The following is a 72,089-nucleotide window of genomic DNA, read 5'->3' on the forward strand; positions in this document are numbered from 1 at the left end:
GGCCAGCGCATTGAAGGAGGCCACTGCGCATGTGCGCGTTGGGGCCGGTGCCACTGCTCATGTCCTCGTTGGCGCCGGCACAATTGCACATGCGCAGATTCCGTAGCGTACAGTTCGCGCCGGGATCTTCAGCTGGAGCGGCGCGAACCGCTCCAGCACCGTGCTGGCCCCCTGGAGGGGCCAGAATTAGTCATGGGAGCGGCCCGTTCACGCCATCGTAAAACTGCGACGGCATTTACGACGGCTTGGACACTCTGCCGCGGGATTGGAGAATCCCGCCCCCTGTGTTCCGACAGAATTCAGGTTTGACCCAGAATCATGAGTTTACTGATGGCACCTGCAATTGCTCTGCATGATCCTTCAATTGAGCTGCCACTTCATTAATGTGCAACCGGTGCAGTGGATCATGTAGCTGGCATGATCTTTTAATATTACAACAATCCTCCAGCATCTCCCCACCGCTTTGCATATACACAAGAAAGTGGCTGGCTGGTTTGTAAGGGCGCATAATTCCTTTAAGGCAGCCAGTGCCCAAGTGGTGCTATGCGAGGTCCATGGGTCAACTAGAGCTTTCATCAAGCAGCCCATTGGGAGTCTTTAAGTGTAATTCCATTCCCTGGACAATTCTGGTGATTCCCTGTTCCCCGTCCCCTGCCTGCCACACCCTTGCCCCCCCCCCCCCCCCACACTCCCGTACAGCCCAGAAAGCATCAGCTCAACTAAACAAACATTGCTCCCTTCTATGAAGAACAATTATCCCAGCCCTTCCACTCTCCAAAACAACACATCTGCCCAAAGATTAACATTGAAATTCATCAGCTGTTACAAGAACATGTTTAACCAACATTCACCATGCCATTGGCTTACACCATCTACATCCAGCTGTTAGCTTAGAACAGTGGTTCCATATCATGGCATGGCACACAGGTTTGCAGTAAAGGCCCCCCCCCCCCCCCCCCCCCCACCCAAGTGTGCCGCAAAGAAAAGATTTCAAATGATTCAAAATTAATGTAGTTAAATTAAAATTAACCTTCATCTTCAACGCAAGATGCCTTGGTTGGCATCTCCAAGACCCGACAAATCCTGGGCCTCCAGCGCATGCGCCTCATGCGTGGTTTAGATTTTTTATGTTGGCCAGCCCTATGTGCCAACCGGGCTGCTGACGACAAAGGCCACAATGTGCCTGCACAAAAAGCAAAAACTCAAAAAGGGTGCAAATCCCTTGGGAGAAGTAAGACAGGAAGAGGTAAAAAAAATAAGCAGGAAAGAGGACACAGAGAAGTTAAAAACAAAGTTCCCAGCAAGGGAAGAAGATAGAGAAGGATGTGCCTCAAATATTTTTAAGTAGTATAGAGGTGTGCCATGACATAAAATGTTGAGAGCCACTGGTCTAGGGCACCTGTCTTAACTACCCTCTTATCTAGTCACGTGCTCCTACAGGGTGTTGTCGGACGTTATCTATAATGAGCCATAATACCCTCCAGCTGAACATTGGGAAAACTAAAGCTATCAGCTGTGGTCCCAGCCACAAAGCTAGAACTGTTGCTGCCAATTCCATGCCACTCCCAGATGTGTTTCTGGCTGGATCTTGGCATCCTGTACAACTCAGAGCTAGCCTCTCCATCACAAAGGTCACCTACAATTCCCTCTGTAACAGCACTCACCCTGCTCCTACCTCAGTCTCTCGGGCAGCACGGTGGCTGAGGATATTGTTCTGTAACACATTGTTAATCAACCACAGTTTTGTTTTCTTCTTCTGAATTTTTAATATGTAATTTGCCAAATATTGAAAATAAAATGGCCTGCGGCATTTATCTATCATTATGCTTGCAAGTGCTTTTAACTCAGTTAATGCTGTGTGATATCAATCTTAAGGAAGAAAACACACTGAATAACTTTTTTACAGTAATTGCAGTTTGCATTCTATAAAACACTTATACAACAATCTCTCACTGTTTTAAAGAGGAAACGTAGCAGCCCACACCAGATGCCATCGCCATAAGAAACGGAGAAAAAAAACGAGGGTTCAGAGAACCAAATCTTGTGAAAGGAATTTATCTGATTTTGGTTTAGATCTTGTCCAAAAGAGAGTAGAAGGATGTATTTATGTGCATATATCCTCCTACACAAATCTGATATGCTGAATAGATGAAAGTTTCTTTCTTTTTTTCTTTTTTTATAAATTTAGAGTACCCAATTCATTTTTTCCAATTAAGGGGCAATTTAGCGTGGCCAATTCACCTACCCTGCACATCTTTGGATTGTGGGGGCGAAACCCACGCAAACACGGGGAAAATGTGCAAACTCCACACGGACAGTGACCCAGAGCCGGGATCGAACCTGGGAACTCGGTGCCGTGAGGCAGCAGGGCTAACCCACTGCGCCACCTTGCTGCCCGAAGGTTCCTTTATTATCACTTATCGAGAGATGGTTTTGTTGAAATTATTATTTTTGATGCTCCGTAGGAGCTAATTCTTCACAAAAGCATGAAATATTAACTTAGGCATGAAACTATTACTGACCTGTGCCACTATAAATGTAAAGGTCAGACTAAATGATGACAATGAAAGCATCTCTCTTCATAATAGAGCTTCTAAAGTGATGACAGAAAATGCTAGAAATACTCAGCGGTATCTGTGCAGAGAAAAACAGTTAACATGTTCCTGGCTGTGTTGCTGGGACTGAACAGCTATCTTCATTACTATCGACAGCCGACAGGTCTTTGCACTTAAGGAGGCAGAAGCCCTGATTGCATACAGTTAATCGCTTTGTGGGTCCTGGAAACAACAGTGTTGGGGTTGCTCCTGGTTTTCCAGCCCACCATTAGGCCCACTGCTGCTGTTGTTAAATTCAGCCCAATGCTTCAGGATTGTGACCTTTCCCAGACCGGGATCATTACCGTTTTGCTCTCATAGATGCTGTCTGAATTGCTGAGTATTGCTAGCATTTTCTCTTTTTTATTTCAGATTTCAGGCATCTGCAGTAATTTGCTTTGGTGTTTTCTAGAAAGTGAAGAGCTGGATTTCAGTTATAATCTCAATACAAGAATCCTTACGTTTTCAAACAGCCTAGAAAATGTATTAGCAGGTATAACTGCTGGAACATTTGTTGCTCTCTTTGGTGTTGTCTCTTAATTTGGCTCTGTTTAATTACGTTTGCTCAAGTGTCACCAGGTATCTTTCGACACCGCCACAAGGTTCAAAACCAAATACTGATCACAGACTCGATACACACAGTCAAATCTACTCATGCATAAACTCTACAAACTAAACTATCACTATTACTAAAGCCTATACTTAGCTTCGGGTGCCCACTCAGTCAGAGGAACAATGGCCGTTGCTCGGTTCTGAGGCTGCTGGGTTGAGCTGTTTACAGGATAGCAACTAGGAGCATCTATCTTGTAGCGTGCGTTGACTTGGAACTTACTTGGTCTGGCGTAGCTGCTAGGCTGGTCTCTCTTCGCTGAGAGCCGAGGCCAAAAAAGAAAGATTCTCTCTTGGGGAATACATTTTATACCTAAAAGGGCTTCGCGCGCTTTTGGGCGGGCCTTGAACTTGGCCTCAATTAATTGGGCCTTTCCCAATCATTCTTATCGATCTTCCTCCAATAGAGGGGTGGGTTCCCTGGTTGCTGGGCGTGTCCTAGGTGGCCGTTGGTTTGCTATGATTGAGACTCCTCTGGCGCCGGGGTGTCTGCCTTAACATTGTTTATCTAAATGTTTCCCTTTTGTCCCCAGAGATGGCTCATTAGTATGTAGATGGCTTAGCAGTTTCTGTCCTGTCTGAGAGCCAAGGCTCTAATCAACAGAAAGACCTTGCACCTGCTTGTTTCTCAGTATTGTCCAATTTTCCCTGCATTCTTTGCAAGTGTCCATTTTGTAATCGGTACGTGGCCATCCCAGATGGCTACACTCCCTCCTTGTAATCCTCAACGTGAAACGTGAAGGATCACATTACTGCGTCGTCTTCATCCTCTGACCAAACGGGGCACCCGTAATCAGGCTCTACGCTGTCCTATCCTATGCAACACAATTTTACCTGAATCATTTTAAATACATGCATTATTATAAAACTCTACGGGGCGCTATGACATTAATGCATGCATTCCAGAAAAATAAAAAAACTGGAACCTCTAACTGTCCTCAATAAACTATCCTCATTCAAACGATTCCAAAAGTCTACAATATCTTAAACTATACAAAATAGCAGCACACAAATTTCTCTGGCCTGCCAGTCAGACACAGAGGTTTACTTACTTTATTTAACCGAATACATAAAGAAAAACGGATGCACTTTAATCCGTCCCAATGGGTTCGGGGGTCTGGTGAACTCCGAAAATGGGGGACCTAAACCTATATACCGGGGTCCGAAAGCGATATGCTCTCTTTCGCCATTTTCTAACTCTAAAGGTTTGCACGACACTGCAAAGTATCGCCAGCACTAAGAGTGCTTCGACTATATATGAGAGCGAGTACCAGGTGATAAACTTATCACACCAGGTTGGGGTATTGCTAGCTGTCGCGGGGCTAGTTATCTCGGGGTTCCGTGTATTGCAGGGGTGGGAATCATTCACGGCTTTCATAGAATTTACAGTGCAGAAGGAGGCCATTCGGCCCATCGAGTCTGCATCGGCTCTTGGAAAGAGCACCCTACCCAAGGTCAACACCGCCACCCTATCCCCATAACCCAGTAACCCCACCCAACACTAAGGGCAATTTTAGACACTAAGGGCAATTTATCATGGCCAATCCACCTAACCTGCACATCTTTGAACTGTGGGAGGAAACTGGAGCACCCGGAGGAAACCCACGCACACACGGGGAGGATGTGCAGACTCCGCACAGACAGTGACCCAAGCCGGAATCGAACCTGGGACCCTGGAGCTGTGAAGCAATTGTGCTATCCACAATGCTACCGTGCAGTAGGGGTCGGGGGATAGCGTCCGCAGGCAACTGAAGGGATCCCGCTAAGATCCATGTGAACACGAAGGCTGTCTTCATCTTTGTCTGTCTTCTTCTTTGTCTTCCTCTGGGGTTCCTGAGGTTATGGAGTTCTGTGGACACAAGCATCATTTCTGTTATTATCTTGCTTAAGATCTTGTATGTCTGTCTGTCTGTCCTTTGTTGCCAATTTCCCTTTATAATTGGTCACCATCTGTGACTCCCTCATTTTTTTTTTAAACCTACACGGGGATTCCACACATTGGGGTCCATCTCATCATTTTTAAATTTGGGACAAGACAGCCGCTATCACTGTCGCTGCTGGTTGAGGGAAGGGAGAGGCGGAGTCGTGTCTGAGGGCGGGCTGGACTGGGTGGGGGAGGGTAGGAAAACGTCATCTGTGGGCGGGGCGTGCTCGTCTGCTGCTGCGAGCAGGATGTGGTGTGTGTGGTTATTCTGCGAGCCATAAGCCTTGAGTTGATTTATATGAAACCACGCAGACTTACCATTGGGATATGTTATTTTGTATACTGAGGGGCTGACTTTGTCCGAAATGGAGTACGGTCCGGAAAATTTTGGGGAAAGGAATGAACTGGGGTTGTAAAGAGAAAGCATAACTTGTTGCCCGACTGTAAACTCAGTGGTATGTACTGTTTTGTCGAAACAAGACTTGCTCTGTTTCTTCCTGGTTCCAAGTCTCACAGCTCCTGTGAGTTGGGCTGCCTTTATGTTCGCTAACAATTGTTTAACCGCATTTTCATGCGTGAGGGCTGTGACTGCGGGGCTGGCCAAATCCAGTCCTAATAAATACTCAGTGCCTTTCATGGGCCGTCCGGTCATGAGGATGTGGGGGGGGTGGGGGTGGGGGGGGGGGGGGGGGCGGGAGAGGGGGGGTGTATCCTGTGGACGTGGAAACCGTGTTTCTTAAAAACATTAAAGCAGATGGGAGAACTGAATCCCAGGTACTGTTATTCTGCTGTACCATTCTCCTGAAGGTGGCTTTCAATGTCCGATTCATCCTCTCTACAATACCACTCGACTGGGGGTGGTATGCGATATGAAACTTTTGTCGAATGCCGAAAATCTTGAGGACGTTTTTCATTACACGTCCGGTGAAATGAGAGCCTTGATCGGACTCTATACTGCGTGGGAGTCCCCATCTTGTAAAGATGTGGTGTGTTCATATTTTAGCTGTTGTGTTGGCCGTATTAGTTCGCGATGGAAAAGCTTCCACCCATTTTGTGGAGGTGTCTATGACCACCAACACATATTTGTAACCATTTCTGCAATGGGGTAGGGGTCCTATATAATCTATCTGGAGATTTGTCCATGGTCCATTAACGGGGCGGGTATGACTAAGTTGAAACTTTTTCGCATCTGTCTGGATTGTTCTGGGCACAGATTAAGCAACTCTCTATGTAGTGCGTCACATCGGTTTTTAAATCAGGCCACCAACAAGAGCGTCTGAGGTGGGCTACGGTGGGTTCAATTCCTTGGTGTCCATGATTGTCATGGAACTGACAAACGATCTGGTTCCTGTCCTGGTTGGGAACTATATAAAGGCCATCCTTTAAAATCACACCGTCATGTGTGGTTATTGAGTTTTTGTATTTATCATACGGGGTTGGGAAGGTTCCCTTTAAAACTTACCTGAGTTTCTCGTCCTCTTTCTGTGTCTTCGCTAGATCCTGAATATTGGTCTGTGAGACCTGAACTGCGTGTACTGGGGTGGTTTCGGGGAAGGGGGTTCCAAAAATAACCATGCCTGGAGCCTGCCTTCGCTAGGGCGTCTGCTTTAAAGTTACCGGGGGGGGGGGGGAAAGAACGGTGATGACTGCGAACCTTAATTATTCCGTATTTCCTATCCTTCGCTGTCTCTATGATATGGCGGAGTAATGGGGCTGAGGGTAGGGGTTTACCGTCCGCGGAAACAAATCCTCTCGTCTCCCACAGGGGTAGGAATTCCGTCAAACTGTTGCATACATACAAGCTGTCTGAATAGATGTCTGCTGGAAGCGGGAACGAGTCGGGGTGGTCTACAATGTAAGCGATTGCTGGCAGCTCTGCAATCGTCCTCTACATAAATACCGCAACCGTTAATTCTCTCTCCATTTAACATTGTGGAGGAGCCATCCACATAAATCTTCAGGGGTCCGTACGTGTCTGTGGGCTGGGGTCTCTGGGGTGTACTACCTGTTTTCCTGGGAGGTGTTTTGGGAATAAATGGGCCTGTGTTCTGTTTCGTGGTGATAGAACATGGAACATAGAAAAATACAGCACAGAACAGGCCCTTTGGCCCACGATGTTGTGCCGAACCTTTGTCCTAGATTAATCATAGATTATCATAGAATTTACAGTGCAGAAGGAGGCCACCCAGCCCACCGAGTCCGCACGGCCCCCGGAAAGAGCACCCCACCCGAGGTCAACACCTCCACCCAACACTAAGGGCAATTTTGGACACTAAGGGCAATTTATCATGGCCAATCCACCTAACCTGCACATCTTTGGACTGTGGGAGGAAACTGGAGCACCCGGAGGAAACCCACGCACACACGGGGAGGACATGCAAACTCCGCACAGACAGTGACCCAAGCCGGAATCGAACCTGGGAACCTGGAGCTGTGAAGCAATTGTGCTATCCACAATGCTACCGTGCTGCCCTTAAGAACAAATTAATCTACACTATATCATTCTACCGTAATCCATGTACCTATCCAATAGCTGCTTGAAGGTCCCTAATGTTTCCAATTCAACTACTTCCACAGGCAGTGCATTCCATGCCCCCACTACTCTCTGGGTAAAGAACCTACCTCTGACATCCCCCCATATCTTCCACCATTCACCTTAAATTTATGTCCCCTTGTAATGGTTTGTTCCACCCAGAGAAAAAGTCTCTGACTGTTTACTCTATCTATTCCCCTGTTCATCTTATGAACCTCTATCAAGTCGCCCCTCATCCTTCTCCGTTTGAATGAGAAAAGGCCTAGCACCCTCAACCTTTCCTCGTAAGACCTACTCTCCATTCCAGGCAACATACTGGTAAATCTCCTTTGCACCTTTTCCAAAGCTTCCACATCCTTCCTTAAATGAGGCTACCAGAACTGTACACAGTACTCCAAATGTGGCATTACCAATGTTTTGTACAGCTGCACATCACCTCATGGCTCTTAAATTCAACCTCTCTGTTAATGAACGCAAGCACACCATAGGCCTTCTTCACAGCTTTATCCACTTGAGTGGCAACTTTCAAAGATGTATGAACATAGACACCAAGATCTCTCTGCTCCTCCACATTACCAAGAACTCTACCGTTAACCTTGTATTCCGCATTCATATTTGTCCTTCCAAAATGGACAACCTCACACTTTTCAGGGTTAAACTCCATCTGCCACTTCTCAGCCCAGCTCTGCATCCTAACTATGTCTCTTTGCAGCCGACAACAGCCCTCCTCACTATCCACAACTCCACCAATCTTCGTATCGTCTGCAAATTTACTAACCCACCCTTCAACTCCCTCATCCAAGTCATTCATGAAAATCACAAACAGCAGAGGACCCAGAACTGATCCCTGCAGTACGCCACTGGTAACTGGGATCCAGGCTGAATACTTGCCATCCACCACCACTCTCTGACTTCTATCGGTTAGCCAGTTCGTTATCCAACTGGCAGAATTTCCCACTATCCCGTGCCTCCTTACTTTCTGCATAAGCCTACCATGGGGAACCTTATCAAATGCCTTACTAAAATCCATGTACATTACATCCACTGCTTTACCTTCATCCACATGCTTGGTCACCTCCTCAAAGAATTCAATAAGACGTGTAAGGCAAGACCTACCGCTCACAAATCCGTGCTGACTATCCCTAATCAAGCAGTGTCTTTCCAGATGCTCAGAAATCCTATTCTTCAGTACCCTTTCCATTACTTTGCCTACCACCGAAGTAAGACTAACTGGCCTGTAATTCCCAGGGTTATCCCTAGTCCCTTTTTTGAACAGGGGCACGACATTCACCACTCTCCAATCCCCTGGTACCACCCCTGTTGACAGTGAGGACGAAAAGATCATTGCCAACGGCTCTGCAATTTCATCTCTTGCTTCCCATAGAATCCTTGGATATATCCCGTCAGGCCCGGGGGATTTGTCTATCCTCAGGTTTTTCAAAATGCCCAACACATCTTCCTTCCTAACAAGTATTTCCTCGAGCTTACCAGTCTGTTTCACACTGTCCTCTCCAACAATATGGCCCCTCTTATTTGTAAATACAGAAGAAAAGTACTCGTTCAAGACCTCTCCTATCTCTTCAGACTCAATACGCAATCTCCCGCTACTGTCCTTGATCGGACCTACCCTCGCTCTAGTCATTATCATATTTCTCACCTATGTGTAAAAGGCCTTGGGGTTTTCCTTGATCCTACCTGCCAAAGATTGTTCATGCCCTCTCTTAGCTCTCCTAATCCCTTTCTTCAGTTCCCTCCTGGCTATCTTGTATTCCTCCAGCGCCCTGTCTGAACCTTGTTTCCTCAGCCTTACATAAGTCTCTTTCTTCCTCTTAACAAGACATTCAACCTCTCTTGTCAACCATGGTTCCCTCACTCGACCATCTCTTCCCTGCCTGACAGGGACATACATTTCAAGGACACGTAGTACCTGTTCCTTGAACAAGTTCCACATTTCACTTGTGTCCTTCCCTGACAGCCTATGTTCCCAACTTATGCACTTCAATTCTTGTCTGACAACATCGTATTTACCCTTCCCCCAATTGTAAACCTTGCCCTGTTGCACGCACCTATCCCTCTCCATTACTGAAGTGAAAGTCACAGAATTGTGGTCACTATCTCCAAAATGCTCCCCCACTAACAAATCTATCACTTGCCCTGGTTCATTACCAAATACCAAATCCAATATTGCCTCCCCTCTGGTCGGACAATCTACATACTGTGTTAGAAAAGCTTCCTGGACGGACTTCCGGTGGCGTGGGCGAGCAGGGTGGCCGCAGCAACAAGAGCTCCCGCCGGTGGCCGCAATTCGTGGCGATTTCGGGGAAATCCCCGAGTCCTCACGCACCCCCCGACTATCATCGGCCTTTGGGGCCGCCACGAGCAGCCAGCGGGGCCGGTTTAAAAATCGGCGAAGAACCCTGCGCGGGTGTCGGGCGGCGGGGGCTGAGGCGCCGGGTCCAGCGCGGCAGGTCAGAGTAGTGGGGCGGAGCTACGAGGAGGCCGAGGCGGTAGGCCCGAGGCCAGGGCATCATGTAGGGAGGGTGCTCCACGTCAGATGGCTCCCACCTAGGAAGAAGAAAGAAGGTTGAAGCCTGCTCCCAGGTGAATGCAGAGGAGAAAGAAAGAAGATTTAAGGAAGTTTGGTGAAAGTTTTTTTTTCTCTCCCTCTTTTTTTTCAAAAAAGAAGAATGTCAGATTGATGAAGGGCAGGAGGGTGAAGGGGGAGAGAGGAGAAAGGAAAGAAGATAAAAAGCAATAAGCCGCTAAAGGATGCGAAGAGCAGCGTCGAAGAAAGGAGGAAACGCGGGTTCGCCGCCAAAGGAGAAGACGAGCAAAAGTGTTGACAGGATGGCGGAAGCCGAACTGCAAGGCAGGGCCGCCCTACTTATGGTGGAGAAGATGACCGAGGTGATGGCAGTGGAGCTGGAAAAACATTTGGTGAGGCACATGGAGGCCTTGAGGAAAGAGATGGCGGTCGTGTTGAGGTCATGGGTGGAGGAGGCAATCGGCCTGATGAGGGTGGAGGTGGCAAAGGCATCGGCCGAGGTGAGAGAGCAGGGCGAGAAGATGAAGGAGATGGAGGAGGCCGTGACACGACACAGCGACCAGGTCACCTCGATGGGGGATGAGCTGCGGAGGGTGGTGGAGGTTAACAGAGGACTCCGAGCAAAGCTGGAAGACTTGGAAAACCACTCAAGGTGGCACAATTTGAGAATTGTGGGCTTGCCCGAAGGGACAGAGGGCCCAAGGCCAACGCAATACTTCGCTAAGAAGTTGGCGGAGCTGATGGGGGAGGGTGAGAGCCCCACCCTGTACGAGCTAGACCGAGCTCATCGGTCATTAAGGCCGAAGCCCAAAGTGAACGAGCCGCCAAGGACAGTAATTATCTGCTTCCATAAGTTTTGCATGAAGGAGAAAGTATTAAGCTGGGCGAAGCAGGAGCATGAGGTGCTGTGGGATGATACTGCGGTTCGGATCTACCAGGACTTGACGGTGGAGTTGGCAAAAAGACGAGCTGCGTTTGGGCGAGTGAAGGAGGTTTTGTACAAGAAGGGGGTGCGATTTGGTGTGGTGTACCCGGCGAAGTTGAGAGTAACATAAAACGCCAAAGACTTTTATTTTGAGGCGGCTGAGGCATTCGTGAGGGCAGAAGGCTTGGGACAGACGTGAAGAGCAGAACTGGAAGTGAGACTGTGGACTGTGGTGGAGCGGCTGGAAAATGTACAAATGTTACAACTTTCGTTTTACTGATTTGTATTGAAATTTACTTCTCTTTGCATTGTTACAGAGTTCAAGTTAATGGCGTTCTGTGTTGCGACGGTTAAATGTTATGTTAGTGAATTGTAGGGGTTCGATTGTTGGGTTTGTTTTGGTGTTTCTTTCTCTGGGACTGGGTGGAAGGGGCGAGAGGTCTTGGCCGGAGGGAGCCACCCGCGCTAGCTAACTAAAGTCAGTTAGTGAACGGGGGTGAGGTGAGAGGAGGACTGTGGACGTTGGAGCCTGGATAGCAGGCTTCAATGGGCCTGCGAGACGAGCAAGAGGGGGTGGAGGGATGGATGTTGGGGGATGTTTTTGTAGGGGGGGGTTCTTGGGAGGGGGGAATGGGTTCGATGTTAACAATGGACAGGGGCGGGTCAGCTTATGGGGCAGGGCCCAGTGGTATGGTGATGGTGGATAAGAAAGGTGGGGGGGGTGGGGAGGGGGTGAGAGACTCCCAGTAAGGATAATCACGTGGAACACGTCCGGTCAAGAGGTCAAGGGTGCTTGCACATCTTAAAAGTTTGAAAGCCGATGTAGCAATGCTGCAGGAGACTCACTTGAGAGTGAAGGACCAGGTGAGACTTAAAAAGGGCTGGGTTAGCCAAGTGTTTCAATCCGGATTTGATAGAAGGGCTCGAGGGGTAGCGGTGCTGGTCAGCAAAAGGGTACGCTTCCAGATGGAGAAGGTGGTGGCAGATCAGGGGGGTAGATATGTGATTGTGACAGGGGCACTGGAGGGGAGATTAGTGGCGCTGTTAAGTGTATACGGTCCCAATTGGGACGATGTGAGATTCGCGAGGAAGGTGTTTGGGGCTATTCCCGACTTGGACACGCATGAGCTGATTGTGGGGGGGGGGGGGGCTGGAACATGGTGCAGGAGCCAAGGTTGGACAGATCACGGCCGCGCTCGCTGGTCCCATCAGGGGGGGCGAAGGCGTGGCTGGGCTAATGGTGGAAATGGGAGGGGTGGACCCTTGGAGGTTCCTGCACCCAAGGGAATGGGAGTATTCGTTTTTCTCAGCGGTCCATAAGGTATACTCGCGGATCGACTTTTTTGTGGTGGGGAAGGCTTTGCTGGCTGGAGTCAAGAGGTCGGAATACTCTGCAATTGCAGTGTCAGATCACGCTCCACATTGGGTGGATATGGTGCTGGAGAAGGGGGCAGCGCAGAGACCGGGGTGGAAACTGGATGTGGGGCTTTTGGGGAACCAAGTGTTCTGTGAGAAAATTGAAAAGGTAATTAAGGAATATATAGGTTTCAATAGTACGGGTGAGGTATCGAAGGCTGTCGTCTGGGAGGCTCTAAAGGCGGTGGTGAGAGGTGAGGTAATTTTGTTTAAGGCCAGGGTGGATAAAGAGGAGAGGTTGGAGCGGCAGAGGGTAATAGATGAGATGTTGGAGGTAGATAGGAGGTATGCAGAGGATGGGGACCCGGCGAAGCTGGAAAAGAGGAAGGAACTACAGGCGAGCTTCGACCGACTGTCCACCAGGAAGGCGGTGCACCAACTGAGACGAGCAAGGGGTGCAGTTTATGAACATGGAGATAAGGTATGTTAGGTCAGCTGCAGAGGGAGGCAGTGGCAAGGGAAATTCTTTAGGTGAAGGATAGGGCAGGGAAGTTGGTGGTGGCCCCAGTGCTGATTAACAAGGTTTTTGAGGAGTTTTATGAGAGGTTGTACAAGTCAGAGCAACTCGGGGGAGACCGTGGGATGCAGAAATTTCTAGATGGGTTGGAGTACCCGAGGCTAGGGGAGGGGACAGGGCTACATTAGAAAGAGCAATAGTGGAGCAGGAGATAAAGGATGCGATTGGGAGGATGCAGTCGGGGAAGGTGGCAGGGCCGGGTGGGTTTCCGGTGGAATATTATAAAAAATTTAAGGATAGGTTGGCACCCCTGATGGTGGGGATGTTTGAGGAGGTGATAGGTAAGGGGGTGTTGCCGCAAACCTTGGGGCAGGCATCGATTTCCCTGTTACTAACAAAAGATAAGGATCCGACGGAGTGTGGGTCGTATCGGCCCATATCACTTCTGAATGTGGACGTAAAAGTGTTGGCGAAGGTACTGGCGGGTAGGCTGGAGGAGTGCCTTCCGAAGGTGATAGGGGAGGATCAGACGGGGTTCGTGAAAGGGAGGCAGCTGTTTTCGAACATTAGGAGGGTTTTGAACGTTGTTGTGGCACCGGCGGAAGGGAAGGAAACAGAGGTAGTTGTGGCATTAGACGCCGAGAAGGCATTTGATCGGGTAGAATGGGGGTACCTGATGGCAGTGCTGGAGCGGTTTGGGATTGGACCAAGGTTTGTGAACTGGGTAAAGCTATTATATAAGGAACCGAAGGCGAGTGTCCGCACAAATAATATCAGTTCGAGATACTTTTCTCTCCACCGTGGGACGAGGCAGGGATGTCCTATGTCCCCCCTGCTGTTTGCACTTGCGATTGAGCCGTTGGCCATCGCATTGAGAAGTTCGGGAGCATGGAAAGGAATAGTGCGGGGGGGGGGATAGAGCATAGGGTGTCCTTATATGCCGACGACTTGCTGCTGTATGTGTCGGAGCCGAGTGCGTCGATAGGAGGAATATTGGAGCTACTGCGGGTATTTGGGTCTTTCTCGGGGTACAAGTTGAACCTGGACAAGAGTGAGTACTTTGTGGTGTCTCGGCCAGGGGTGGGGGCAGGGGTGGGGGGGCTGCCATTCCGTAGAGCAGGGACTCATTTTAGGTATCTGGGGCTGCAGGTTGCCCGGGAGTGGGGGAGGCTTTGCAGGTACAACATCACTAGTTTGGTGGGGAGAGTGAAAGCCGATCTGGCAAGGTGGGATGGCCTTCCTCTGTCACTGGCAGGTCGGGTACAGGTGGTTAAAATGAATGTGTTGCCGCGATTCCTGTTTATTTTATATGGGGAGGAAAGGTGGCCAGAGTGAGAAAGGTGCTGCTACAGAGGGGAAGGCAGGCAGGGGGTTTGGGTCTCCTGAACCTGTTGTACTACTACTGGGCGGCGAATGTGGAGAAAGTGCGGAGCTGGGTCAGAGGGGTGGATTCTCAATGGGTCAGAATGGAGGAGAGTTTGTGCAGGGGGTCGGGGCTGAAGGCACTTGCAACAGTGCCGCTCCCGATAGCTCCGGGGAAATATTCAGGGAGTCCGGTAATAATAGCTTCATTGAAAATCTGGAGGCAGTTTCGCCAACACTTCGGGTTGGGTTTAGGGTCAAGGGAAATGCCGATTCGGGGGAATCACAGATTTGAGCCAGGGAGGTGGGATGGAAGTTTTCGGAAGTGGGAAGAGAAGGGGATTAAGACGCTAAAAGATTTGTTTCTTCGGGGTCGGTTTGCAGGATTGAGGGAGCTGGAAGCGAAGTATGGGCTAGAGCAGGGAGAAGAAGGGTTTAGGTACATGCAGGTTCGGGATTTTGCCAGGAAGGAGATACAGAGCTTCCCAGAGGAACCGGCCTCCACATTGCTGGAGGAGGTGTTGACGCCAAGGGGACTGGAGAAGGGGGCAGTGTCAGCGGTGTACGGAGCTATTCTGGAAGAGGATAAGGCACCACTGGAAGGGATCAAATCAAAGTGGGAGGAAGAGTTGGGAGAGGTTATAGAGGAGGGGGTCTGGTGTGAGGTGCTCCGGAGAGTGAATGCCTCCACCTCATGTGCGAGGTTGGGGCTGATACAGCTGAAGGTGGTATATAGAGCGCACCTCACGAGGACGAGGATGAGCCGATTTTTTGAAGGAGTAGAGGTGGTGTGTGAATGTTGCAGGGGGGACGCGAATCACCCCGTTCATATGTTTTGGTCCTGTCCAAAGCTAGGGGAGTACTAGAAGGAGATATTTAGAGTAATTTCCAAGGTGGTGCGTGTGAAACTGGACCCGGGTCCCCAGGAGGCCATATTCAGGGTGTCGGATCAGCCAGGGTTGGAAACGGGAGCGGAGGCAGATATAGCCTTCGCCTCGTTGATCGCCCGAAGGCAGATCCTGCTGGGATGGAGAGCAGCCTCTCCACCCAGTGCCATGGCGTGGCGGGGGGACCTGTTGGAATACTTGACCCTTGAGAAGGCTAAGTTCAAACTGAGGGGAAGCTCGGAGGGTTCGACAAGTCATGGGCACTATTTATTATGCACTTTCAAGAACTGGATAACATCGAACATTAGTTGGGGGGGCGAGGGGGGGTGGCGAGGGGAGGTGCGAGGGGGGGGGGCGAGGGGGGCTGTGTAGATTAAGGGTGACTACGGGTAATCCCTGATTCCTTTTTGTCATTTGTTTATGTAAACATGCGGGCTGATGTTTGGGGGTTGGTGGGCGGATGGGATCGTTGTTATTATGGGGACTGACATATCTTGCTGATTATTGTTTATTGTTGATGGGTGTAAATGTGGGAGAAAATGTGAAAAAGGAGAATAAAAATATTTGTTTTTTTTAAAAAGAAAGGCTTCCTGGACACACTGCACAGACACCACCCCATCCAAACTATTTGATCTAAAGAGTTTCCACTCAATGTTTGGGACGTTAAAGTCACCCATGATTACTACCCTGTGACTTCTGCACCTTTCCAAAATCTGTTCCCCAATCTGTTCCTCCACATCTCTGCTACTATTGGGGGGCATATAGAAAACTCCTAACAAGGTGACTGCTCCTTTCCTATTTCTGACTTCAACCCATACTACCTCAGTAGGCAGATACTCCTCGAACTGCCTTTCTGCAGCTGTTATACTATCTCTAATTAACAATGTCACCCCCCCCCCCCACCTCTTTTACCACCCTCCCTAATCTTATTGAAACATTTATAACCAAGGACCTCCAACAACCATTTCTGCCCCTCTTCTATCCAAGTTTCCGTGATGGCCACCACATCGTAGTCCCAAGTACCGATCCATGCCTTAAGTTCACCCACCTTATTCCTGATGCTTCTTGCGTTGAAGTATACACACTTCAACCCATCTCCGTGCCTGCAAGTACTCTCCTTTGTCAGTGTTCCCTTCCCCACTGCCTCATTACACGCTTTGGCGTCCTGAATATCGGCTACCTTAGTTGCTGGACTACAAATCCGGTTCCCATTCCCCTGCCAAATTAGTTTAAACCCTCCCGAAGAGTACTAGAAAACCTCCCTCCCAGGATATTGGTGCCCCTCTGGTTCAGATGCAACCCGTCCTGCTTGTACAGGTCCCACCTTCCCCAGAATGCACTCCAATTATCCAAATACCTGAAGCCCTCCCTCCTACACCATTCCTGCAGCCACGTGTCCAGCTGCACTCTCTCCCTATTCCTAGTGTAGCCACTTAAAATGGCCAACTCCCGATTCAAAATGACGAACGGCAAAGGCTGATGGGAAAGTCAGCCAACAAGACAAAAACCAGCAGCTGCAGGTTGGCTGTGTATTTACCTCTGGAAAGGCCAGACAAGATCGATACCAGCAACCATCAGCATAACAAAACAACAGCCATCTGCATACTAATAAGCAATCCCTGGGAAAAATAAGCAACATTTAGACACACAAAGCAAAACCAGACTCTTCGGAGCCAGCAGAAGCCTACACAAAAGGAGGTGAACGACCACCTCAGGACCGCCCATCGATCAGGGAACCGCTCCAGCATTGGAGAAAATCGAACCAAGTGATTGGGACAAAGTCCAATCACTTGGGACCAGGTACAGGGGCCGCCCCGAAAGGCGGGAAGCCCCTGGGGACTATAAGAATTGAGCCCTAAGTTCAAATCGCTCTCTTCTCTCTTCTCTTCCTCTCCACCTCTTCGAGCTCTTCGTCCTGCCCGGGTCACCCAGCAACAACGAACCAACATTGACCGTGACCGGAGCAGTGAAGATCGAATCGTAAGTTTAATTCAACGCTCGCTACGAGATAGGCGCTCCTAGCTACCAATCTGTACCAACTTTGAATCCCGCAGGCTCAGAACTCGAACGAAAGGCCATTTGTTTCCCTGACCTGGTAGGCCAGTTCCAAGTTAAGTATAGGCCTGTTAGTTGTAGAAGTAGCTTAGACGTAGAATTTATGCATGAGTAGCGATTACGGTGTATAATAAATGTGCTTTGATTTAAACCTTACTAATCGGTGTATTGGATTATTGATCATTACTCGGACTTGAACCACATGGCGGTATCATAAAGATACCTGGCGACTCAAGAGCAAAGGTAATAAAACAGAGCAATTGAACTAAGGCAAAGTTAGCAACACTAGCCTCGCTATCACGTGGCACCGGCAACAAACCAGAGATGACAACTCTGTCTGTCCTGGCTTTTAACTTACAGCCTAACTCCCTAAACTCGTTTATTACCTCCACACCCCTTTTCCTACCTATGTCGTTGGTACCAATGTGCACCACGACTTCTGGCTGCTCCCCTTCCCCCTTAAGGATCCTGAAGATACGAACCGAGACATCCCTGGCCCTGGCACCGGGAGGCAACATACCTTCCGGGAGTCTCGCTCGCGACCACAGAATCTCCTATCTATTCTCCTAACCATTGAATCTCCTACTACTATTGCTTTTCTATTCTCCCCCCTTCCCTTCTGAGCCCCAGAGACAGACTCAGTGCCAGAGACCTGGCCGCTAGGGCCTTCCCCCGGTAGGTCATCCCCCTCAACAGCATCCAAAACAGTATACTTGTTTTGAAGGGGAACGGCCATGAGGGATCCCTGCACTGTCTGCCTGTTTGTTTTCTTTCCCCTGACTGTAACCCAGCTACTCTTGTCCTGTACCTTGGGTGTGGTTACCTCCCTGTAACTCTTCTCTATCACCCCCTCTGCCTCCCGGATGATCCGGAGTTCATCCAGCTTCAGCTCCAGTTCCCTAACACGGTCTTTGAGGAGCAGGAGTTGGGTGCACTTCCCGCAGGTATAGTCAGCGGGGACACCGGTGGTATCCCTCACCACCCACATCCTACAGGAGGAGCATGCAACTGGCCTAGCCTCCATCCCCTCTTACCTTACAGAATATAGTTGCCCTGTGGACCAACTGGATGACCTCGTATTCATGAGGGGTGCATGCATACTGCAAATTATCGGCAAGGAATGTGTGGGTTTTGGTTCTCTTTACCGTGATGTCCCGTCCCTGCAAAAGAAGGGTCCAACGGGCTGCGCCGATTTGGCTGGCTGTGCCATCCCTAAGTCGGCCGTCTAACAATACCTGTGTTGGGGTGTGTTCTGTGAGGATGGTGACGGGGTTGAGTCCTGTAATGTAGGCGAAGTATTGTACTGCCCAAAAAAACGCGAGCAGGTGCCTTTCACAGGCAGAAAATCCTTGCTCTACGGGGTCTAACACGCGTGAGGCGTATGCCCTAGGGCGTAATTGGTCATGGCGTTCCTGGAGGAGCACGGCCGAAAGGATTCGGGCGGTGCTTGCAACTTCGATAGCGTACAGGCAAAGTGGATCTGGGACCTGTAATGCGGGGGCTGTGCTGAGTGCTCTTTTTAAAACATCCACAACATCCGTATGCTGTGGAAGCCATTCCCAAGGTGCCTGCTTCTTGAGAAGTTCGGAAAGGGGCGCTGCTTTAGTGGCGAAGCTGCTTTAGTGGCATATGGTTTCGGCAGTAGCCAACCAGTCCTAGAAATGACCGGAGGGCTGAGACATTGTGGGGAAGGGGCAATTTGACGATCGAGTCAATTCTCTTTTGCTCGATCTCGCGTTTACCATGAGTGATCACTGTTCCCAAGTAAATCACTTTTACTTTCAAAATCTGGGTCTTCTTGGAGTTGACTTTACAACCAATTTCTTTTAGGAGTGCTAGGAGTTCGGCGAGAAGCGAAATGTGCTCTACCTTTGTGTCTGTCTGTAGTAACAAGTCGTCTACATGCTGGACCAGACAATCGGGGCGGGAAAATTTTGCTAAACCATTTGCCAGCTGTCGGTGGAAAATGGAGGGGGAGTTGTGGAAGCCTTGTGGAAGGCACGTCCACGTATACTGTTGCCCTTGGAATGTAAAGGCGAATTTGTACTGGCACGCTTTATCCAATGGAATGGACCAAAAGCCGTTACTAATGTCCAAAGCCGAAAAAAAATTTGACTGGAGTCCCTGTTTGAGCATGGTCTCGAGATTTGTGGCTATGGTGGGGGCTGCTGCTGGGGTTACTTTGTTCAGTTCCCGGTAATCAATGGTCAGTCGCCATGATCCATCCGGTTCCCTGACAGGCCAAGTTGGTGCGTTATTTGTGGAGGCTACTGATCTGAGTACGCCTTGACCCAACAAACTCTCTATTACTTTGGAGATTTCTCCCTCTGCTTCCTGGGGAAATCTGTACTGCTTCTGGGGTTTGGGGTCGGGACCTATAATGTTCACAAAGCCAGCCAAATTGCCACAGTCGTGCTTGTGCTGTGCAAATGCTGCTTTATGTTCCTGCAGGACTGCCCTAACCTGTTTGTCTGCACTAATGGTTCGAGGGTCGAACCAGAAGTCTCCTACTGAGCTAATCCTGTTTACATAATCTCCTACTGTGAGTGTGGCGGGGGCTCGTGCTGCACTTGCCATTTTCCAAACACACTTGTTAACTGGGTCAAAAGAAAGTTTATGGGAGCTCATGAAATCGATCCCAAGGATATGTTCTGCTATCTGGGGCAGATCAACCAAAACTACGGGGTGCTTAGTTGTGATGTTCCCTATTTGTATTGCTACAGGGGCTGTGATGTGTCCCTGTTATAAATGGCCTGTAAAACCGCTGAGTGTGATGGTGTCTGTTGTGGGCCACGTGTCTCGCTGAAACATCGTGCAGGAATTGAGTGTGGTGCAGGACCCTCCTGTGTCCCAAAGAAATTCTACGGGTTGTCCCCGAACTTTGCCTGCCACTACCAGTCTACCGGACTTGTCTCAAAGGGTGTCGCAGACCCAAGTTGAGGAGTCGAACGCCATCAGTCGGTGCTGTTCATGTCTGCATTCTCTGAACGGGCGCCAACGCTATGGATCGACTTTGCCCTATTCCTGTTTAGGGTGCCTGTCTGTTGGCTTCCCTGCTGCTTTTGGGGCGCGTTGCACTCTCATGCAAAGTGTCCTAGCTGCCCACAATTGTAACATTCCTGAGCTTTGGGCTGGGGTGGGCCGTTCCTGCCCTCATTTACCCATGCGGGGTTCTGGTGTGCTTTAACTGGGTCCATCTCTGCCTGCTCTTCATCGGGAGTTATAAATGTGGTTTTGCCTGCAATTGATTGCTCCCAAGCGCAGGACAATCTCTTCAAAACCCATTTTTCATTGTGGGCCTCATCTGAGGGGTCATAATTTGAGCAAGCTTTTCGTCCTACGTCTGTGGCATGGGAGACTAGAATTCGGGTCCATTTGGCCATATTATCTGGGGACAAATGGGCGCGGGCTAACTCTCCAAAAACTGCGGTGAAGTGAATCCACAAGCGTCCAGCAAACGCTGTGGGGTGCTCGGTCTTCTTTTGCCTACACTTATTTGGGCCTTCTACGGGGTCTCCTCTGTTAAAGCCGATCGCATCAAGGATCGCTGTGTGCATCTCTTGGAGTGTGCCTCCTCCTACCTTCTGTGGGTCAGGATGGGCTGCCACAACTGAAGGGTCGAGGCTTAAAACTATGAGCTTCACTTGCTCCTTTTCATCCAGGCCGTACATAGTAGCCTGCTATTTGGCTTTCGCGAAAAGTTGGTGGGGGTCTGATGTGGGAAGGAACGCTGTAATTTTCCCACACGCGTCCCGCAATTAGGTCACGGTTAACGGGGTTGTATAAAGGAAATCTGCTTCTCCTTCTGCTTTGGCCCTGCGGTGTGTGGTTACAGGGTTCATGGGAGTGTGTACCTGTTCAGTTGGGGGTTGGGGCGCTTTCCTTTTCTGGGGTTTTTCCTGCGTACATGTCCCATGTACGTATCTATGTGCAGTCTCGTTCAATTCCTGCCAGTCAGGGCCGTCTTCTTGATCTAATTGTGGTCCAAATGTGCTTTGAAACCCATTTTGAACAGAAAGCAGAGATTGCAATTCTGCAATTTGCTTCCAGCACTTTACGTGGTTTACGGAGCTCTGCCTCTGATCCGTCGTGGAAGTATGGAGTGCTCGTAGGGCTGCTTTTAAATCATTGCACTGTTTCTGCAATTTCTCCACTTGCTATTCGGTCTCTTGTCTTACCAAGACCGTACATTGCGTGTCCTGGTAGGCCTTATATTGCGTCTGAAAACTGTTCAAATGCACGAGGCAAAACTGATGTGCCCACTTGGCATCATCCACCTCTCTGTCCCTTGCTGCTAACTGCTCTTTTAAATCTCGATTCTCCTTCTCTACCTTGCTCACGTCTACCACACTACTTCTGTCTGTCTCCTTTATCTCTCTACGGAGCGTCCTAACGACCTCTTCTGTGCCTCGCAATTGTGCCAAGCAGGACACGATTGCCATCGGCTTGCGAGCTTTCCCTAAGCTCTTCTTGTGTATCTCTGACAGGTTCTCCCACCAGGTATGTCCTATACTCCCAGGACCTGTTTCCTCATTATCACAGAATTCACTCCAAAGGGGCCATCCTTTCCCTTTGAGATTTACAATGGAGAAGGAGGCGATTCGGCCCATCGAGTCTGCACCGGCTCTTGGAAAGAGCACTCTACCCAAGGTCAACACCTCCACCCTACCCCATAACCCAGTAACCTGACCCAACCCCACCCAACATGAAGGGCAATTTTGGACACTAAGGGCAATTTATCATGGCCAATCCACCTAACCTGCACATCTTTGGACTGTGGGAGGAAACCGGAGCACCCGGAGAAAACCCACGCACACACGGGGAGGATGTGCAGACTCCGCACAGACAGTGTCCCAAGCCGGAATCGAACCTGGGACCCTGGAGCTGTGAAGCAATTGTGCTATCCACAATGCTACCGTGCTGCCCGATATTTCCTGATCTCATCTTCCCAAACGGGACACTGTCCTACTCTACTGGTCGCTGCGATCTCGAATTCCTGGGGGTTCATAAGGCGTTCCATTGCCATTTTCTCTATCTAGGTTCTCTACTGAATTTGGAACAGGGGATGATAAAGTGGTGATGTAAACACGGGTACGGCTTAAGCTAATTTCCGGCCTACAAAACTCCTGACAGTTTTACGCAACAAAATCTCTCAGGTTTACCTTATATCCCTGTTCGTACGCATACATTAACACACTTCCGAATCTCAGATGCTTGATCAGTACTGTTCTTACGCTTGTGGTTTTTCTGTTTCCAATTGGATTCTCAATTCAAATTTGCGTTCTCTCGGAGTGGTTAGGCCACTTCTAAATCGAGTCCCGTCGGATGTCGCTAGTAAATGTTGCTCTCTTTGGTGTTGTCTCTTAATTTGGCTCTGTTTAATTATGTTTGCTCAAGAGTCACTAGGTATCTTTCGACACTGCCACAAGGTTCAAAACCGAATACTGATCACAGACTCGATACACCAGTTAGTAAGTTCAAAAGCAATGCTCATTTATTTACACACAGTCAAATCTACTCATGCATAAACTCTACAAACTAAACTATCACTATTACTAAAGCCTATACATAGCTTCGGGTGCCCACTAAGTCAGAGGAACAATGGCCGTTGCTCGGTTCTGTGGCTGCTGGGTTGAGCGGTTTACAGGATAGCAACTAGGAGCGTCTATCTCGTAGCGTGCATTGACTTGGAACTTACTTGGTCTGGCGTAGCTGCTAGGCTGGTCTCTCTTCGCTGAGAGCAAAGGCCAAAAAAGAAAGATACTCTCTTGGGGAATACTTTTTATACCTAAAAGGGCTTCGCGCACTTTTGGGCGGATCTTGAACTTGGCGTCAATTAATTGGGCCTTTCCCAATCATTCTTATCGATCTTCCTCCAATAGAGGGGTGGGTTCCCTGGTTGCTGGGCGTGTCCTAGGTGGCCGTTGGTTTGCTTTGTTTGAGTCTCCTCTGGCACCGGGGTGTCTGCCTTAACATTGTCTATCTAAATGTTTCCCTTTTGTCCCCGGAGATGGCTCATTAGTATGTAGATGGCTTAGCAGTTTCTGTCCTGTCTGAGAGCCAAGGCTCTAATTAACAGACGACCTTGCACCTGATTGTTTCTCAGTATTGTCCAATTTTACCTGCATTCTTTGCAAGTGTCCATTTTGTAATCGGGACGTGGCCATCCCAGATGGCTACACATCGCAAACAGGTAACGCCTAACCAGCCAATGGACAGAAAGTTTACAAGAGTGTTGCCAGGGCTAGAAAAGTGTAGCTACGAGGAGAAATTGGATAGGTTGGGGTTATTTTCCATTGAACAAAGAAGGCTGAGGAGTGACTTGATTGAGATGTACAAAATTATGAGGGGAAGAGATAGAGTGGACAGGATAACATTGATTCCCTTGATGGAGAATTCTATAGATTCAAGATAAGTGGCAGAAGGTGTAGAGGGGACATGAGGAAGAACTTTCTTTTTACCTAGAGGGTAGTGGGAGTCTGGAATTCAATGCCTGAGTTTGTGGTGGACGCAGAGACCCAAGACTAAGTAACTGGATCTGCAACTTATGTGCTATAAGCGAAAGGGCAATGGGTCACGTGCAGGAAGGTGGGATTAGAAAGGGCACCTGGGTGTCCTCAAGCTGGCATGGACAAGATGGGCTGAATTGCCTCCTTCTCTGCTCTACCTCTTCTATGGTTCTAACGCCATTGTCCTCTAGTTTGAACAGGCATCCAACTATTTTGATTTTGAATACGCAGCAAACAAAATCCATAAGCATTTCTCAGCCAGTCCATTGTTTGATAAGTAAGACCTCCAACAATTAAAACTATACATTTCTCTAATTTGTGCGCATATTTCTATTTAGTCACATGGACATGCAAAACACACTCAGGAAAAGAAGCATCATTGTCTTTAGGAATAACTCTGGAGAATAAAACTAGAGAGAGTTCCACATGAGATTAGATATTAGAATATTTTTCCCCCTCAGACTAAAGGATCCTTGTGGGTTTCGATGAAAAAAAGAGATTAAACCACTGACTTCTTTATAAAGTAGATCAACGTGATTGAAAGCTAAAAGGATGCATACGTACAGATCCTTGCATACTCCGTAAAACACACTCAGGATCGCAGGAATAGATACCCATGAGATGCAACTAATCAGGTCACAAATAATACACATTGCAGAGTTGAGATCCATATTCTGCTTCACTAACCTCTAGAGATGGAAAGGAATTTTGGATTTTTCTCAGTCTTCCTTTGTGGTTTCATCTTTTGCAGCTAATAAATTTGAAAGGCATTCAAAAGGACTTACATCATGCATGGTTCGATTGTAGAAGTAGATTTGATGCAATTAAAGGACCATTTTTCCTTTATATATTAAGAATATGTAACAAGAAAGGAATCAAATCAAGGTCAATAGCAATGCGTCCAATTCATACCTGATCCAAAACATCTTACAAGTTCCATTTGTTTCTGATTGTGCATTTTTACCCAGTAGCATTAACCATCGCCTGCCAAATATTGCCAATCTTTCCCCATTACATCTTGATTTTTTGTGAAAACAAGTGCTAACAACGATGCTGTGGTCCTACCACTTGTTCCCCATTTTGTAGCAGTAAACATTAGTTAGTGTGTTATGTATTTGAATATTTTAATTTTAAGCCATTTAACAAAATTAGTTCTTTTGGCCAGCAGTTTCTCTGCACAGAGTTGAAATCACTTTGCCAAACATATAGCATCCATCAGTTCTTTTATACATCTGTGACTACTGTAACTGATGTTGTGAGTGATACCATGGATTGGCTGAATGGTGGGTACATTAGGGCAATTGTAGCCTTCAAAAGGCAACGGCAGTATCCCACCCTTGGACAAGATTCAGTGGAATTCATCTTGTAGAATATTGACAGTTCATTTCCTGTCTTATTTATAAATTGCAGTCTGCTGTTATTGATCCTTTGGCAAAATTTAAACCTGTATCTTCCAGTGGACGGGGTGCCAGATGACAATAAATGCCTTTTGAATCTCTATTTTTGATTGAAGAGTAGAGAAGGACAGCAATGGGGGAAACTTATATTGTAATTAAAAATTGAAGCACAAATTCCCCTTAAGTAAAATAGGAATGTATTGCTAATTAATTTAAGCTTACAATAGTTTCCGGTGTACGACGCACAAGTCAAAATCCTCTTTGTGGAATAAAATGTCAGGAAATAGCAAATAAATTGGTATGCAAATGCCAGGAAATCGATATAAAGAGTTTCAAAATATCTACAAAATCTATACATTAGACAAGATGAAAACTGGAACCTGCTAAAAGGTCAATGGTAGTTCACAAAAGGTATCCCCACAAGGCAAATATATAAAACAGAAAGGTCCCATTGTGCTAGGTCACATCGATCATTAAATAAATGAAAAATCTACTGGTTGAGTTACATTAGAATTTTAAAGATACATTTAAAAAGAAGCCTCTGGCATCATAAAAGGTTAAGTAGCTAATGGCAAAGACACTAGTCAAATTAAACAGGCAAAGCATAAATAATGAGTTTGATTTTAGTAATGTTTGACCAGACATTATTCAAATTACTTACACAAGATCTCACTTTGTAAATAGAAGGATTTAATATTGCTATTACTGCATTGATTTGTAATTCTTCAGATATCTGTAACATTCACAAGTATATTATCACATGGATTATATTTTATTCATAAAACTAAGCTTTTGAGTTTTATAGTAAAATATAAACTGGGGAACCATGGAATGTATTAAATAGAATGAAAACAGCTTACTGCAAATCTTAGTTCAGTTAGAATGGGACAGCAAGTTACAAATACACAGGATTTATCACTGAACAGGTTCAATTTGGCAATTTATACAATACCCAGACACATCATATTATACACATGTACATGTTACACACAAATAGAGATGTTCATGGTTTGGCAACCACCATTCTTTAAGACTTTAGTGCATTGTGTTGCTTTGCTGAAGAATGTTTCTTTTCCTGCTTTCATTAAAGTTTGGCAGGCACTTCAATCGCCCTTGAGCTTTGTTTTAAACCTTTATACTTCAGCAGATATATCAATAACTCTGACAATAGAATAATCATTTGAAGTACAGCATAAAACAATAGAGTTAGACCTGGTTTATCCATAAATCATTAAGCCAAACGTTCATTCTTCATTTCCCAACTTCCACTATAAGCACAGTGGATACTCAAAAAGAATCCTACACATTGAATCCAAATGAAATCAACTGGAAGATTCCTTTTAAATACCTATTTGACTGATTTAGTGTAATTGATGCATACGCTTTTCATCTTGCTGTCTTGCGTCCACCTGCAACCCAAGATGACCGTCACGCTCTGAATTGGTCCCTTATTATGTTTAAATTTGGGGATATCAAAAAGGGTTCAGCAATCAAGCCAAAGCAATAAAAATATTTTCTTTTCCTCTATCCAGCACCAGCCATCCAGTTTAGTCACAACATTGAGTGTCAGTTTGTAAGCAGTTTGAATGCTGTGTGTTCTTGTTTATATGCAAACGGTAATGCAAATTGCTCGGTTTTTGAGCAACGCTTTTTTCACAAACAAAATATACTGCATTTATGTAATTGTCATTCTTCGGCACATTTGTGAATGGATATCAGAGTGATTTGCACTCTAATAAAATTCAGTATTCAAGAATTTGAATAAACCAGGTCAAACAGCAACTCCAGTATTATGGAACACCAGCTATTTTTAAACAATAGCACATCTCTGTCGTTTCCAAAAATTTATCATTCAACATCAACTGGGGGGGGGGAAAAGAAGTTTTGTACCTGACTGAAGTCAACCATCTGTTTTTATTAAAAGAAATCTGCATCAGATCTCAAAACGGTGAAAGTTTTGGAATACCTACTTAAAAGGTGGGTTGTATCTGCAATGTGCAGAAATTCAAGAATAATCCAGAGGTTTGATGTCTATCTTTCAATGGATTAAAAATAAAATACCTTCATGATCTTTCTAACCTCATGTCCTCATGAAGGGAAAACATATATCTGTCGATTCAAATTACATTTGAGAAAATGTTTCCTGGCCATGGAGAGAGAGGTTAACTTATTTACTTGTCATTTGAATATGAACCAAAATTGTACTTCCAACCAAATCAGAAGAGGTGAGTATGTACACAAAAATACTCCAGGTGAGAAAGCCAAGTAGTGACAAAAAACAGGACTCTTGCAGCACGCAAGCCCCCCCAAAAAACAGCAGCTTGAACTATTCGGACAAGAAAGGAACAACTTTACAAGAATAGCTCAAATATTTTAAGTTTACACAGATATTTAAACCCACTGAACCTTGGGAATGTTTCTCTTCCCGGATCACTGATGGATATTACTAATTAAGCGCTTACATCCATGTACAAAATTGTAATCATTCATCAGGTAGGCCAAGACCTCAGAGATACACTAGTATTGCAAAGGAAAGTACATCCAATCAATATTATAGTTATACTATGATTATCATGCTTCCTAATTATTTGAATAGGTAGAAAACAATACGATTATTGATCTGGCATTCAATAATATCACCCACCATGAGATCATGCTGATCCTATACATCAGAAAGTGGTACTCAACCTGTATCTCAATCAGAGTCGGCTGGTCAGAGCCACAATGCAGATTTTTATTCCTCACTAATGGTCACATTCACCAAAATACATCTTAGAATTATAAATGTTATAATAGAAACAGCTTGCTTTATGATCTAGAATTAATTTAGACAGTTGGTGTGAAATAGCTTCTATTGTGAGATAAAATTCCAGAGTTGTGGCCTAACCTAATTGTGCTTTGTTCCAATGTCAGGTTGTGCTGGAACTCCTGATTAAGGCTGTATTTACACCACAATCATAGAGCACAGTTACAAGCTAACTATGTGCACCAATTGTGATTCCAATCTAAATGTAGTCTCAAGTGTTCAAAATCCAATTGGTGTTCTCACACTTTTAAAAAACTGCCAAATCTCTCAGGCTGTTCTCTGCTCAGAGACTTGAAATATTTGGCTTTCATTAGAAGAGAACCTCCAAATTGTTTTTCTATATTTTGCCATACTGACCACCCATACTTTTGAATTTGGTTGTTTTGTGTCTGCAATAAAAAGAAACGCAGCCAAAGTAAGTGTTCTGCCACTGGCACACATCACTGAAATGAAACAGAGCAGAATAACCTATTTGAATAGCGAATGTCTTTTGAAACTTGCACGTTCGTTGACTGCTAAAAATGATTCTTGATCGAGGATTGAAAAGAAACCCCAAAGCTCCAATCACCTACATTTACTAAAAATTATAAGTGAATATTACTGTAGAGTTAATAACATTAATTCAGGTGCTGTAATGGTTCTGATCACGGGTAGGTTGAGTACCACTGCATTGATCAATAAGCTTCAACCCTACTTCCTCACAGAAATGTTACATCATCTTGTGACTGAACCCAGTGCCAGTGGGAATCATACTCAATATGCATTTTATTTAGTTTACAATCATCATAATCTACTTTCCCATTTTTCTGAGTCTTCAGTTTTGCAACATCTTTGCCTAGTTTATCATGGGAATAGTTACTTTCCACACTGCAATCAGCAACATTGTTTCCTTGCTTTTCCAAAAAGCCATTAGCCATCTTGTTTTGTTGACAGTGTGTCTCAATGGGATATATCTCTTTCTCCATTGTGGTGAAGGGACCTCCTTGGCTTGAGGGGGTAGAAGACAAAGGATCTATGGTGGTCTGACAATACTCATCCATATCATCAGCCAGAGTATCCAAAAAACTTCCAATGGAAATGCCATCCAGTTTATCATTTGGATCCTGCAGACTGTTCCAACTCCCTCTCCTCGAGGTCTCCTGACTCTCCACAAGGCTGTACATGCTGCTGGTCAGGCTGCTACATCTGCTCGCAAGAGTGCCCTTTTCTTCAAGAATCCACTTCACTGCCTCAATCCCTTCATTAACAGCCATCAACTGGTGCATTATCTTTATATCAATCGCCCGAAGATATGCCTAGTGATAAAAATGGACAATTACAGGGGAAATCACAACAGCGTCAACATTTTACTGCCTGCAGAAACTTTTTTTCAAAAAACAATATTTTTAGACCAATTTAATTTATACTTTTTTAAAATTTCAGGTTATCTCCAAGGATAAGAACATAAGAACTAGGAGCAGCAGTAGGCCATCTGGCCCTTCGAGCCTGCTCCACCATTCAATGAGATCATGGCTGATCTTTTGTGGACTCAGCTCCACTTTCCGGCCCGAACACTATAACCCTTAATCCCTTTAATACCATGAATAGTAAATGTTTTCCTCTCAGTGTCCCAGGACTCTTTATAACCAATAGCTTCAAGGTTGCTCAAAGACCCTTTACACACATTGATGCCTGGTATAATTCAACCCCGAGGACCATTCAAAGGGGGAAAGTATTCCAAATATTTTCTCCCCATTTGTCTTCCCACATCACCTCAATCACTCCCAGGTTTAAAAATGTTATTCTAGAGCAGGTCATTAGAAATTATTAATCCTCAATTTTCCTTCCATCCGTGAGGAATGTAACTAACCTTTGCTCACTGCTTCTCCTCTCCCAGGCAGTACAGTGGAGATCAGAAACCTGAGGCAAGTTCTCTGCACGAGAACACCAACTGTTAGTGTGTTATTCTGCTTAGAAAATAAATCGCTCATTCAACTGACTGCACGTGCATTTCTGATGGTGATCAAGGATTATAAAGAAAATGTAAAGCTTCAAATAGCCAACATTTACAAAAGAGAACACTCCTCTAGTTTTAATGACATTAGTTCAGTTTTGAAATTGATCAGCATTTTAATTTAAGGCTCAAAATGACTGCTTGCCACTGATCTGACAGTTATAATTACTTTAGGGAGATCAATGCCAACGCAGGAGACCAGGCGATGTACAGAAATTAGTTTCTGCTACCTGAAATATCCTAAAAAACACTTTTAAGGAGGGCAATGTGGAAAGACTTTATTTCACCAACATTTAAGATGGTTCTTTGCTTAGGTCCCTCAGATAGTCTCTTTCCAATCTCCCCTTGTTCTTAAAAAGACCACAAGACCCTGGTCAGTGTTTTAAAAATTCCAGATTTGAAAACAATTTCATTCTCCAACTGCCATTTTGGAGCTTGAATTCACATTTTAGACCATTAGTTCAGGGCTCTGGATTACTAACCCAATAATATAAACACTGAACTGCAATACCCCCATCACAGATTGGCCTTTTCACTGCCTCACCAGCAGTTTTGAAGGCAGAAGGGCTAGGTAAAATCCAACCGGACTCCCGCTGCCAAGCCGCCGTCCCCCAAATCCATCTGAAATTATACGAGCGGCAGAGAGGATTGAGCAGCCCTCCTGCCCTCAATCCTATTGAAGCCCTTAAGTGATCAATTAATGGCCACTCAAGGATTTCATCCGCCATTGTGGTAAAATCCAGCGCTTGAACTTTAGAACTGAAACACAGACATAGAACATAACAGCGTAGTACAGGCCCTTCGGCCCTCGATGTTGCGCCGACCTGTGAAACCACTCTAAAGAACCTCTACACTATTTCCTTATCGTCCATATGTCTATCCAATGACCATTTGAATGCCCTTAGTGTTGGCGAGTCCACTACTGTTGCAGGTAGGGCATTCCACGCCCTTACTACTCTCCGAGTAAAGAACCTACCTCTGACATCTGTCCTATCTCTATCTCCCCTCAATTTAAAGCTATGTCCCCTCTGTGGTGATGTGCATCACTGTAAATACATGTAAGTTAGACAGACACTAGAGGGAGCACCAGAAACATCACACACACACACTCAACCAATAGATAAGTTAGATGGGAGGCGACCAATGGACATTCACGATACACAAGGAGGTGACACGACCACAGGGGGGCATTTCACCAACCGATACATAAAGGACACCACATACATGATCAGCCCCTTTGGCCAGTGGAGACAGTCAGTGAGGAGAGGCACAGGGTTGATTCATTATCACACCCACCACGTGGAAGACAGCAGCTGGTTAGTCAGTTTAGGTAGCTACAATAGGATTAGCAGTAGTGTCGAACTCAAGTTATAAAAGTGTACATAGTGTAAATAAATGAGTTGAAGTTATTTACACGTCTCGACCTTCCTTGACAAATGCAACACAGGGACAATTCTTGTACAAGCCACAAATCCTTTACTTTCAGGCCACATTTTCCTCTCCCTAGATTTAAAAAGTTAAAATGCTGCTTTTTAAAAAAAAAAAAACAGTATAGCTGCCCTATTTTACTGTTGCAAAAGTAACAAAAATAACAGGGTTTACTTGATTTTGCTCCCCCTTTACATCCCCATGACATTATGGCTCAACATTAGGCTGATTCTTGGTCAGTTGGGGATATTTTGGAGCAGACGTTAAGGCATTATCTAGAATTCTCCCATTCATATCACTTCTATTATAGCATCGCAAAGGATACAACTGTTACAACGGTTACAAAGGAAACATAACAAAACACCCTCGTGCTAGACATCACCATCCGAGGAAAAAGGCTCTCACTGTCCACCCTATCTAATCATCTGATCATCTTGTATGCCTCAATTAAGTCACCTCTTAACCTTCTTTTCTCGAACGAAAACAGCCTCAAGTCCCTCAGCCTTCCCTCATAAGATCTTCCCTCCATACCAGGCAACATTCTGGTAAATCTCCTCTGCACCCTTTCCAATGCTTCCACATCCTTCCTGTAATGCGGCGACCAGAATTGCACGCAATACTCCAAATGCGGCCGCACCAAAGTTTTGTACAGCTGCAACATGGCTTCATGGCTCCGAAACTCAATCCCTCTACCAATAAAAGCTAACACACCGTACGCCTTCTTAACAACCCTCTCAACCTGGGTGGCAACTTTCAGGGATCTATGTACATTACCAAGAATCTTACCATTAGCCCAGTACTCAGTCTTCCTGTTATCCCTTCCAAAATGAATCACCTCACACTTTTCTGCATTAAACTCCATTTGCCACCTCTCAGCCCAGCGCTGCAGCTTATCTATATTTCTCTGTACCTTGTAACATCCTTCCGCACTGTCCACAACTCCACCGACTTTAGTGTCATCTGCAAATTTACTCACCCATCCTTCTACGCCCTCCTCCAGGTCATTTATAAAAATGACTAACAGCAGTGGCCCCAAAACAGATCCTTGTGGTACACCACTAGTAACTGGACTCCAGTCTGAACATTTCCCATCAACCACCACCCTTTGTCTTCATCCAGCTAGCCAATTTCTGATCTAAACTGCTAAATCACCCTGAATCCCATGCCTCCGCATTTTCTGCAGTAGCCTACCGTGGGGAACCTTATCAAACGCTTTACTGAAATCCATATACACCACATCAACTGCATTACCCTCATCCACCTGTTTGGTCACCTTCTCAAAGAACTCAATAAGGTGTGTGAGGCACGACCTACCCTTCACAAAACCATGTTGACTATCTCTAATCAAATTATTCCTTTCCAGATGATTATACATTCTATCTCTTATAAACCTTTCCAAGACTTTGCACACAACAGAAGTAAGGCTCACTGGTCTATAGTTACCGGGGTTGTCTCTACTCCCCTTCTTGAACAAGGGGACAACATTTGCTATCCTCCAGTCTTCTGGCACTATTCCTGTAGACAAAGATGACTTAAAGATCAAAGCCAAAGGCTCAGCAATCTCCTCCCTAGCGTCCCAGAGAATCCTAGGATAAATCCCATTCGGCCCAGGGGACTTAGCTATTTTCACACTTTCCAGAATTGCTAACACCTCCTCCTTACGAACCTCAAGCCCTTCTAGTCTAGTAGCCTGAATCTCAGTATTCTCCTCGACAACATTGTGTTTTTCCTGTGTGAATACTGACGAAAAATATTCATTTAGCACCTCTCCCATCTCCTTGGACTCCACGCACAACTTCCTTGACTGGCCCTACTCTTACCCTAGTCATTCTTTTATTCCTGACATATCTGTAGAAAGCTTTAGGGTTATCCTTGATCCTACCTGCCAAAGACTTCTCATGTCCCTTCCTGGCTCTTCTTAGCTCTCTTTTTAGGTCCTTCCTAGCTAACTTGTAATTCTCGAGCACCCTAACTGAATCTTCATGTCTCATCTTTACATAAGCCTCCTTCTTCCTCTTGACAAGTGTTTCAACTACTTTAGTAAACCACGGTTCCCTCACTCAACCACTTCCTCCCTGCCTGACAGGTACATAATTATCAAGGACACGCAGTAGCTGTTCCTTGAACAAGCTCCACATTTCCATTGCGCCCATCCCCTGCAGTTTTCCTCTCCATCCGATGCATCCTAAGTCTTGCCTCATCGCATCATAATTGCCTTTCCCCCAGATGTAACTCTTGCCCTGCAGTATATACCTATCCCTTTCCATCACTAAATTAAACGTAATCGAATTGTGGTCACTATCACCAAAGTGCTCACCTACCTCCAAATCTAACACCTGTCCTGGTTCATTACCCAGTACCAAATCCAATAAGGCCTCGCCTCTCGTTGGCCGATCTACATACTGTGTCAGGAAACCCTCCTGCACACATTGGACAAAAACGGACCCATCTAAAGTACTCGAACTATAGTGTTTCCAGTCAATATTTGGAAAGTTAAAGTCTCCCATAACAACTAATCTGTTGCTTTTGCTCCTATCCAGCATCATCTTTGCAATCCTTTCCTCTACCTGATAAATTAATTAATGTCAAAAAGGCCCCTTACTGGAAAATGTCACAAACCCATGTCCATAAAGCTTGGCCACCATACCCATATCTTCTCCAATGATTATGGTGTTCGGTCTCTTGTACATAAAAATGGTGCCAACAATGAAGTGAGTAGAGAAGATAATGGTAAGCAGGTGTGTTGATAACTATTCAGGCCAATATGGAACATGCATATGTGCCACTTGTAGAAAATGTATGTTCCTATGGGATCCCTGTTGATCCACCTAACTCTTGCAGCCACAGTAATATTGCACACATTTCTTCAAGCCTCTGCTGTCTGGCAGTGGTCAGGGTCTCCCCAAGGCCATGTTGCACTACTTTGTCAATCTTCAATGTGTAACATTGTGGTCGGGTTTTGCTAGCAGAGCTTCTTCATATAGTGCCTATTTCTGTAACTACTGGCTGTCCATTCTAATAACATATCCAAACCAATGGAACAGAGCACTTATGATTGAAGCCTCACTGTTGGGCACGATTCTCCGAGCCCCGTGCCGGGCCGGAGAATCGGAGCAACCATGACACAACGCCCCGACACCGGCGTGCAATTCTCCGAGGTGCGGAGAATCGGCGCCATTTGCAGCGGCACATTTGGCACGGCGCCAGCCGCGGGAACCGGCAGGGCCACCAATTCTCCGGTCCGGATGGGCCGAGCGGCCGCTCCGATACGACAGAGTCCCGCCGGCGCCGTTCACCCTGGTCGCTGCTGGCGGGAACTCTGCGGGAACAATCGGGGAGCGGCCCGTGGGGGGGGCGGACTCCAATGGGGGCCCACCCATCGGGGGGCCGGCCTCTCTGTCGGCGGGCCTCATTTTCTCCGCCGGCATGGTTATAGCCCTGTACCATTGTTGTGCGGGGCGCCTGGGGGAGGACGGCCACAGTGCATGCGCTAGTTGGCGCCTGCCCAACTAGCGTATGCGCGGGACCCAAGGCGCCGCGTCTTTTACGCGGCGCCAGGTCTCCCACGCCGCACCGAAACCGCCCCCGCAAATCGCACCACGCCCCTGCCAGCCCCACGGAGGCCCCAGAATAGGGGTCTGGGAATGGGCGGCGACGCCGGAGTGAAACACTCCGGTTTTTACTCCGGCACCAGCACTTAGACTCCCATTGGGAGAATCCCGCCCCTTGTCTTTTCAGATAATACGACTATGTCTTTCTGGACATTCCAGTGTCCCATTTAGCCATCACTCATGTTCTCACTTACCCTACATTGGTTCCCACTTTAAGCCATACCTCAAACTCTCCTCCATGGCCTCGCCCTTCTGTACATTCATAACCCTCTTCAGTGCTACGACCCTCCAAAATAGAAGTGCCCCTCCAGTTCTGCTCTCCAGCACATTCCAATTTTGAAATCGCTCCATCAATAGTGGCCACGCCTACAGCTGCCAAGGCCCTGAACTCTGGAATTCCCTCCCGAAACTCTCCTCTCTACTTTGTGTTCCTCCTTAAAACCTAAGCTCACCCAAGCATTTGATCATCTGCCTTAATCTCTGCTCATGTAACTCTGTTATATTTTGTTTGATAAAACTTCGGTGAAGCACCTTGGGACATTTCAACCTGGTACATAAATGCTTTTTCTTTGTGTTGCAGTATGAATGGAACTGGGCCCACACACATCCTTGTTTCACACTATTCAGAGTACACATTTAATACGCATTTGTCACAAATGGTATAGGAGGTAGCTCCACCAAGTGGCAAACGTCTTCTGAAATATGTTCAGCAGTCACTAAATCTGAAACATGAATTATTCCAACACTTGTGAAAGGAACAATGGCATTTTGAAATAAGCCGTTGGATCGCACTCCACAAATTCACAGAAGTGAAATATATGAAATCTCTAGTCTGCTGATAAAAAATTATCTTTCCTTTTTGAAGAAGACCAGAACATAACAAGCTAGTTTCACTGACGCCAGCCACTCTCCAACAGCGAATTCAGATGGCCAATTACACATGAGCAATGGTAGGTTATTGGGCCAATTACACATGAGCAATGGTAGATTATTGGGCCAATTACACATGAGCAATGGTAGATTATTGGACCATAAGATCACGGGTTGTTTTTTTTTGTCCTTCTTACCCTTGTGAAGTTCAGGCCAATTTTAACTTGCCACGACTGGCCTGGCTGAGATCAACTTAACTCAGCACCTTAGGCTATGGGTTTATTATTGGCTCAGCTTCACAGCAGATCATGACCACCAGCTAAGGGATGGAGAAGAAAGCACAAGTTGGTTTTCTTTGGAGTTGTGCATACTTTCCTCCCATGCAGCAGAACTCAAGTATTACTATGGTTCCACGGATGGGTGGTTTGTGATGCGGAGTGACACCAACACCGCGGGTTCAATTCCTATATCAGCTTAGGTTATTCGTGAAGGCCCCGCCTTCTCAATCTTGCCCCTCTCGCCTGAGGTGGTGACCCTCAGGTTAAATCACCACCAGTCAGCTCTCAAAGGGGATAGCAGCCTATGGTCCTCTGGGACTGTGGCAACATTTACATTTTATTTTACATCACTGACATTGCATATACCTACATCCAAAAATATACAGATAGAGGAGCAGAGAAAAATATCCTTGACAATAATTTTCCAACAACTTGGGTCTGAGGAATGACCAAATTTTAATGTCAAAAATTAAGCCTTGACCTGGGCATTTGGCAACATTTGGCATCAAACACTGCCTGCATATGCATTAAATAATAATGATTTAAGAAGCTGTTACTGCTCTGACCATTAAACTGTATAAAGGAAACAGCTCTCAGAACACAGAGGTTGCAAGATCATAAATTCATGATTTAGCAACTTGTTGCTTTTGAGTGGAAGAAAACTGGACCATTTTAACAGCTTGTTTGACCAGTGAGTCCGTCTGTAATTGAGGGTTACATTGTTTCTATATTATACCCTGCCTAGGAATCTGCCAGCAAACTGTAATCTCAGTTGAGCAGGTGGCCAGGGGGTGGTGATGGATACGAACTTGTTTGGCACACAAGCATTGAGGCCTTTTAACATAACGTTGTTGTTGTGTTATGCTTCTTCATGTAGCAGAAGATGCTTCCTTGATGTATACTCTGACAAAGGAAGGTTCAGACTTGGAGATAGGTTTAACACATGTTATAACCTGCCCACTTACCATTGGCTGGGGGCTAATGACAATCCCACAATCCTGTGGGCGTATGAGCTTCCCCAATGGGGGGGAGGGGGGGGGGGGCGGATAAATCATTAGCAGACTCCCTGTATAAATAAAGCTGGCCAGTTTGGAACTAGCCAGGAAGGAGTGAGCAGCAAGCAAAGTTGCTGCTGCTGTTGTATATATATGTTATTGTAAATAAATGTTATTTCTTTGTATCCTTAAAACTCATGCTGGATTCTTCGTGGCCCTCACAAAAACACATTTATTGAACAGTTAACAATTCTCCTACTTGAGTTCAACTCTCCTGCTGATCTTGCTATAGTAACTCAATCTAACTAACCAGTCTGCTCTAATCCATGCGGTGGGTGTGATGCTGTGATCTGCCCCTGTCTCTCTGAGTGTTGCCTATGGAAAGAGAAAGAGCATGTGTGCCCTGTCCTTTTATATGGGTAGCCCCCTTGTGGTCATGTCACCTCTGGGTGTCTTGACTGCCCATTAGTTGTGTCCTATCTTACTGACCTATTGGTTGAATGTCTGTGTGTCATGATGTCTCTGGTGCTCCCTCTAGTGTTTATTTAGTTATAGTGTATTTGCATTAACCCCTTGTATATTTACAGTGATGCATATCACCACAGTTGTGATCAATTTAATTCCGGTAGGGCATTCATCAGAGTGCAGTGGAATAGTTTTCAGCATGGACGAGTCAGCAAGTTTTATATCACCCAGTACCATGACTACCACTATCATGCCTGTCATTGCACTTAGGATGCTAGAATCCAATGCAAGCTCTCCCTCTTGGGAGCTGCTTATCGATACAACAGAATCTCACATTACCCAAATGCAATACATTTCATCCAACCCTGGCAGCAGGTTTGGAAAAAACTGTGGCCACAAACCCATATTCCTGCTTATGTGCTGATCTCACTCCATAAGAACAAATGTGTTGCTGGCTATTTAAGCAATGGATGGGGATGCTAACCAACTCTCTGAATCCAGCCTATTATCTGGAAAATGAACTCCAGCCCCTTTCAAGCTCTCCCTCTATGCAGTAAAATAATGACCTCCCCCCCGCTCCCCCCCCCCCCCCTTCGTACAATCCAACATAGAAAATGCAGTCTAAGCATATAGGACACGCACCAATCAGAAACATTTTGGGTAGTGCACAGGCTGCTAGCAGATCTGGAGATGCCTGACACCTTCCTGCAGGCCAGTCACTCATTCACAGCCAGATCACCCGACCGGTTATCTGCACCCTGTCGTATTAGTAAGGCCATACATATGATGAAATCTACAACACCTCCTCCCCACAAGCCATTAGGGTGTCCTGACTAGGGCTGGCACCAGCTCCAATACCCAACGCTAGCATATAGGTCTATATAATTACGCATTGCATCACAGCATTTACTTGGATAAATTGACACGTGTATCATCAGATACACTGTAAGAAGTCTTACAACACCAGGTTAAAGTCCAACAGGTTTGTTTCAAATCACTAGCTTTCGGAGCACTGCTCACCCCAGTCCAACACCGGAATCTCCACATCATCAGATACACTGTGAAACCATTTTAAGTGTGTAAACGACTTGGAAAATAAAAAGTATTTTATGGTCACAGGAACGTTATCTCCCATACATAACTGTCTCTGTACTCCTTAAATAAATCCTGCAAAACTTGTGCCTTTTATCATTCTCCTTTGTGGGAAGCTCCTGTACATCTCTTTATTATCTAACAGGCAGTGATTGGGAGAACTTGTTTTCTGAATTTTGATTCTGTTTGAATAATTTGATTTCAGATCATTTCACTTTGGTTTGTAATACCTGCACGTGATTCCAGAAAATGTGAGAAGACAATGTTCCACTGAATATATTAATTATTTTTTCCCCACATGAAAATATATATTGTAAATGAACCTTTTATTCCTGTATTCTGTTCACATATTTGGTTAGGAAACTCCAAATTACCAAATGCAACATGAATAACAAAATGCATCTCTATTACTCTCCTTCCAAAGAAAATACCACTGATTGCATTATGAGGAACATGTAGTTTATGCTAAAGAGTAAATTTATGAATTTTGCACTGTTGTTAGCGTATCACTAGTTGATGGAAGTAATAGGTATCGTGATTAACATCTGAACACGGCAAACATCCAAACAGAATGATGCATGTTACAAAACAGATATTGCAATTAGAAATATACATTAAGTTGGTGTAAATGTGGGGCCAATATCTAAAATGTTATCCTGTATTTTCTTAAAGTACTCAAAATATTTATATATAGATAATGGCCAATTTTTACTCACAGCAATGCAAACTATATGTCCATGCAGGGAGGCAAAACGGAACAATATTAAATTGTCTGATCTCTTTAACATGGTGCTTTCCAACCAAGAAGGCCATGAAGCTCACAGGAAACAATTAATCAGATTTTAAAATCATGCTTGGGGGGGGGGTGAGGGGAGGAGGAGGAGGAGAGAGAGAACTGCCATCATCAAGTCCAGCACAGAGGAATTGCAGAACGAGGAAGGCCCAAGATGTCATTGTGTGATTTTGTCCTGGACCATAGGAATTAAAAAAACAAATTGCCCATGCTTCTTCTAGTACTATCTACCCACCCAACAGCTCAAGGTTAAAATTAAGCCAAGGACCAACTTGTATTGTTTAAAGCGTGACCAGACAGCTTTAAGCAGTTTGTGGAAAAGGAGGAAGTGGGTAACAGGCACACTTTAATTTAACTCTTGCCCCTTCCCCCAATCCATTTCAGCAACCCCCATGATTTCTGCACCGTGATTTCTGCACCGATCAATCTCCAAAACTCATTATTTCTGATTCCACATAGCCTCTTTTATTACAAAAAACCCTCACCGACGCAATTAGTTATGTCATAAATAAAATCGCTCTTACAAAGCAGATAAATCACAAAATTATGTAGTGATGGAAAAGGAAAGTAAAATAGACATAAAGCTGTCATAATGAAAGATTGTAAAGTTATTTACAGTCAAAAGTAGCCTGTCATCTTACATCAAACACTACCAGCCTAATCTGAGAATGATTCATTCATTTAATAATAATCGTTATTTGTGTCACGAGTAGGCCTACATTAACACTGCAATGAAGTTACTGTGAAAATCCCCCAGTTGCCACACTCCGGCACCTGTTCGGGTACACAGAGGGAGAATTCAGAATGTCCAATTCACCCAACAAGAACATCTTTCGGGACATGTGGATGGAAATCGGAGCATCCGGAGGAAGCGCACGCAGACATGGGGAGAACGTGCAGACTCCGCACAGACAGTGACCCAAGCCAGGAATCGAACCCGGTTCCCTTGCGCTATGAAACAACAGTGCTAACCACCGTGCTATCATGCTGCCCATTCATTTCTAAAAACTGGCATTGGTGAGACCACACCCAAGATAATGCAGACAGTTTTGGTCCCCTTAGTTAAGGGGGGTTATACTTGCATTAGATGTTTTCCCTCATGGGGGAAATCTAGAACTAGGGTACACGGTTTCAGAATGAGGGGTCCCCCATTGAAGGTTGAGATGAAAAGGAATTCCATCTCTCAGGGGTTGTTAATCTTTAGAAGTCTTTCCCCCAGTGAGCAACAGATGCTGGGTCATTGAATATCGCCAAGGTTCAGTCAGATAGATTTTGATCTTTAAGGGAGTCAAGGATTACCAGTGGGCAGGCAGGAAAGTGAGTTGAAACCACAATAAAATCAATCATGATCTTACTGAAAAGTGGAGCAAACTCAAGGGGCCAAATTGCCTACTATTGCTCTATGTTCTTATTCATAATGTTAGTTTTAAATCTGAAATGTTGGGTGGGAGCTTGGATTAAACTAAAAAAAGCAGTCCCCCTTGAGACGAAACACATGCCATCAGTAATTTTAATGTTCAAAACACAGAAAATTTAAGTAACATTTAGACACCAATATAAACAAGTTCCAGCATTCACCTGAAATTGCTGATCTTGAGCATTAGTTGACTCTAAAGACAAGATGGACATCGGAATAAAACCAGAGTGTCACTGTACAGTGCAGAATGATGCCTGTCTGCACCGGCTCTCCAAATGAGCATTAGGACTTGGTGTCATTCTCCTGCCTTTTTCCTGTTCCCCGCAACATTGTTTGTATTCAAGTAACAATCTAACCCCCTCTTGAAACCCCGATTGAATCTGCCTCCATCACACTTCCAGGCAGTGCATTCCAGACCCGACCCACTCATTGTGAAAAAGTTTTTTTTTCCACATCACCTTTGCTTCTTTTGCAAATCACTTTAAATCTGCACCCTCTCGTTCTTGATCCTTGTACGAGCAGGAACTGTTTCTCTCAGTGTACTCTGTCTATGGGCCAAATTAACTCATAGATTAGGGTGTAGTTAAAGCTTCAAAGTCTGCAGGCTGAGCAGAGACTGACAAACAGGAGATCCTGCCCTCACCAACATAATATGGAAATGAATGAATTTTTCAAGCTGATTTGTATGATCTAGATCATTTAGACAAGCACTCACTGTTCTTCCTTGCCCTTAAATCAGCCACCACCATTAATTTGTTGAATTTTAGTCTGGAGTCTGGAAACAAGGAAGTGTTTATGCAAATGTTGCTATAAAATGAGCCAATGTTGCAACAAAAAATTAACTAATGACATATTTGCTAAATAAAATCAGCTCATTTTTGAATCAATTAATGCAATTGTTTTCTAACGTTGCATCCAGGATTCAATGCAGAGTGAAGCAAAACAAGACCAAACAGCAATTTTTTTCAGCTCTTTCTCTCCCCCTCCCCTCGCTTACACACACAGCAGGGATGACCAAATACAGAGACCACCACCCAAGCAGTGTAGACAGTCCGGGGGGCAGGTTGCCTCAAATTCAGGCAAAGTAAGATGGCAAAGTGGATTGGATTTTTTTTTAAAGTGAGTAGGTTGCCTGGAAAATAATAATAATAATCGCTTATGATCACAAGTAGGCTTCAATGAAGTTACTGTGAAAAGCCCCGAGTCACCACATTCCAGCGCCTGTTCGGGAAGGCCGGTACCGGAATTGAACCCAGGGCAGCTGCCTTGTTCTGCATTACAAGCCAGCTGTTTAGCCCACTGTGCTGAAAAGAGCAGCTAGCTTCTCTGATCATAATGATGATCGTAATAGTGCGGATGCTGGAAATCTGAAACAAAAACAGAAAATGCTGGAAAGGCTCAGCAGGGTCTGGCAGTATATGTGGAGAGGGAGAATAAACGTGTCGGCGTCTGTATTGCTCTTCTCCAGAGCTGAGGAGAAGGGGAAATGTGATGGATTGTTTTAATCGGTGAGATTTGTTTCAGAGGAGAGTCGATCCGAGGCCATTTACAAACAGGCCTGCAATTCATGAAGGGGTTAACGTACAGGTTGCCCAGGCGACATCCGCTGGCGCTTCAAAGTGTTCGCCAGCGGCAACCAGTCAGCGTAAGACAAGAGGGAGAGGAAGCACCTACCTCCACAGATTAGAGACAGCGCTCCTGACTGGCCATTTAATAGCCATTTGTTCGAAACGCCGACCTGTGAACACATTTTGCAGCGGCAGTAAACACAGCCCCACTTCCCAGGCGGGCTCCCCACATTTCCAAATACCTGCAGACGCCGAGGGGGAGCCACCTTTCCAACTTCACCCCCCGCGCCCGCCAGCCAGCCCCTCCTCACCATTTCCAGCCGGAGCACTCGGATCTTCTCGGCCAGCCCCTGTGGCAGCCTCTTGCTGTGCCCGGAGAAGAGCGCTGCCTGCTCCTCACTCGCCCCGGGCTTGTCCACCTGCTCCCCGGCTGCCCGAGCCGTGTCCTCCCGCAGCCAGCGCAGCAAGCCCTCGGGGGTCTTCCGTCCCACCTTGTTCTCCAAGTCTTTCAGATCGGGCAGCAATTCGCCCGCACTCTCCTCCATGGCAGATTGGGAGCGGGGGTTTCAATGCGGATGGAGAGGCTAGCGGCGTTGCCCAGCAGGCAGGCTGCACATTGCCCCACCGGGAGGAAGCTCTCTGCCTCTCCCAGCTTTGGAAGGGGGGGGGTTGCAGCTTCTCACCAATGTTCCACCTGCAGGAATCAATGAATGAATGAAGACACTGCGGCGAAAGCGGCTCCGGCACTGCCGCCCGCCCCTCTTTACCGTAATGGATCTAAACAAAGCGCCACTGAGCGTCACCCCCTCCGGGGACAATGGTCATGCTGGCCCCCCCAGCCGGCAGAGAGAGGGGGTTAGCAAACTCTCACACGCCCTCTGTGTGTACCATCACCCCTGAGAGGAGGGAGACAGAAACCCGTCTCCGCCCATTAACACCCCCCCCCCCCCCCCCGTTCAATAGTCGGCAAACCACCCAAGTGTCAATGTCACCGGCAAACACTCCCTCCCTCTTCCTTTCCACTGGTGCGTGAGGTCAAACCTGAGAGGGTCTAAATATAACTGGGTCCCCGACAGATCATCCGTTCCCTTCCACAGCGCGAGAATCTGTCCCATGGAATGGTGGAAACATTGAAGGAGGATTAGAATAGAGAAAGGCTCCATATTTTATGCCTCTGTTTTAACCCTTAAAAGCCAGGCATGCGGCTCTTAACTAATTTTTTGTACTCCACGGGTTAAAAGTTTAAGAAGTGTTAGGTAAGCTAAACAAGTGCAAATAATGCTTCAGAGAATCTAATTATTTGACGAGACTGGGCTAGTTTCAGTGCCCACACATAATTAAATGGATTAAAAATAAATGCAGGGAGCGATGAGCGTTTGGTTCTGTAATAGACACACAAGATTTTGTCCGTTTATTCTCTGTGAATTAATATGATTTATATAAGATCTAATTCCTTGCAAGTGCCATAGACAATTTTACAGGTCAATAATTAGCGCCACTTCTCCTTTAGTGTAAAGCGATTTCAGACTTGCGCCCGCAGGCCGGACTCCCGTAAAGACAAGGGACGGAATTTAGTGGCAGCAACGCCACTATTCCGAGCTAACCGGCCACCCACTGAATTACACCCAGTGCAGGGTGGAAATCCCACCCCCGAGAGCTGCCGGCCAATCAGACCCCAACAGCACCACTGTACAAACAGTGCCACCGGGAGTAGTGGCGGCTGCCGGTATTACATTATGCCCACCCAAAAGATCCTGCGAGGTGGGGTTTTGCTGAGGAGGAAGCGTGGCCAACTGGGTGGTTGGGTGGTGGTCTTTCTGCGAGACTCCCTGCATGATGTTGGGTCCCTTGATCGGGCACAGAGTGCATTTGACTAAGGGACCAACATCCCAGAAATGCCCGGAATCGCCACCCCACAACTTTCCAATCAATCATGCACCTCCCCCACCTCTGAACCTGCCTCAGGCAGGGGCATTAAATTCTAGCCAAGAGGTGTGAGTTCACACAGGAAGTATTCTCAACCTGCTGTATTATAGCTACTTTAAAATAGCAAAGCATTTCACAAGAGCACATTTAGACCTTAAAGTGGACATTGAGCCAAAGGCAGAAATATCAAAACAGGTGACCAAAATCTTGGTCAAAGATGTATGTTTGAAGTCGCATCTTAAAGGAAGGGCGATGTGGAGAGTTTGTGAGATTTATGAAATTAATTTCAGAGCTTAGGGCCTAAATAATTGAAAATATAGCCAGCAATGATGGGCTGAATTTTACATGCCCTCAGAGAATGTTTCCCACAGGAGATGGGGGTGACATAAAATGGCTTGGGCATCCATTCCACTACCTTCCCACCCACCCCCAAACTCAGCACCACACTGCAGGGATGGGGGGCATCAAAATTGGTGGGCTAGGAGCCAGTGCAGGGCAGTGCCCACTGACATGATGAATGAACAGGACTGGTCATGAGTTCGATTTGGAGCGACAGAGTTTTGAATCTGCTCAAATGTTTTGGAGGATGGTGGATGAGAACCTAGTTGGAACAGCATTAGAATAGTCAAGTCTGAGGGTAGCAAAAGCATAGATAGGAGTTACAACAGCAGATGGGCTGAGGCAAGAACAAAGATAAGTGATATCACAGAGGTGGCTGAAAGCAATTTTAGTGATGTACAGCATATAGGATGGGAGGCTTAGCCTAGGCAACCATGTCCATTGCCTGAGATGTGGTGACCCCCAGGTTAAATCACCACCAGTCAGCTCTCCCCCTCAAAGGGGAAAGCAGCCTATGGTCATCTGGGATTATGGACACCTTACCTGTACTTATTGAATACCTGTTCAAGGATCAATGCTCAAAAGTGCCATGAATCCGAGGTGAGAATGATATCATTGACAAAAAAGCTATGAAGTTATTGTTCAAAAACCCTACCTATGTTATCAACCCCTTATCTAGATCGTAATTTACATGAAGTATGGGCTGTAGCTGCATTTTAACAGTCACGTGTTTTCTGTTAAAAATATGTTTAATTCAATGCTGTGGTTAATTTCTTCTGTTAAAATGATTAGGTTGCATAATTCCAATACCCTACTGAGTAGCCTTAAATACGAACACTAATCCATTATTAATTTAATGGATATTTACAAAAAGGATCCCTTTCTGGTGTCAGCAACCTCCGGAAACATTTCCATTTCATATTTTGGGTCTCCACAATGCTCCTGAAAAATGACAAAAGGCACCTCATCTTACTGAGTAAAAAGATTTACAATTACTTTGATAAAATGCCAAAGGAAGAAATTATTTACTTTTCATTTTCTGGTCACCTTTGATACATTAATGATAACTTTAACCTGAGAAAGAGAGAGAGAACATTCCACAAAATAGTAGGACATCTATCTAGATTACCACTATCACCTTTCATAGTCACTGAAAAACGACATACATTGTCAAAGCTTTTCATCTCGCACTCATCAGGACAATTTGCAAGAATACCAAATTCTTACAACAATTTATACTGCTTTAGAGTGCTGATTGGTTGGCAAATGGATTCGGATTGGGGAATTGCCACGGAGAATGCACCAGTTATCTGATGATTGACAGTTAACTTGCAGGCGTTGTTTAAATTCAAATGAGGCAGGTTGACTCTGATCGACCAAGGCATTTCCCTGAGAAATGAACCAGAGCATAACTGTCGCCTATTTTGATTAGCTGAAAAAGGAGCAATGTATGTACATATTCTTTCTGTCTGCAAAGGATAGGGCACTGTGGATTAATATATGTAGCTTTTAACATGCATAAGTGAACCACACCGCAAAGCCGACTGGTAATCTTAAATTGACAGTGCAATTCTTATCACACTAGGAATTGTTTAGTAACTGTTGTCCAATCACATCTAAAGTTGGACACTTATTTTTAAGTTTTACAAGCACAGGCTAGGTGAGTACGGTCACTACCTTGCCTGCTGCAAACAACTAAAGGACCGTGCTTGTTCTGATGAATGCAAGATGAAAAGCTTTGACAACATGTGTCTTTTTCAGCAATACTCAAGTTCTGTTCTACCGAGCGACTATTTGTACACTGCTAAGTATCAGAAGAATGACACTCTGTTTTTAGTCTCTCCCTCTGTCTCCTGATCCACATCTCTTTTGTTCTTTACTACATTGGTGGTATTCTTCAGTGGTGCTGTTAAATGCTGTTAATTTATAGATACTTTTCATACATTTCATTGTTATTTTTAAAATTAAATATAACTCCCTTAAAATGAAAATTATTATTGTTGCTTGTTAATTCATAGTTAATCCAGACATGTAATTTGGGGGAAAAATAGATCTGGTAGCTCTGAAGTTTCGTTCTCAATATGGTTTTGCAATTATCATATTTCTCAATATGATATTGCTGTGTAGAAAAGTATTGATTGTGGCCATAGAGGTTTTAGTGTTGTTAATTGTGGATGTCATCTTGCAAGATGCATTTTAACTTTACCAATACAATACTGACCCCCAGTGAGCTGTTGCGAAAAGGATTGATGTCATCCACAAGATGGCACTCTTGAGCATTCAAGACAATATTTCACTTCTGAAGAATGAAGACACATAGGCCTGGATTTTGCAGTTGAAGGGAAAGCGACTGCACCCACCACCAACCTTGAAGAAAAATAAAAAAATATGATTAGGAGTAGGCCATTTGCCTCATTGTGCCTGCTCCACCAATAAAAAAGATCATGGCTGATCTGATCTGACCCCAATCCACTTTCCTTCCTGCACCCGAATAGGTGCCGCCCAATAGATGCACCCTTAAACTCCCTTGGACTCCTTTGTAGATTAAAAAAACCTGTTAACTCACCCTCCCCCACTAGCTTCCCAAACATCTTTGCCATATAATCCGTGACAATCGCACCTTCTATGCCCTCCAGCAGCCCGACACTCCTCAAATTTTAAGACTTCCCTACTTTTAAACTACATCCCCCTTGCAATAAAGGCCAACATTCCTTTTGCCTGCCTAATTACACTTTGTACCTACATGCTAACTTAATCTGCATCATTTATGAGGACAGACAGATCTCTATGTACCACCGCATTCTGCAGTCTCTGTCTATTTAATTAATATTCTGCTTTTCCATTCTAACTACCAAAATGGACAACCTCACATTTTGCATTATACTCCATCTGTCAAATTATTGCCCACTCACTTAATGTATTTATATTGCTTTACAAGCTGTTTGTGTCTTCCTCGTGGCTTGCTTTCCCACCTATTTTTGTATCATCCGCATATTTGGCTGCCAAACAACCTATCCCTTCGAAAGAGAAATTGCTGGAAAATCTCAGCAGGTGTGGCAGCATCTGTAGGGAGAGAAAAGAGCTAACGTTTTGAGTCCAATGACTTCTTGACAAAGAGTCATTGGACTCGCAACGTTAGCTCTTTTCTCTCCCTGCAGATGCTGCCAGACCTGCTGAGATTTTCCAGTATTTTCTCTTTCGTTTCAGATTCCAGCATCCGCAGCAATTTGCTTTTAACCTATCCCTTCATCCAAATTGTAAATATTTAAGGCGCTAAGACTGATCCCATGTGGCACTCTACCAGTTACAGTTTTCCATCGAAAATGACCCATTAATCCCAACTGTCTGTTTCCTGTTAGTTAGTCAATCTTCTACCGATGTCAATATATTACCACCAAAACCAAGATCCCTTATCTTGTGCAGAAACCTTGGGTCGGATTCTCTCAGCCCACGCCGGGCCGGAGAATCGCCAGGCCGGGCGAGAATCGCGCGATGCCCCCCCGATGCCTGTCCGCCGATTCTCCGGTGAGTGGAGAATCGGCGCCAATCCTGGTCGGCGCCGGTCGGGCCGCTCTACGCGTCCCCCCCTGGTGATTCTCCGCCCGGGATGGGCCGAGTGGCCGCAAAAAAATCCGAGTCCTGCCGGCGCCGTCCACATGTGGCCTTACCCAGCGGGACCTCGGCATGCATCCTTTCGGGGCGGCCGGATTGGGGGGTGGGTGGGTCCGATCCCGGGAGGGGGGCCGACCCCGGGAGGGGGCTCCACTGTGGCCTGGCCCGCGATCGGGGCCTACCAATCGGCGGGCTGGCCTCTCGGGCTGGGGACCTTTTTTGCTCCGTGCCAGCCCTTGTAGCCCTACGCCATGTTGTGTCGGGGCAGGCGCGTAGAAGGAAGCCACCGCGCATGCGTGCAATCACGCCGGTCGCAGACCCGCGGCGCCCATTTGAGGCCGGTATCGGCAGCTGGAGCGGCGTGGGTCGCTCCAGTGCCGTGCTGGCCTCCTGTAGGGCTCTGAATAGCTGCTCCTGGGGGCCTGTTGATGCCGTTGTAAAACGCGACGGCGTTTACGACACCATCAACACTTTGCCTCAGGATCGGAGAATCCCGCCCCTTATATGTGGCACCTTATCAAATGCCTTTTGGAAATCCAAATACATCTCCTGGTTTCTCCCGATCTACCCGTTTGTTTTGTCCTCAAAGAACTCTAATAAGACACTTCCAGGTGCGGCTATGCAGAGCTAGGTCGCATATTCGGTAGCTCCCGCTTGGAACGGACTTTTGGGCTCTTTTACAGGGCCCCCACGGCATTTGTTTGACATTTCCCGGTGTGGGAAGAAGACTGCAGCATTCCCCTGACAGTGTCACCCAGGAATGTTATGTCTTTTGGCTACCAGACCCGGCAGAAACAGTAAAAGATTTGGCTGCAACAGGATAAACAGGGCCTCTTCCAGCATGCAGGCGGGGGAAGGGCAAGCTTAAAGCTGCAAACTGACCTGAGGGCCTTTATCAAAAGTGAATTCTAACAGCAGAGGGAACAACTGTGAAAAGATCTCACCAAGGCCACTGAAGAAGTGGGGACGAGGCTCCCAGTGGCGGCCATGGAGGAGTAGGTCGCGCATTCGGCAGCTCCCGTCTGGAACGGACTCTTAGACCTTTTTCAGGAGTTTCCACAGACATTTTGGGGAAGATTGGTGAAGCGAACACTGCCAAAAGGATTCCCTCTCAAGACTTTTGGGCTCTTTTCAGGGCCCCCAAGGGCACTTTTTCGACGTTTCCCGGTGTGGGAAGGAGTTAATAATAGCTCCCCTAGGAGCGGGGTGACAAAAAAGGTGGTGGTGGACCAGAAGAAGGGAGGGAAGAAGGACAAAATGGCGGCGGGCGGAGACCAGGCAGCGTGGAGACAGTGGGCGGAGGAGCAACAGGAGGGTATCCAGCGCTGCCTCAGAGAGATTAAAACGGACCTGCTAGAGCCGATGAAGGCTTCTATTGATAAGCTGCTGGAGACACAGATGGCCCAGGGGACGGCGATCCGAGAGGCTCGACAAAAGATCTCTGACAATGAGGACGAGATCTTAGGCCTGGCGGTAAAGGTGGAGGTGCACGAGGCGCTCCACAAGAAATGGCAGGAGCGGTTCGAGGAGATGGAGAATCGGTCGAGGCGGAAGAATCTGCGGATTCTGGGCCTCCCGGAGGAGCTGGAGGGGCCGGACATGGGGGCCTATGTGGTTACCATGCTGAACTCGCTGATGGGAGCGGGGTCCTTCCAGCGGCCCCTGGAGCTGGAAGGGGCCCATAGAGTGTTGGCGAGGAGGCCCAAGACTAACGAGCCTCCGCGGGCGGTGCTGGTGCGGTTCCATCGGTTCGTCGATCGGGAGTGTGTGCTCAGGTGGGCCAAAAAGGAGAGGAGCAGCAGGTGGGAGAACGCGGAGGTTCGGATATATCAGGACTGGAGTGCGGAGGTGGCGAAGAGGAGGGCCGGGTACATCGAGCGAAGGCGGTGCTGCACAGGAAGGGGGTGAAGTTTGGCATGTTGCAGCCGGCGCGACTGTGGGTTACCTACAAGGACCGGCACCATTATTTTGAGTCTCCGGAGGAGGCGTGGGCCTTTGTTCAGGCCGAGAAGCTGGACACAGACTGAGGATCGGGATGGGTGATTGGGGACTGCGATGGATATGTTATGCCTATTTGTGGTTCGGGGGGGGGGGCCTTTGCATTGTTTTGGGTTTCTTTTTCTCTGTGTTTTCCTCTTTCGGGTTGGGGAGCGTGGATGGGGCGGGTTGGGCACTGTTTTGGTTGGTGGCGGGGCCTGGTAGGTGGAGAGCGGGATGTTTTCCCGCGGCGAAGACTGGGGGGGGCGGGACCGGGGTGGGGAAGGGAGGATTGTTTCCCGCGCTTAGAACGGAGGGGGAGAACCTGTGAATGGGGAGCGGGAGAGGAGGGTGTGCCACACAATGGGAAGAGTCGAAGGGGAGGCGGGAGTGGCCGGGGTCAGCAGGAGTCAGCTGACTTGCGGAAGTGCAATGGGGAGAGTAAACTAGTTAGGATGGGTCCTAGTCGGCGGGGGAGGGGGGCGGGTAGCCCCCTGATCCGGCTGATAACCTGGAATGTAAGGGGACTGAATGGGCCGGTTAAGCGGGCCCGCGTGTTCGCGCACCTGAAGGGGCTCAAGGCAGATGTGGTTATGCTCCAGGAGACACACCTGAAGGTGGCAGACCAGGTAAGACTCAGGAAAGGGTGGGTAGGTCAGGTGTTTCACTCGGGGCTAGATGCCAAAAATCGAGGGGTGGCGATCTTGGTGGGAAAGAAGGTGTTATTCGAGGCGTCGAGCATTGTGGCAGATAATGGCGGTAGGTACATAATGGTAAGTGGTAAGTTGCAGGGAGAGAGGGTGGTACTGGTCAATGTGTATGCTCCGAACTGGGACGATGCGGGTTTTATGCGGCATATGTTGGGTCGGATCCCAGACTTGGAAGTGGGGGGCCTGATAATGGGGGGTGACTTTAACACGGTGTTGGATCCTGCACTGGATCACTCCAGGTCTAGGACGGGTAGGAAGCCGGCGGCGGCTAGAGTGTTGAGGGGATTTATGGACCAAATGGGAGGGGTGAACCCTTGGAGATTTGCAAGGCCGGGGGCTAGGGAATTTTCATTCTTCTCATATGTCCATAAGGCTTATTCTCGAATCGACTTTTTCATTTTGAGTAGGGCGCTGATAGCGAGAGTAGAGGATACCGAGTATTCAGCAATAGCCATTTCGGACCACGCCCCGCATTGTGTGGACTTGGAGATGGGGGAGGAGAGGGACCAGCACCCGCTGTGGCGCTTGGAGGTGGGGCTGTTGGCGGACGAGGAGGTGAGCGAGCGGGTCCGAGGAAGTATAGAGAGGTACTTGGATACCAACAACAACGGGGAGGTCCGAGTGGGGATGGTATGGGAGGCACTGAAGGTGGTGGTGAGGGGAGTGCTGATCTCCATCAGGGCCCACAAGGAGCGGAGGGAGCAGGGGGGAGAGGGAGAGGCTGGTGGGGGAGATGGTGAGGGTAGACAGGAGGTATGCGGAAGAACCTGAGGAAGGATTGTTGAGAAAGAGGCGCAGCCTCCAGGCCGAATTCGACCTGGTGACCACCAGGAAGGCGGAGGTGCAGTGGAGGAAGGCCCAGGGGGCGGTCTACGAGTATGGGGAAAAGGCAAGCCGGATGCTGGCGCATCAGCTTCGGAAGCGGGACGCAGCTAGGGAGATCGGGGGAGTTAAGGACAGGGGAGGGAGCGTGGTGTGGAGTGGGGTTGGCATCAATGGGGTCTTCAGGGACTTCTACGAGGAATTGTAACGATCCGAGCCCCCACGGGAGGAGGGAGGGATGGGTCGTTTCCTGGACCAATTGAGGTTTCCAAAGGTGGAAGAGGGACTGGTGGCGGGACTGGGGGCCCCGATTGGGCTGGAGGAGCTGATCAAAGGGATAGGAAGCATGCAGGCGGGGAAGGCACCGGGGCTGGACAGTTTCCCGGTCGAGTCCTATAAAAAATATATGGACCTGTTGGGCCCGCTGTTAGTTAGGACCTTCAATGAGGCAAGGGAGGGGGTGGGCTTTACCCCCGACGATGTCCCGGGCACTTATCTCCTTGATCCTGAAGCGGGACAAGGATCCCCTGCAATGTGGGTCTTACAGACCGATTTCCTTGCTAAATGTAGATGCCAAGGTGCTGACGAAGGTCTTAGCCACGAGGATTGAGGATTGTGTGCCACAGATCATCCATGAAGACCAGACGGGGTTTGTGAAGGGGAGACAGTTGAACGCGAATGTGCGGAGGCTTTTGAACGTTATCATGATGCCGGCGAGGGAGGGGGAGGCGGAGATAGTGGTGGCGATGGACGCTGAGAAAGCCTTCGATAGGGTAGAGTGGGGGTACCTGTGGGAGGTGCTGAAGAGGTTCGGGTTTGGGGAGGGGTTTGTCAGGTGGGTTAGGCTGTTGTATGAGGTCCCGATGGCGAGTGTGGCCACAAATAGGAGGAGGTCCGAGTACGTTCGGTTGCACCGAGGGACGAGTCAGGGGTGTCCCCTGTCCCCCCTGCTCTTCGCACTGGCGATTGAACCCCTGGCTATGGCACTGAGAGAGTCGAGGAACTGGAGGGGGTTGGTGCGGGGTGGGGAGGAGCACAGGGTGTCGCTTTATGCGGACGACCTGCTGCTGTATGTGGCGGACCCGGTGGGAGGAATGCCAGAGGTAATGAGGATGAGGGAATTCGGGGACTTTTCGGGGTACAAGCTCAATATGGGGAAGAGCGAGCTGTTCGTAGTTCAGCTAGGGGACCAGGAGAGGGGGATTGGCGAGCTCCCACTAAAAAGGGCGGAGAGGAGTTTCAGATATTTGGGGGTCCAGGTGGCCAGGAGCTGGGGGGCCCTGCATAGGCTTAACTTTACAAGGCTGGTGGAGCAAATGGAGGAGGAGTTCAAGAGGTGGGACGCGTTGCCGCTGTCCCTGGCGGGTAGGGTGCAGTCAATCAAAATGACGGTGCTCCCAAGGTTTTTGTTCCTGTTCCAGTGCCTCCCCATGTTTATCCCGAAGGCTTTTTTCAGGCGGGTTAACAGGAGTATAATGGGGTTTGTGTGGGCGCGAGGGACTCCGAGGGTGAGAAGGGTGTTCCTGGAGCGGAGTAGAGATAGGGGGGCTGGCGCTGCCCAACCTCTGTGGGTACTACTGGGCCGCTAATGCGACAATGGTGCACAAGTGGGTGATGGAGGGGCATGGAAGAGGCTGGAGACGGCGTCCTGTGTGGGTACGAGTCTGGGGGCGCTGGCAACGGCGCCGCTCCCTCCAAGGAGGTATACCACAAGCCCAGTGGTGGTGGCAGCCCTCAAAATTTGGAGGCAGTGGAGGCGGCATAGGGGGGAAGTTAGGGCCTCGGCGTGGACCCCATTACGGGGGAACCACCGGATCGCCCCAGGAAGAACAGGTGGCGGGTTTTCGGGGTGGCACAGGGCAGGCATACGAAAGTTGGGGGACCTGTTTGTGGACGGGATGTTCGCGAGCTTGGGTGAGCTGGAAGAGAAGTACGGGCTCCCCTGGGGAACACCTTCAGGTACTTACAGGTAAGGGCGTTTGCCAGACGGCAGGTAATGGAATTCCCACGGCTACTGCCACACACAGTACAGGACAGGGTGCTCTCGGGGGGGTGGGTGGGAGTGGGGAAGATCTCGGAAACTTACCAGGTGATGCAGGAGGAGGAGGCCTCGGTGGTGGAGTTGAAAGGTAAGTGGGAGGAGGAGTTGGGAGAGGAGATCGAAGAGGGGACGTGGGCAGATGCCCTAGGGAGGGTGAACTCGTCCTCTTCATGCGCGAGGCTCAGCCTCATACAGTTTAAGGTGCTGCACAGGGCACACATGACCGGGACAAGGATGAGCAGGTTCTTTGGGGGTGAGGACAGGTGTGTTAGGTGCTCAGGGAGCCCAGCAAATCACACCCATATGTTCTGGGCATGCCCAGCACTGGAGGAATTTTGGAAGGGCGTAGCGAGGACGGTGTCGAGGGTGGTAGGATCCAGGGTCAAACCGGGCTGGGGGTTCGCAATATTTGGGGTGGCAGAGGAGCCGGGAGTGCAGGAGGCGAAAGAGGCTGGAATTCTGCCCTTTGCGTCCCTGGTAGCCCGGCGAAGGATTCTCCTTCAGTGGAAAGATACAAGGCCCCCACGCGTGGAATCCTGGATCAGCGATATAAAGCAGGGTTCATTAAATTGGAGAGGGTGAAATTCGCCTTGAGAGGGTCGGTACAAGGATTCTTTAGGCGGTGGCAACCATTCTTAGACTTCCTGGCAGAACGATAGACATTGGTCAATGGCAGCAGCAGCTCGGGGGTGGGGGGAGGGGGTTACTTTATTTTTGTTTATGTTATTTACACTGGAAGGGTCTGAGGGGGTGTATACACCTGTTGTCTTAAGTCGGGGTGTTAATGTTAATTTATTATTTAGGTACGGGGGGAGGGGTTTGGGGGGGTTGCTTTTTTAGATTGTGTTTTGTACTTAACCCTGTTGGGTTCTTTTTTCTTTCTCATTTTGTTATTGATATTTTATGAAAACCTTTAATAAAAATTATTTTTTTTAAAAGAACTCTAATAAATTTATCTAACATGGCTTCCATTTTATAAAACCATGTTGATTCTGCTTGAGTATATTATGATTTTAAAAATTCCCTGCTACGACTGCCTTAATAATGGATTCATGCATTCTAAAGTTTTCCCAATATTCTGATCTACCACTAATCTTCACAGCATTGTACACCTCTTCTTTCAGTTGATATTATCCTTAACTTCCTTAGTTAGCCACGGATGGTGCATCCTTGTTGAACAGCTTTTCTTTCTCTATAGAATATATCTTTGTTAAGAGTTATGAAATATCCCCTTAAATGTTTGCCATTGCTTATCCACCATCTTACCTTTTTCTCAGTCTACTTTAAACAACTCTGACTACATTTTTAAAAATAAATGTAGAGTGCCCAATTAGTACCCAATTTCGCGTGGCCAATCCACCCAACTTGCACATCTTTGGGTTGTGGGGGTGAAACTCACGCAGACACGGGGAGAATGTGCAAACTCTACACAGACTGTGACCGGGGGCCTAGATTGTACCCGGGTCTTCAGCGGAGAAGGCAGCAGTGCTAACCACTGTGCCACCGTGCCGCCCAACCAACTCTAACTTCAGACCTATGAAATTGCAGTTATTTAAATTTAAAACTTTGATTTCGGACCCAGGTTTTTCGGCCTCAAACTGAATATGAAATTCCTTTATGTTATGATTACTCTTCCCAAAAAGATCCTTTACTGTGAAACCATTCATTAATCCAGTCTCATTATACATTACCAGCCTGTTCCCTGGTTGGTTCCACAATGCATTTTTCTAAGAAACCGTTCTGTATACATTCTTTGTCTTCAAGCTTGTTTTGCCAATTTGATTTATCCAATCTATATGAAGATTAAAATTGCCACAATTATTGGAGCGCCTATCTTAGAAGTGACCATTATATCTTGATTTGTACTCTATTCCACTGTGTAGCTATTGTTATGGGGCCCAAAAACTACTCACACCAGCGACTTCAGTCCATACTATTTTTTGACTCCACGCAAACTGATTCTATACCTTGATTTTCTGAACCAAGATGATTTATCATTACAGTACTGGTCTCTGCCTTTGTTAAGACCATAAGACATAGGAGCAGAATTAGGCCACTCAACCCATCGAGTCTGCTCCGCCATTCAATTATGGCTGATATTTTTCTCATCCCCATTCCTCTGCCTTCTCCCCATAACCCCTGATCCCCTTATGAATCAAGAACCGATCTATCTCTGTCTTAAAGACACTCGGTGATTTGGCCTCCACAGCCTTCTGCAGCAAAGAGTTCCACAGATTCACTACCCTCTGGCCGAAGAAATTCCTCCTCATCTCTGTTTTAAAGGATCGTCCCTTTAGTCTGAGATTGTGTCCTCTGCTTCTAGTTTTTCCTACAAATGGAAACATCCTCTCCACATCCACTCTATTCAGGCCTCGCAGTATCCTGTAAGTTTCAATAAGATCCCCCCTCATCCTTCTAAACGCCAACGAGTACAGACCCAGAGACTTCAACCGTTCCTCATACGACAAGCTCTTCATTCCAGGGGTCATTCTTGTGAACCTCCTCTGGACCCTTTCTAAGTCCAGCACATCCTTCCTTCGATACGGGGCACAAAACTGCTCACAATACTCCAAATGGGGTCTGACCAGAGCTTTATACAGCCTCAGAAGTACATTCCTGGTCTTGTATTCTAGCCCTCTCGACATGAACATTAACATAGCTACTCCATCTCCTTTTCCTTTCTTCTTATCCTTTCAAAATGTCCAAGGCCCCTGAATATTCAATTCCTAGTCTTGGTCACCTTGCAACAATGGTTCTGCAATGGTAACCATATTTATTTTTATTTGTGCTATTAATTCATCTCTCCTTATGAAAGCTGCATACATTCAAATAAAGAGCATCATTTCTCTATTTTTAGCATTTTTCCATACTCTGATCTTAATTGCATTCATATGTTTGTAAACTCTGCCCCTTCCTGTCACACTCACATTTTTCATTGCCCATAACTTTATAAGTTTCACCTTATCTGAACTCTTCCTCACACTGTTTAGTTTAAAGTCTGCTCTGCAGCCCTAGCTATTCAATTTACAAGGACACTGGTCCCAACATTGCTTGAGTGAAACTCCCTCTTTCATCTAGTGCTTGTATCAGTTCCCCATGAATGGAAACCCATTTCTCCCACATCAATCTTTGAGCCACACGCTCAGCTCTCTGATCTTATATACCCAATGCTAATTTGCTCATGACACAGGTAGTAATCTAAAAATTATCTTTGTAGTTCGGCCTCTTAATTTAGCCCTGAGTTGCACATACTCCCTTAACAGAACTTTTTCCTAGTCCTACATTTGTTGTAGCTACCTAAATGAGTCACTAGGCAAGAGAGGAAATTGCTGAGGCCTTGACAGAAATCTTTGGATCCTCACTGTCTTCAGGTGATGTCCCAGAGGACTGGAGAATAGCCAATGTTGTTCCTTTATTTAAGAAGGGTAGCAAGGATAATCCAGGGAACTACAGGCCGGTGAGCCATACGTCAGTGGTAGGGAAATAACTGGAGAGAATTCTTCGAGACAGGATCTACTCCCATTTGGAAGCAAGAGGCAGCACGGTTTTGTGAAGGGGAGGTAGTGTCTCACTAACTTGATAGCGTTTTTCGAGGAGGTCACAAATGAATGAATGTAAATCGCTTATTGTCACAAGTAGGCTTCAAATTAAGTTACTGTGAAAAGCCCCTAGTCGCCACATTCCGTCGCCTGTTTGGGGAGGCTGGTACGGGAATTGAACCATGCTGCTGGCCTGCCATGGTCTGCTTTCAAAGCCAGCGATTTAGCCCTGTGCTAAACCAGCCCCTATGATGATTGATGCAGGTAGGGCAGTGGATGTTGTCTCTATGGACTTTAGTAAGGCCTTTGACAAGGTCCCTCATGGCAGACTGGTACAAAAGGTGAAGTCACACGGGATCAGAGGCACGCTGGCAAGATGGATACAGAACTGGCTAGGTCATAGATTGCAGAGAGTAGCAATGGAAGGGTGCTTTTCTGATTGGAGGGCTGTGATTAGTGGTGTTCCGCAGGGTTCAGTGCTGGGATCTTTGCTGTTCGTAGTATATATAATGAGTTTGGAGGAAAATGTAACTGGTCTGATTAGTAAGTTTGCGGACGACACAAAGGTTGGTAGAATTGCGGATAGGATGAGGACTGTCTGAGGATACAGCAGGATTTAGATTGTTTGGAGACTTGGGCAGAGAGATAGCAGACTGAGTTTAATCCAGACAAAATGTGAGGTAATGCATTTTGGAAGGTCTAATACAGGTAGGGAATATACAGTGAATGGTAGAACCCTCAAGGTTATTGACAGTCAGAGAGGTCTAGGTGTACAGGTCCACAAGTCACTGAAAGGGGCAACAGAGGTGGAGAAGAAAGTCAAGAAGGCATACAGCATGCTTGCCTTCATTGGCCAGGGCATTGAGTATAAAAATTGGCAAGTCATAGTGCAGCTGTATAGAACCTTAGTTAGGTCACACTTGGAGTATAGTGTTCAATTCTGGTCGCCACACTACCAGAAGGATGTGGAGGCTTTAGAGAAGGGGCAGAAGAGATTTACCAGGATGTTGCCTAGTATGGAGGGCATGAGCTATGAGGAGAAGTTGAATAAACTTGGCTTGTTCTCACTGGAATGAAGCAGGTTGAAGGGCGACCTGATAGAGGTCTACAAAATTATGAGGGGCATGGACAGAGTGGATAGTCAGAGAATCTTTCCCAGGGTAGAGGGGTCAATTACTAGCGGGCATAGGTTTAAGGTGCGAGGGGCAATGTTTAGAGGAGATGTACGAGGCAAGTTGTTTACACAGAGGGTAGTGGGTGCCTGGAACTCGCTGCCGGAGGAGTTGGTAGAAGCAGGGATGTGTAGCAGCCAGCTGTTTTCTACAGGTAAAAGATTAAATACCATTTTAAAACTCATTCATAACCTCAGGTCATTTCAAAACATAGCTTCAACAGAACACAGAAGCAGCTAAATTAAAACAGCATTCTTATTCAGCTAACAAATACATTTGCAAGATAAAGTCACCAAGGACAGGGCAGGCTCCATGGCAACGCCACAGGAACCTAAAGGCGCTATTGTACTCAGCAACAAACCAATTCAGGTCACTTGCGATAACAGCATTCCATAACTCGTACAGGAATTCATTTTAGGTTCATGTTGCATATTAAAGATGGATAGCTTACCATCAAATCAATGTATTTGAATCTAACCCAAACCAATTAGGATTATATTGGGGTGTAATTAGATGGCTAAAGACAGATATGATACAGTATAACTGTGAAGTTTCGTTCGGCCATTTTTAGCTGGATCATTTTCTCATTCTCTCTCTCTCTCTCTTTCCGGAAATACTTTGACTTAACTATTCGCTATCTTTCATATTTCACTTTCTGGCTTGACTTTTGAAGTTATTGCGAGCTGTTTGCCTAAGCAAGAAAATCATTTCTGTGATTCTTTGAAAGTTTCAATTGTCTACAAATTGCCTTTTAAATGACTCTCAATTGTAAGCAATAGAAGACAAATAAAACAATTTTTATTTGCACCTGAGAAGTTTTAACTTAAATTTCTACTGAGATTTAATGATTCGCAAAGTGCAGCTGAATCCGGATGGTAGATCTAACACCTGGCGTAGTGGTGGTCCGTTCTGGAGCATACTCATGTGTAAAAGGAAGGTACAAGATTCACATCCAAAAATTTATTAACTTTTGGAAATCTGCAGGCTATCCACTAAACACCCTTTCAGGATGGCACCAACCTAAATATAACCCTAACCAAAAACCTCATCATCTTAACCTCCCAACTAATATTAAACAAAAAGGATCAATTTGTCTTATCAGTAAGAACCCTAAAGGGATACAAATGGGTAATAGTGTTTGTACTAATTATGTAGATGTTAACACAGCTTATAAATGTACGAACGATTACTTACAAAGAGTTAAACGGCCCTCAAGAATAACAGGCATACCTAACCTCAAAAATAATAAAACATTCTCAGACCAATGGTTCTTAGAAGATATTTACTTATATTCTGCTTATAATGAAACTTATTTTATTTGTGATGATAAAGCATATCCCTGGCTCCCAAGATCCTGGTCAGGATCTTGCTATTTAGGATACATTGCTCCTGCCATTCGTCATTTGCCTAATCTCCCTTATGTTTCAGAACCGGCTGCTCGAAGAAATAAACGTTCCATTACCTTAAGAGATGCAATTTATGCTAGAATCATTCCTTTCTATTGGGAAATAAGGATGGAGAATGAATTGAATAAAATAACAACCATCATACAAAACGAAGCTGATTACACAGCCACTGCCCTAGATACAATTTCTAACGAAATGCGAGCCATGGCATTACAAAATCGAATGGCACTTGACTGTGTGCTAGCCGAAAAAGGTGGCACCTGCGCCCTGATTGGTGCAGAGTGTTGCACTCTCATTCCAGGTAACTCAAAAGAAGTTAAAGATTTGGCATTACATATCCAAAAATAAATCAAGAAACTTGATCCACCCCAAGTTATCTCTCTGGGATTTTAAAAAAAATGTTCAAGTATTTTTATTAAGGGTTTGCAGAATTTTTCATAATAAAACAGTAGTAACAATAATAACAAGACAAACTAGAGTGAACATTAACATGGTGCAAAAAGAGAATATACAATAACAATTAAATAGACACTGCCCCACGCGACTCAGTCTTCCCACACCTTCCCAATGAAGCACTCACCCCCCCCACCCCCCCACCCCACCCCCCCACCCCCACCCCCCACCACCCCACCCCCACCCCCCACCCACCACCCCCCCACCCCCACGGATTGCTGCTGTTGCTGACATCTTAATTTTCCCCGAGAAAGTTGATGAACGGCTGCCATCTCCGAGAGAACCCTAGTGTAGACCCTCTTAAGGCAAACTTTATTTTCTCGAGGCTGAGAAACCCAGCCATGTCGTTAACCCAGGTCTCTACACTCGGGGAGCTTCGAGTCCCTCCACATTAATAAAACCCGTCTCCGGGCTACGAGGGAGGCAAAGGCCAAGACGTCGGCCTCTTTCGCCCCCTGAACTCCCAGGTCTTCTGACACTCCAAAGATCGTTATCTCTGGACTCGGCACCACCCGTGTGTTAAGCACCTTGGACATTGCCCTCGCGAACCCTTGCCAGAACTCTCTAAGCTCTGGGCATGCCCAAAACATGTGGACATGGTTTACAGGGTTGCCCTTGCACCTCATACAGCTGTCTTCTACCCCAATAAACTTGCTCATTCTCGCTGCCGTCATGTGTACTTGGTGGACCACCTTAAATTGAATTAGACTGAGCCTGGCACATGATGAGGAGGAATTAACCCTGCCCAGGACCTCTGCCCACAGACCCGCTTCCAACTCCTCACCTAGCTCCTCCTCCCACTTGCCCTTGAGCTCCTCCACCGGGGTTTCCTCCGCCTCCTATAGTTCCTGGTAGATATCCGACACCTTTCCCTCCCCACCCAGGTGTCGTAGATCACCCTGTCCTGGCGGCAGCGTCGGAAAGGCCACCTGTTTTTTCAGGTAGGCTCGTACTTGCAGATATTTAAAGGCGTTTCCTGGCGGCAGATTAAATTTTTCCTCTAGCGCCTTCAAACTGGGAAAGCTTCCGTCTATGAACAGATCTCCCATCCTTCTGATGCCTGCCCTCTGCCAGCTCAGGAACCCACCATCCATCCTACCCGGGACAAACCTGTGGTTGTTACATATCGGGGTCCAGACCAATGCTCCCTCCAACTTCTTGTACCTCCTCCACTGTCCCCAGATCCACAGTGTCGCCACCACCACCAGACTTGTGGAGTAATGGGTCGGCGAGAACGGCAAAGGAGCTGTTATCAAAGCTCCCAGACTAGTACCTGAGGCACAATCAATTGCACAAAGACTTGAGTTGGGTACAACTGAGGCTTTATTGCTCGAAGATGTGTGGCCTCCCACAACAGCTTGCGAAATGGCTGCAGCATGGAGGGCACACATATTTATACTCCGCCTACTGGGCAGAGCCAGCAGGCAGGGACTACCAATGTACCTGTAGTACAGGTCCTACCGTACATCACCTAATAGAGGTGCAACAGTGGTTTACCGCATTCACCTCCTGTTAAAATTGAGTCTGGCGGGGGTGGTGGAGACCTATGTACAACAATGGTTTTCTTTTGACAGTTATATTTACAATTTTAGGGAGAAAAAAATGTCTTTTGAAGTCCAGTGATCCAGTTAGAGGTTTAACCGGTCCAGGGCCTTGATGTGCCGCTGGGAGCGACGTAGTGATGATGGCGATGTCGTTGCTGGTCTGATATCCGGAGCCTCTGTCAGCGTGCCGAAATCCTCTTCATCCTTGAGCATGGGCAGGGGAAGGACGTATGGTCCCGGGGGGTTGCTGCTGGAAGCGCCGGGGAAGGAGAGGGTGGTGCCGGGCTGGGGTGTGTGTGTGTGACCTGCTGGTGCCAGGTCCCTGAGGGAGACAGTATCCTGGCGGCCGTCGGGGTACGCCAGGTAGGCATACTGGGGGTTTGCATGGAGCAATTGCACCCTTTCCACCAATGGGTCCGCCTCGTGGAGTTGGATATGCCTACGGAGCAGGACGGGTTCTGGAGCTGCGAGCCAAGTCGGGAGCGACACCCCGGATGTGGACTTCCTGGGGAAGTAAAAACACGTTCATGGGGTGTGTTGTTGGTGGCGGTGCACAGCAATGACCGAATGGAGTGTAGTGCATCAGGGAGGACCTCCTGCCAGCGAGAGGCCGGGAGGTTCCGGCCCTCCACACCGTCCCGTTCTCCCTCTCTACCTGTCCGTTTCCCCGGGGGTTGTAGCTTGTCGTTCTGTTGGAGGCGATACCCCTGCTGAGCAGGAACTGACGCAGCTCATCACTCATGAATGAGGATTCCCTGTCACTGTGGATGTAGGCGGGGAAACCGAACAGAGCGAAGATTGTGTTGAGGGCTTTGATGACGGTGGCAGACATCATATCGGGGAATCTGGAGTACCCATCGACCACACTGAGAAAATACGTGTTACGGTCGGTGGAGGGGAGGGGCCCTTTGAAGTCCATGCTGAGGCGCTCAAAGGGGCGGGAGGCCTTCACCAGGCGCGCACGGTCCAGCCGGTAGAAGTGCGGCTTGCACTCCACACAGACCTGGCTGTCTCTGGTGATTGTCCGTACTTCCTCGACGGAGTAGGGCAGATTGCGGGCCTTTATGAAATAGTACAACCGTGTAACTCCCGGGTGACAAAGACTGTCGTGCAGGGTCCAGAGTCGGTCTACCTGTGAGCTGGCACATGTACCTCGGGATAGGGCATCTGGGGGCTCGTTGAGCTTGCCGGGGTGACAAAATCTCATAATTGCAAGTGGAGAGCTCGATCCTCCACCTCAAGATCTTATCATTCTTGATCTTGCCTCGCTGTGTGTTATTGATCATGAAGGCTACCGACCGTTAGTCAGTGAGGAGGGTGAATCTCCTGCCTGCCAGGTAATGCCTCCAATGCTGCACAGCTTCATCGATAGCTTGGGCATCTTTTTCAACGGATGAGTGCAGAATTTCTGAGGCATGAAGGGTGCGGGAAAAGAATGCCACGGGTCTGCCTGCCTGATTGAGGGTGGCGGCTAGGGCGACGTCTGATGCGCCGTTCTCTTCTTGAAAGGGCAGTGTCTCGTCTACTGCGTGCATCCCGGCCTTGGCGATATCGACTCTGATACGGGCGAAGGCCTGTCGTGCCTCAGCTGTCAGGGGAAAATGGGTGGACTGTATGAGTGGACGGGCCTTGTCCACATTGTTTGGGACCCACTGAGCGTAGTACGAAAAGAACCCCAGGCAGCGTTTGAGGGCCTTGGGTCAGTGGGGGAGGGTGAGCTCCATGAGGGGCGCATGCGGTCGGGATCGGGCCCCAGAACTCCGTTCTGGACCACATAGCCGAGGATGGCTAAGCGGGTCGTGCTAAACACGTGTTGTAGGTGAGGTTTAGGAGAGTGGCGGTGTGGAGAAATTTGGCAAGGTTGGTGTCGTGGTCCTGCTGATCATGACCGCAGATGGTGACGTTGTCTAGGTACGGAAAGGTGGCCCGCAAAATGTACCGGTCGACCATTCGGTCCATCTCCCTTTGGAAGACCGAGACCCCGTTGGTGACGCCGAAGGGAACCCTGAGGAAGAGGAAGTGATAGAGGCGCCCGTCTGCCTCGAAGGCAGTGTATGGACGGTCCGATTTACGAATGGGGAGCTGGTGGTAGGCGGATTTGTGATCTACAGTTGAGAAGACCCAGTACTGTGCAATCTGATTGACCTTATCAGATATGCGTGGGAGGGGGTACGTGTCGAGCTGCGTGTACCGATTGATGGTCTGGCTGTAGTCCATGACCATTCTGTGTTTCTCTCCAGTTTTAAGTACTACCACTTGGGCTCTCCAGGGGCTGTTGCTGGCCTCGATGATGCCTTCCCGAAGCAGCCGCTGGACATTGGACCTGCTGAAGGTCCTGTCCTGGGTGCTGTACCGTCAGCTCCTGGTGGCGATGGGTTTGCAATCCGAGGTTAGATTTGCAAAGAGGGAAGGCGGATCGACTTTTAGGGTCGCGAGGCCGCACAAAGTGAGGGGTGGTAAGGGCCCGCCGAATTTCAGGGTTAGGCTCTGGAGGTTGCACTGGAAATCCAGGCCTAGCAGTAGGGCAGCGCAGAGGTTAGGGAGGACGAAGAGGCGGAAGCCGCTGAATTCTACGCCCTGGACCGTGGGCATGACCGTACAGTACCCCCGGATAGCCACGGAATGGGATCCGGAGGCCAGGGAGATTCTTTGATTGGCGGGGTGTACTGCGAGGGAGCAGCACCTAATCGTATCCAGGTGGATGAAGCTTTTGGTGCTCCCGCAGTCCAGCAGGCAAGAGGTCACGTGTCCATTGACTTTCACACTGGTCGATGCGGTGGCCAGGTTGTGCGGACGAGACTGATCGATGGTCACTGAGGCGAGTCATGGTCAGTCGTCGCTGGTGTAGGATGATGGGGAGCCCAGGGAGCCCTGGTCCTGGAACGCTGGCGGTGCCCATGTGCCGTGGGGGAGACAAGATGGCGGCGCCTGAAGATCTCGAGGAAAACAAAATGGTGGCTGGAGATCTAGAGGAGTACAAAATGGCAGTGCCCATGGGCCGCACGTGGCGGGGGTTAGACAAGATGGCGGCGCCCATGGGCCGCACGTGTTGCTGGGGGGTGGAGATGGCAGCGCCCACGCTTGGTCTGAGGGAGAGAAGATGGCGGCACCCATTGTCCGTAAACGAGGTGGGTGGGGGCGATAGCGGTGACTGCACGGGCCTGGCACATTGCGGTGAAGTGCCCCTTCTTGCCGCAAGCCTTACAAAGGGCAGCGCGGGCTGGGCAGCGTTGGTGGGGGTGCTTCTGCTGGTTGCAGAAATAACATCGGGGACCCCCGGGGTTTGCTGTCTGGTGCGTGGCGCAGGCGTATTGGCTGGGTAAGGCCCCCACTGGGGCAGCCGTCAGTGGGGTCCACGATGCGTAGGAGGGGTGGGCCACGCGGCTGGGGGTGTAGGCCTGACCGTTGCGCGAGGCGACCGTCATGGAGAGCGGCAGTTTCTTTGTCTCCGCTAGGTAAAGCGTGGCCCCCTCTAGCAGTCGCTGGCGTATGAGGTCCGACCCAATCCCCGTAACAAACGCATCCCGCATAAGGAGGTTTGAATGTTCAGTGGCCGTAACGGCCTGATAGTCACAGTCCCGGACGAATGGGAATAGGGCCCGCCAGAAGTCTTCTATGGACTCACCAGAGCGAGTGGCGAGTACGTGCCTGGCGAAGATCGTGGTCGTCTTCTGAGCGTAATTCTCCTTGAGAAACGTCATGCCTTCGGCGTAGTTCGGCGGATTAGCGGAAAGACGCTGGAACTCAACCTTGAGTACAGGATCTGTATCTTCTGAGCCTCCGAGACAGGGGTGGACGCCGAGTTGATGTACGCCTCGAAGCAAGCTAGCCAGTGTTGAAAGTCCTTTTGGCGTCGCTTGAATGCGGATCCAGCTGCAGGCGATCCGGTTTGATACGGAGGTCCACCTTTTGAAAATCTTCGAGCAATAAATTGATGCACGATCAATTGCACAAAGACTTGAGTTGGGTACAACTGAGGCTTTATTGCTCTAAGATGTGTGGCCTCCCACAACAGCTGGCGTAATGGCTGCAGCATGGAGGACACACATATATATACTCCGCCTACAGGGCGGAGCCAGTAGGCAGGGACTACCAATGTACCTGTAGTACAGGTCCTACCAACATCACCTAATAGAGGTGCAACAGTGGTTTACCACAGTACCTTTACATGACGCTGCCTCCAGCTGCTCCCACGCCGCCCCCCCCCCCCCCCCCCCCATCGCCCACTTCCTAATCATAGCTATATTGGCTGCCCAGTAGTAGTTCCGAAAGTTCGGCAGCGCCAACCCACCCACCCCCCACCCCCGACTACGCTCCAACAGCGATCTCCTTACTCGCGGGGTCTTATTCGCCCACACAAAGCCCGAAATGATCCTACTTGATGCGCAATCAATTACTCTCAAGACAAAGTGATTCATAACTGAAGGCTTTAATCTGCTAGAACTCTTCCCCAGCAGCTTCGATACAGAAAGTGAAGGCTGCTGGGATGGCACTGGTTCTTATACTCTGCCTGGTACTACCACATTCACCCCCTGTTAAAAAAAGAGCCCGGCGGGGGTGGTGGCCAGCGTTAATAGTCGCCTTTCGCATGGTATGACCAGGTATGGAGGTACCGTGATGTCGAGGGAATTTACAAAGTGTTCATAGTGCAGCAATCAGACAATCGGGTGGCCTGGTCGTCCTTCTGGAGCGTCTGGGCCTCGGCGGTGATTCTGATGAGGGTCCCGGCAGTCGCGACTCCGGGAGCATGATGTCGTCCTCCCTGGCAGCTTCGTCACCCCTAGGCGGCGCTGTTGGGGCAAAAGGTGGACAGGGGGGAAAGCGCCTGTAGGGGGCGTCGGTGTGCGGTCGGGCCTAGGCAGGAGCAGCGGGAGTACTGACCCTCCAATCAGGTGCTGCGGAGAGGGTGGGGGTGGGGGCAATGGTTCGGGTGCGCGTGGGCTCCAGCGGGCGCCAGGTCCCGAAGGGAGACTGTGTCCTGCCGGCCGTCAGGGAACGCTACGTAGGCATACTGGGGGTTGAGCTGAAGGCACTCCGGTTTGATACGGAGATCCATCCTTCCAACTGAAGTTGTAGCAGATTAAATTTATGCGCAATCAATTACTCTCAAGACAAAGTGATTCATAACTGAAGGCTTTAATCTGCTAGAACTCTTCCCCAGCAGCTTCGATACATAAAGTGAAGGCTGCTGGGATGGCACCAGTTCTTATACTCCGCCTCTCAGGGAGGAGCTAATTGGTAGTTGTAGACTCAGCCAATTGTAGACTCCTGGGTCTAACCAATGGTCATCCACCTCTTAGGTACCGCAATACCTGGTACTACCACACTACTCACCCGCTTAAAAAAGGCCTTAGGGATGAAGATAGGGAGGCACTGAAAGACAAACAAAAATCTGGGGAGGACAGTCATTTTCACGGTCTGCACCCTCCCTGCCAGTGACAGCGGGAGTATGTCCCACCTTTTAAAGTCCCCTTCCATTTGCTCCACCAACCGGGTCAGGTTGAGCCTGTGCAGGGCATCACATTTCCTAGCCACCTGTATACCCAGGTAACGAAAACTTTTCTCTGCTATCCTGAGCGGCAGCTCTTTCACAACTTGCTCTTTCCCATGTTCTGTTTGTAGCCTGAAAAACTACCAAAATCCCTCAGGATCCGCAGAACCTCCCCCATCCCCTCCACAGGGTCCGAAATGTACAGGAGCAAATCATCCGCGTATAGCGAGACCCGATGTTCCACCCCCCACCCCTACGAACCAGTCCCCGCCAGTTCCTCGAGGCTCTCAGCGCCATAGCTAGCAGTTCTATAGCAACGGGGAGAGGGGACACCCCTGCCTCGTTCCCCGGTGAAGCTCGAAGTACCCCGACCTCAGCCGGTTTGTACATACACTTGCTACAGGCGCCTGGTACAGCAATTTCACCCAGCCAATAAAGCCCTCACCAAACCTGAACCTCCCCAGCGTTTCCCACAGGTAATCCCACTCCACCCGGTCAAAGGCTTTCTCTGCGTCCATCGTTGTTACCACCTCCGCCTCCCCTCCCTCTGAGGGCATCATACAAATATTCAAAAGTCTCCAGACATTTGTATTGAGTTGTCTGCCTTTAACAAACCCAGTCTGGTCTTCCTCTATCACCCTTGGGACGCAATCCTCAATTCTTATGGCCAGAATCTTAGCTAGCAATTTGGCATCCACGTTTAAAAGCGAAATCGGCCTGTATGACCCGCAATGTTCCAGGTCCTTCCCTCGTTTAAAAATGAGTGAGATCAAGGCCTGTGACATTGTTGGGGGGAGGGTTCCTTTCGCTCTAGCCTCATTGAAGGTCCTCATCAGGAGTGGGCTCAATATTTCCGAAAATTTCTTATAGAATTCTACCTTGTAACCGTCCGGCCCCGGGGCTTTACCCGATTGCATGCCCTCTATACCCTTGACAATCTCCTCCAATTCAATCGGGGCCCCCAGCCCCTCCACCAGGTCCTCTTCCACCTTTGGGAACCTCAACTGGTCCAAAAATTGCCTTATCCCTTCCACTCCTGTCAGGGGTCCCGACTCGTATAGTTTACTATAGAACTCCTTAAAGCCTCCGTTCACCCCTCTGGATCCAAGACCATGTTACCCTCCTTATTCTTTACTCCCCCGATTTCCCTGGCCGCCTTCCTCTTTCGCAGTTGGTGTGCCAGCATTCTACTCGCTTTCTCCCTGTACTTATAGACTGCCCCCCTTGCCTTCCTCAGCTGTGCTACCACTTTCCCTGTGGTCAGCAGTTCAAACTCCGCCTGCAGACTCCGCCACTCCCTCAGTAGCCCCGCGTCGGGGGCCTCCGCGTATCTCCTGTCCACTCGGATTATCTCCTCTACCAGTCTCTCCCTCTCCGCTCTTTCTCTCTTTTCCCTATGGGATCTAATTGAGATGAGCTCCCCTCTGACAACTGCCTTCAGAGCCTCCCAGATCGTTGCCACTGCTACCTCTCCCATATTGTTTGTTTCCAGGTAATCCTGGAAGTTCCTGCTAATCCGCCTGCAAACCTCTTCGTCCGCCAGCAGCCCCACATCCAGTCTCCAGAGTGCACGCTGCCCTCTCTCCTCACTAAGCCGCAGGTCCACCCAGTGCGGGGCATGGTCCGAGACTGTGATTGCTGAGTATTCTGTCCCCGCCACCTTTGGGATTAACGTCCTGCTCAAGACAAAGAGGTCTATGCGGGAATAAACCTTATGAATGTGGGAGAAAAAGAGAACTCCTTCGCTCTCGGCCTTGCGAACCTCCAGGGATCCACCCCCCCCCCCCCCCCCCCCACTGCTCCATAAAACCCTTCAGTTCTTTAACCACTGCCAGTTGCTTCCCTGTCCTGGACTTCGACCGGTCCAGCTCAGGGTCAATGATAGTGTTAAAGTCTCGCCCCATGATCAGGTTGTGTGACTCTAAGTCCGGGATTTTGCCTAGCATGCGTCTCATAAATTCCACGTCATCCCAATTCGGAGCGTGGACGTTCACGAACACCAGCCGGACCCCCTCCCACTTCCGCTCACCATTATATACCTGCTCCCCTTCTCTACCACAATTCTCCCAGCCTCGAATGCCAAACCCTTACTGATCAGAATTGCTACCCCCCTGGTCTTCAAATCCAGCCCTGAATGGAACACCTGGCCTACCCATCCCTTTCTCAATCTCGTATGATCTGTGAGCTTTAAATGTGTCTCCTGAAGCATTACTACGTCTGCCTTTAACCCCTTAGATGCACGAACACGCGCGCTCTTTTGACCGGCCCATTCAAACCCCTCACATTCCACGTGATCAGCCTGGACAGGGCGCTAAACCCCCCCGGCCGACTAGCCATCGCCTTTTTTTGGCCAACCTCGAGCCCGCGCCCTTCGCTTCCCCGAGTGCCCCCACAGGGAACCACCGCCCCCGACCCTCAATTGGTACCTCTAAATTGATACCTCCTCTGTCAGCAAAGCAGCATGCCCCCTCCCCTCCCCCCCAACAGCCCACGATCCAAAACCCCCCCGCCAAGCACCAGCTGAGCACTTGCTCATCCCCCCACTACGCTCCCGAGAGTCAGCTGACCCGTGCTAACCCCAGCAGCTCCCGCCCCTGGCACCGATCAGACTGTCGCCTCATTGTCCGGACCCCTCTCCCCACATGAATAAACCAATTAGACTACCTCTCCATCCCCAGTGAGTAAATAGTAATACGAAACGAAAAATAAATAGAAGACACTAACATTGCCCCATGAGGAGACACTTGTTGAACCAAGGCTCCAACTTCCCGAAAAATCGAACTAAGTACGGGGCCCCCTCCCCCCTCCGTATCTCAACTTTGCCGAAAACACTGCACCCTCCAGCCACCACCACAGCCTTTACACGCACCCAACATTGTATACAATCTTATATTATAAACGGTACCGTGTTACCCAGCCCCACCGCCGCATTCCACCAAAGCTTAACTGATCTTTAATTCGAGTTCAGCTTTTCTTGTTTGACGAATGACCACGCCTCGTCCGTCGTCTCAAAATTGTGATGCTGTTCCTTGTACATGACCCATAGCCTTGCTGGGTGTAGCATCCCAAATTTCACCCCCTTTCTGAAGAGGGTCGCCTTCACCCGGTTGAATCCAGCACGCCCCTTGGCCAGCTCCGCACCCAGGTCCTGGTAGATGCGTATCACGCTGTTCTCCCACCTGCTGCTCCGGTTTTTTTTTTGCCCACCGCAAGACAAGTTCCTTGTCCGAGAAGCGATGAAATCTCACCACCATGGCCCTCGGCGGTTCATTCGCCTTGGGATTCTCTGGGATAAAATTTGCGGGTGGCTTGGAATGTCCACAATAAGAATAATCCTATTCTCCTGTGTAGCTGTATTCATCATTTACATAACATACCAATGTGCTAAATGCATCAAAGAACTATTCGCTAAACGCGGGGGACCAACTGTCAGAATGATTCAAACTAACCCAACTGCACGCCCATTGGATGAATTTGAAACAAAATATTATTGTTGAAATGTTACTGATCAATCAATTGTTTGACTGTATTATTAACATTAATACTGAATCAGTATTATCAAATTTGATTAATTTATTAATTGTTATTCTTTAAGAATTATAATAATTATTGCTGAAATGCTTGTAATGCAATGCTTATCCACTCTATTGTTTAAAACTGCAATGACAATATGAATGAGTTACTCTTTGCGCTTTTACCTATCCTATCGCATTAATGATGTCTTTTATCTTATTGTGATAATATCTCACTTATTCTTTCAATTTATCAAAGGGCCGACTGGAGAAGGCAGCTGTTTTCTACAGGTAAAAGATAGCTATTTAGTATTAAGCCCCTAGTCTATTAAATACCATTTTAAAACTCATTCATAATCTCAGGTCATTTCAAAACATAGCTTCAACAGAACACAGAAGCAGCTAGATTAAAACAGCATTCTTATTCAGCTAATAAATACATTTGCAAGATAAAGCGATCAAGGACAGGGCAGGCTCCATGGCAACGCCACAGGAACCTAAAGGCGCTATTGTACTCAGCAACAAACCAGTTCAGGTCACTTGCGATAACAGCATTCCATAACTCATACAGGAATTCATTTTAGGTTCATGTTGCATATTAAAGATGGATAGCTTACCATCAAATCAATGTACTTGACTCTAACCCAAACCAATTAGGATTATATTGGGGTGTAATTAGATGGCTAAAGACAGATATGATACAGTATAACTCTGAAGTTTCGTTCGGCCATTTTTAGCTGGATTATTTTCTCATTCTCTCTCTCTCTCTTTCCGGAATCAATCCATACTTTGACTTAACTATTCGCTATCTTTCATATTTCACTTTATGACTTGACTTTTGAAGTTATTGCGAGCTGTTTGCCTAAGCAAGAAAATCATTTCTGTCATTATTTGAAGGTTTCAATTGTCTACAAATTGCCTTTTAAATGATTCTCAATTGTAAGCAATAGAAGACAAATAAAACAATTTTTATTTGCACCTGAGAAGTTTTAACTTAAATTTTTACTGAGATTTAG

At 47.6% G+C, this 72,089-nt stretch overlaps 1 protein-coding gene across 1 annotated transcript; it reads right to left on the reverse strand.

Annotated features, from left to right (window-relative positions):
* Positions 1 to 25,820: 25,820 nt before the first annotated feature.
* On the reverse strand, positions 25,821 to 43,439 carry lurap1 (leucine rich adaptor protein 1). The gene is made up of 2 exons (XM_072510849.1): positions 42,841 to 43,439; positions 25,821 to 29,314 (listed from the first exon to the last, which is right to left on the reverse strand). Exons 1-2 carry the CDS (start codon positions 43,072 to 43,074, stop codon positions 28,718 to 28,720), a joined length of 831 nt encoding a protein of 276 aa, XP_072366950.1. The 5' UTR covers positions 43,075 to 43,439; the 3' UTR covers positions 25,821 to 28,717.
* Positions 43,440 to 72,089: the final 28,650 nt, after the last annotated feature.

This window comes from Scyliorhinus torazame, chromosome 7, assembly GCF_047496885.1.
Source record: "Scyliorhinus torazame isolate Kashiwa2021f chromosome 7, sScyTor2.1, whole genome shotgun sequence".
In the NCBI taxonomy this organism is placed as follows: Eukaryota; Metazoa; Chordata; class Chondrichthyes; order Carcharhiniformes; family Scyliorhinidae; genus Scyliorhinus; species Scyliorhinus torazame.

Bases quoted from the DNA above. Each gene is read 5' to 3' on its own strand.
- lurap1 (XM_072510849.1), bottom strand. From the start codon at position 43,074: ATGGAGGAGAGTGCGGGCGAATTGCTGCCCGATCTGAAAGACTTGGAG. The intron at 29,315-42,840 runs GTGAGGAGGGGC...TTTTATCACTAG, and splicing joins GAGTGCTCCGGCTGGAAATG to GCATATCTTCGGGCGATTGA.